This window comes from Callithrix jacchus, chromosome 3 (assembly GCF_049354715.1).
Source record: "Callithrix jacchus isolate 240 chromosome 3, calJac240_pri, whole genome shotgun sequence".
Lineage (NCBI taxonomy): Eukaryota > Metazoa > Chordata > Mammalia > Primates > Cebidae > Callithrix > Callithrix jacchus.
Window position 1 is genome coordinate 86,563,378 of NC_133504.1, and position 70,924 is coordinate 86,634,301.

The following is a 70,924-nucleotide window of genomic DNA, read 5'->3' on the forward strand; positions in this document are numbered from 1 at the left end:
AGCGAAAAGAAAGAAGTTGGGTTGACGTGTCACCTTTGCACAAAGGAATCAACCAGATAAACATAACTCATATAGCTGAGTTTATCAGTAAGATAATAAACTAAGATTTTCCTGATGTTCCACTTCAGTGTATGTGTCTCTCCTCTTGGCTCTGATACAATACAAGCATTTACTAACCAAGGAACTGTATGTGCCGTGGTAAAATTGGTTCAACCGAAATATTCAGATCCTTTGCCGAGCATAGGAAAGCTATTGCCATTCCAGCCAAATCTGGCTGACTTCCACTTTTATAATCATGTAATCTGGCAAATGAGATATCCCTACCCCATTCAAATTTATTCAGTTGGACTGATTCTACTGTATCAGGCTAAGTGTATAACAGAACACTTACATCTAAGAAATGTATTCTTAGAAGAGAGAAAGATATTATTTCAGCATAATTTTAATTAGTGACCTGAGGCGTGCCAAAGTTAAGTCAATAAAGGTTATTTATAAAGCATGAGGTACCACAGTACTGTTAGGAAAAAATAGAACCCAGGACTTCAGTGCCTGACTTCAGTTGACAGTTCTTTCTCAACTGGCATAATTACCTCTGAAGTTCTAAAAAAGGAATACTGATAAGAATAACATCTGCAAGACTATGTTTTGCATTCTTTATTGAAAGAACATTTTAGAAATGAAATGTGATAATGATCAGATGGTCACTCTTACAAAGAAGAATGGAGTTGTATCAACTTTTGCTTTCTTTGTCTGGCTGTAAACACTCTATGTCTGCAGAGCTGCAGAGTCCAAGGAAGGATATAGGCCAAAGTGCGCAGGGAGTGCAGAGAGCTTGAGGCTAGAAAGCACATTCACTCAGGGTAATGGCCATCTTTATTGGTACTTTATAGTTTACAAATTTTGTTTTAATTTGACCACTCTCCAAATGCCTTCTTTGAACTGCTGTTGTCCCAGGAGCTCTGGTGTCGGTGGTGAACATCCTAATCAAAATCTCATCCCTAACATCTTCTTTAATCCATTGTCCCCATGTCACAGTTAAAGAAAAGTGAAAAAAAGAAAAAGAAAACTGAAGTTTAGCATGATTCAGTGGTTCTCCCAAGATTTCAGTGCTATCTTATTACTGGGAAATAAAAGATTACAGAGCTATTCTTATGGCTGAGACAGTAATAAGAATCCAAAAGCTGATTATTTGACTCCCAGGCCAGCAGTCTGTAAAATAAATCTCTCCACCTCCAGGAGGTGCCCTCAAACCCTTTGCGGCCATTCTCAGAGCTTTTTCTGTTTAAACCACCTATTTTTCTGGAAAAGAGCTCCAGCGGTCAGCCAACTGACCTTTGAACAAAAGGTTAGACAAAAAAGGAGAAGGCTCAGAAACCGAAGAGGATTGGGTAGATGGAAACGCTGTGAAGAAAGTGAGGTAAGACTCCCCTGCCTCAACCCTTCTCCCCTCCCCATACCTAAATAAGGGGAAATTTAAGTTTGTTTTTATTTTAAAGTAGCTGTTAATTCTGATATTAATGTGTTAACACATTTTTTTAAAATAGGTTTGGCATCCACCAAATTCTGAATTTACTCCGAGATTCAAAATCACTTCATATTCAACCAAATATCAACCAATAACAAACCCTATACTAGTCATTAATCTTTAGGCAATTTCTTAACACCAGCTGAATATTAGAATCACCTGGAGAGTCTTTAAGCATTACCAATTCCCTAGAACCCTCTACAGGCTAATTAAATCAGAAACTGTAAGGATGGAACCCCAGCTTGCAGAGTGCTGAAAGCTCCCTGGGTGATTCTCCCGTGCATCAGAGGTTATTAACCTGTCTTGCGTGGTTCTCAAAGTGTAAGAACCTGGAGACAGTAGCATCGGCATTATCTGGGAACTTGGTAGAGGTGCCGATCTTCAGGCCCCATCCCAGATCTACTGAATCAAGGTCTCCAGGGTTGGGGCCCAACAAGCTTCATTTTAAGAAGCTGCCAGGTGATTTTGGTGCTTGTTCAAGTTTGAGAACCACTGCCTTAGAATATTTTGTCAAAGAGCTATCCTCTACCTAAACACTTGAAACAGCTCCTAAGACATTCTATTCTCTGAAATTAAAAGAGCTACTTGAGAAACACACCTCACATTTGAAAAAATAAAAGCCACAGCAAATAAATCCAAACTAAGAGAAGGAGGGGGGGAAACTCATTTAATTCATTTTTTCTTCAGTTTCCCTTTATTTTTCATTGATTTTTTTTTCCTCTTTTCTATTGATCAAATGCTGGAGTTTTCAGAGTGCTGGCCTGATGTAAATAAGTTCCCTTTCTCTTCAATTGCGTGAGACACATATGAGCATAGAAATATAAGTTACAGATTTACATGTATTAATCTTTGTGAGAGCAGCATTCTCCAAGTATCATGCAAGCCTCATGTGACCGTCTTGGGTGCCACAGGCAGGCATAAGTTGTTTACATTAGCAAATACATTTCAACTAAAACATATGTTGGCAGTTAGTATTCTCTCAGCTTCTTATACAAGTCGTTCTTCAGAGAGCGAGACTTTGTCAGAAGAGTTTGAGTTTGGAAAGTGTCTTTACTTATTTTTACTTACGTATTTATTTGTTTCTTTGTTTTGAGACAGAGTCTTACTTTGTTGCCCAGGCTGCAGTGCAGTGGCACATTCTCGGCTCACTGCAACCTCTGCTTCCTGGGTTCAAGCCATTCTCCTGCCTCAGCCTCTGAGTAGCTGGGAGTACGGGCACCTGCTGCAATACCCGTTTAATTTTTGTACTTTTAGTAGAGATGGGGTTTCACCACATTGGCCAAGATGATCTCAAACTCCTGACCTCGTGATCTTCCCACCTCAGCCTCCCAAAGTGCTGGGATTACAGGTGTGAGCCACCGTGCCCACCTAGATATAAAAGCATCTTTTGTATCTAACAAATGAAGAACTCAATACATTTGGATGTTAGATTTTCAAGTCTCCATATAATACAAGGAGTTAACAGGACTGATCCAAAGCTGTCAGGTAAGACATTTAGAGCTCTCTCAGCCACACTTTGAGTGGACATCTTAGTATAAACACTTGTGGGAAAGATGTAAAGGCAATTTATTATTTAGAAGCCAATAAAAAGAGCCCCCTTTGTGGAATTGGGGACATCAACAGTCTGGATATGTGCAGTTCTGAAGAGATGAGGGATGTCATTAGAGTGACAAAGACTGAGGATAAGCAAGCCATTCTCATAAGGAAGAACTGATACTCAGCTAGTGGGGTCAACCTGTTGCTACGAAGTGTAAATACTTCTATATTGACCAGTAAATAGCAGAATCTCTGAGCTCCCACAATGTGCCCTCATTGGTTAACCACCTTGATGCCTCCCTGGGATCTCCTGATGTCCCCACTCCTATTGTGCAGCTGCAGAGGTGATGCCAGATAGAGCAGGGTGCTCCTGGGCCCTGCTGAAACAATGTAGCTGGCATCTGTTCTAATGAGCAGTGCCCAAGCCATGTGGCTTTTTGAGTGTTTGAGTAGCACCCCTATGTCTATATGCCTCAAAAATGACCCAAAAATGAAGAAAATAAATTTCAAGTGATGTAAGAAATTATTAAGGCATTTAATGTCTCAGCTTCGCACCAATTTATTTGTGTTCCAAAATAAAATGCTCTTAAACCATATACATTATTGAAAGCAGAGGTAGATTCCCTCCAGCAAGGCGTTGTTTCTAACAGCAGCCTGAGCACTGGCAGCGTTCTCAGTGGCTATCATGATCACAGCCATGGTCACAGTTGTATTGACATTCTGTCCTCCTTGCTTCTCTCTCAGCACACATCTCCTAACCAAACAGTACCATGGGTCACCAAACCACAGGCGGTTTCTTCTCTCAGAGCAAGTATTGAAAAGAGCACAAAGGGGCTTGGGAAAAAAATGCATAAAAATGACAAGCTTTAGAGTTTCAATGTGAAAAATTTCATGATCTCTTTTTTTGCCTTTATTTCAAAGTGTTTGTTTCTGCTATGCTGAAAGCACAGTTTTCCCAATGCACATGTCCTGATCAGTTATCAGTGAGCTGTGTTGCAGATCTGTAAGCCAGGAGTCTTTTCCTGTTTGATCATCTTCACCCTTCTCTTTCAAGCCTTTCTGGATAATCCAGAGAGAGGGGAAGCAGGGAGGAAACAGTGTCAACTCCTGCCTGACAGGAGGGCCTGACTGCTTGAAGCAAGTTCAGCCAGTCATATAGTCTCTGAAAAATTGCTTTCAACCCCTCACCTCCCAAACCTGTTCAATCAGCTTTGCCTGTTGTCTAATCCACACCCACCAGTTCCCTCCAGCTCTGTTTTCATTCTCTGCCAGCTCTCTAGACTAGAGGCTTTACCAGTTCCTTTACTTCCTGTTCCACCCTTGACCCCTGTGTCCATGGCTTCATACCCAACAGCCTCAGGACAATGACTCCCACACATCCAGCCTCAGCTCCTGGAAGGTCACATGAGCAGCACTTCCCCCAAACTCCTGCCCTCAAACCACTGCTTACTCCAAGGGAGAAAAGGGAGGATGCCCAGTGGTTTTTCCACATCACTATGACATTTTCACAAGGGGAGTTGCTGACCTCAGGATCATTCACTCCTCTCCACCTTGTACTGCCATTTAATCACCTACTTTTAAACACCAGCTCTTTACAAGTTGACTTCTAAGAGCTTTGGAATCCATGCCTTACCAGAACTTAAATTATTAGTGGAATTAGTGATAAGTCCAAATAAACACAAAAGAAAAAGGCATTTTAAGACCTACGCCCCCCCCCTCCAAAAAAAAGATTCAAGTAAATGTAAATATCGATCATTTTCAGCATGGAAAAAAGTTCCCTTTATATGCCTCTTTCTTATGTAGCTGCTAATAAAGAATTTCTATTCGAAATAAGCCCCTGAATCACATGTCCTATGAAAAGTTCAGCTTCCTTTTCTAGGTTATTCATTTTTTAAAAATTCTAGAAATGACATTAATTTAGTACCCAAGACTTTGCTTTAGCCATGAGTCCTCTCATCCAAATTCTGATGAAATTTACTATGTAAAGAGGATTAACTTTACCATTTATGGATTATATTATCCATAAATGTCAGTAAATAAGCATTATCTTTATCATTTGGTATACAAGCTGTAACACTCTTGTCCCCCACTTGCTTTTTCAATAACAGTTTGCAAGTTTGGTGCAGAGTGGAGTTTTTAAGAAACTGGTGTGTGACCAGCAATATAGGTCAAGATCCAGCTGGCAATTAAATTTCTTTATTTTCTTTCATTTAACCTAGGCTATGTAAGTTCTGGTTTTTAGTGAAAGTTCCCAGCCCCATAGCAATACTGCTCAGACCTGTGTTGCTTGTCAAGCACTTCTATGGAAATCCCTGCCAGGGAGAAAGAAACAAGAAATTAGATTTACCACAGCAACAGGAACCTTCAATCTAGGAATCTTTGCTTATCAATTTGTTCTTTATCAAATGTTTTTTGAGTCTTCCTAATTTTATTATGACATTCCCTGTTGTTATTATGACTCTATTAACAGATATGGCTATAAATTTATTAAACTAGAGCTCTTGAGAAACTCACTATAAAATTCTTCACCTTAGATCACTATCCCAAATCTCACCTCTACTGGAATTACAAGGTTAATAAAGAGGATTATATTTCCAACAGCACCCAAAAGTCTTACTTTCCTTATCAATTATTTCATTTTGCAAGTATAGTAGAATATCAACATCAGGATTTTACTCCACTTATGAAAAGCTTGCAGAACCTTCTTCAGTGACCTCATCTAGATATATGTTTACAAAACAAGATAAGGTATTAATGATGTTGCAAGACAAAGAATTGGAATACCTGAAAACAAAAGAAGAGGGATGAAAATTAGTGCTCACCTGATTTCTAATGTTCCAAATGAGAGTTTTCACTTTGAAAAATAGCAAAACACAAAGATACACTTCTTTATTAACTGTGTTTAAAATGGAACTAGATTTCAGTCAGTTCTCCCTAAAGTGTATTAATAATAGCTACCAGTAAGTAAAGCATGGTATCAGCCACCTCTTCTCTGTTGCTTTTGAGCTTCTAAGCATCAGCTGCCTCTGTGACTCTTGGTCCTTTATTTTGCTCCAGCTGCTGCCTCTGTGACCCTGTCTGCAGGAGCTCCTCCCAGCCACCTAGGCTCACTGTACCTCAACACCACCCAGAGCTCCTCACCCCTCACGCTCTCTCTGCACACCTCTCACCTCTTATCATGCAGAGTCCCTGCTGCCTGGAATACAAAATGTTCAAAACTTCCTCCTCACCACACGTGAGCAATTCCAAAGTGAGAGTTAATAGCCATGCAGCAAACATAGAGACTAGGAAACAGTAGATAAATTGTTTTCCTTGCCATTTATATAGCAAAAGTTGTGGTATAGGGAGGGATGTAGAAATTAAACCAATAATTCAATCTGCCATACCTGATTAAGATAAATAAGCAACCTTGTGACATACTTAAATGGTTATCTCTAGTTTACAAATGAAAAAATAACTATCCCAAGAGATAAAGGAACTTTCTCAAAATCCCAGTTATGACTGAGCCAGAATGCTAACACAAGTCAAGTTTATCAGACTCAAAAGTCTATTTATTCACAAATTGCAGCTGGATGCCCACAGTGATCCAGAAAGCATGCAGTCAGTGTATTGAGGATACCAAGGTATCAATTAAAAGTATCATTCTGTCCTCAGAGAGTATACAGGCTAGCAGCAAGAAAGACAGGCAGACAAATACAGTACAATAATTGCCATAATGGAAGTATGGGCAGGCTTGAATGAGTGTGTGGAAGATAGGCAGGCAAGACAGATCTCTGGGGACAATCAGAAGAGCCTTCACTTTTCACATTTTCCACCAGAGCAAGCTGCTTGTTTCAAGCACAGCCTGTTTCCTACCTAACCAGGGTATTTGTTCTTCAAGAGCATTCATATAGATAGAGCTAAGAAATTCCTGCATGCCTTACTGTGTAGGAATGCCTTGGGCTTTATTTATGGAAAAGATAGAAATGTGGACATTCCTTCTTCAGTTGAGATCAGTTTCTTGTATAAGTAAAAAAAGATAAAGTACACCTTCCTGACACTCTTTCTTGCTGGGAAAACTGGGTAGACATATGCAGAAAACTGAAACTGGACCCCTTCCTTATACCTTATACAAAAATTAACTCAAGATGGATTAAAGACTTAAATGTAAAACCCAAAACCATAAAACGCTAGAAGAAAACCTAGGCAATTCCATTTAGGACATAGGCATGGGCAAAGACTTCATGACAAAAACACCAAAAGCAATTGCAACAGAAGCTGAAATTGACAAATGGAATAAGTTAAACTAAAGAACTTCTGCATGAACAGCAAACGAAACTAGCATCAGAGTGAACAGGCAACCTACGGAATGGGAGAAAATTTTGCAATCTACCCATCTGACAAAGGTCTAATATCCAGAATAGACAAGAAACTTAAAGAAACTTACAAGAAAAAAGTGAGCAAGAGATATGAACAGACACTTCTCAAAGGAAGACATTTATGCAGCCAACAAACATATGAAAAAGAGCTCATCATCACTGATCATTAGAAACATGCAAATCACAACTGTGTTTTACATTCTAAGGACAAGAGGAAGCCATTTAGTATTTAAATCAGTTTGATACACTTATAAAAGTAAGTCAATACTCAGTGTATTTTTTATTTTAATAACTGATTTTTAATACAGTGCCATTCTGCAAAACTGATAAATGGTGTTTGTAACAGCTTATTTATTGCCAAAGCTAGGGGCTATTTTTTTATTACTATAGAAGCTGAGTTCCTTCTGAAAAGAATGAAATACTTCATCTATTTGCCCAAGAAAGGTGGTATCATTTTAAGCAAAAGTGATTAATTTGATTTTCATTGATGAACTTGAGCCAGCTGACAAATCCTCAAAGGGAAACTTATACCTATATATGAGCACAATTGGATTTCTGATATGTTAATAAGATTGCTCCCATGAAGAATCTCAGCAGGATATATAAACTCTGGGGAAAAATGCTTTTTCTTTCTAGATGACATATTAATGGTTTTAATGACTTCTTCCAAGCTTGGCAAAAACACAGTGCCCAAGAAGAAATTATTGCATCTGTGTTTAAATTATCATTTCATGACTTAGATAAATCTCCTATTTATTTTTAAATAGGAAATTAGATAAATCTCCTATTTATCCTTTGTATTAATTTCCTCAGGCTGTCATAACAAATACCACTAACTTGGTGGCTTAAAACAATAGAAATTTATTATCTCAGTGTTCAGAAATCCAAAGTCACCATGTCCGTAGGCCCTAGAATAGCATGTGTGAATGTGCTAAGACAAAGAGTCTAGTTTCTTCAGGGAACTGAGGAAAGGTACCTGAGGCTCAGGCAATGTGTTGGTGAGGGAGGGCATAGCAAGGCAAGACATAGAGGATTCTTTCTTGCCCCTTCCTGCCTCCAGTGGCTCCTGGCATCCCTTGGCTTGTGGCAGCATCATTCCAATCTCTGCTTCTGTCTTCACATGGCCTCCTCCCCTGTGTCTCTGTGTCTCAGTGTCTCAAGTCTCTCTCTCCCTTCTTTTATAAGTACCCATTATTTTGTCCATCCTACTTAGACACAGACTTTTCCCTCAAACATTTCACCTTAAACTGCAAAAAAAAAAAACACTATTGAATGACAATAATTTAAGTCCCATGTATGCAGTGATCAAACTAAGCTGAGAGAAAGGAAGGAATGCTTCCTAAGTGATGATGAAAGAAAAGAATGCTTCTGGAGTTCCTGTAGTGGTAATGCTCAAAGTCCATCACAGACCACAATATTGACTACAGAAGGCAGCTTAATGTAATATAAAAGGGGTCAGAAAGAAAACTCAGCTCTAGGAAATAGATCTTATAGAGATAAGTTCAGGAAACAAGCCCCAATAAGCCAGCTAGAGTAGTGGGCTGTGCCCCAATTCCTCACTGCAGACAGAAAGCTAAGACAAAGAAATCCAGAAACAAAAAAGACTATATACAGGTAGACCGTCAGATGGCTTTAACAAGAGTGGATTCAGAAAACTGTGGTCATAGACTGCTGACCACAACCATAGAATCCAATACCCTTAAGAATTGTGCCCTAAAAAAGCAAGAGAGTTGATGACAATTGCCAAATAGTAAGTGGGGAAAATACATCTTAATACCTTGTTGGTGAAGTTCCAGCACAACCCACTGGTGACATCCATCTACAAAGAGAAAAAACAAGCTTCCGTGAGGTAAGGACTGCCACTCCTTTCTAAAATACACGTATATTTGTGCTTAAAGTGCCATGTTAATTTCTTTATTGATCTACATCTGAGGACTCTAGTATAAATCCTAAAAACAAGATTATTTCTGTGGTAGAACTCACAGCTAACTCATTTTAGGCCTTCAATTGTGCTGTTCCTAGTTATACTTCTACTCTTATCAGTGAAACTGTTCCTTATTAAACCCTTGAGTTCATCTAAAGAGACAATCCTCTTATTCTGAATCACTGTTAAAATGAACAAATTCAAATCTCTCATTAATAAACTTATGAAGGAAAATCCTCTGAGTTCAGGCAGGGGTGGAAGAATTTGTAAGTTTCCAAAATAGTAGAGAATGACTTTTTTCAATGTTACAATTAGAGTTCAGATTCATAGAACCCAAGACACTAAAAAAGAAAAATAACTGATGTATTACTCCTACCACTACTAAAAGTTTAGAAACAATTGTGTGATATGAGATAGAGAACTTTCAGCTAGGCACAGTGGCACATGCCTGTACTCCCAGCTACTGGGAACACTGAGGTGAGAGGATACTTTGAAGCCAGCCTGGGCAACATAGCAAGACTCTATATAAAAGAAAAAAAAGAGAGCATACACTGTCGTCTATTATCGGATCACACACTAGTCATCCAACCAACTATAGCTGTCAGAGATTTATGTTATCTCTCAGAGCATCTCTTCTTTTTACATCTATAATAAGGGGATCAAACTCCCTAACAAACACCATTGAGTTAGTATAAAAACCATCAAAGGAGACAAATGTAAAGGCACTTTGACCAGTACAAAGTAATACGTTGATGCAAGACATTAGCATTTCTATAGCCGTGAGCACTTCTTTCCTCTAGGAGTATTTTTCTCATTCTGACTCACCACAGGACCAATGTAATTGCCAGGCTGTTGGAAGGATTTTGTTTTATGTTCATTGTTATATAGTTCATGTTCCCATTTCATCTTTCAGGTTTTTATCTTGATTCTTTGATTTGTTTGCTGAATTTTCATTTTGCTTGCTCAGGAATAAAAATCTTCTGTTTGTGATCCCTTCGCTGCACCATTTTACTCATTCCACAGCATGGAATTGTTGGTGTATTCTTAAAGGCTTCTTTCAGGGGAGCACGTGGGCTTGAAGAAAGAATGATCACAGATGTTCCTTTGGTGCTGATTGACTTAAGAAATGTGACATGAAAGCAAGATAGTTCTCACTAACTGGGTGCCTTGGAGGTAGAGAGGAATATAGATCTTCAGCCGTGCACTCCACCTTCAAACATGGGGAATTATTTGATGCACCTGCTTAGACACAGACTTTTCCCTCAAACAAGATTCTTTCCTCACTGGCTGAAGATCTCCCTGACAATAATAATTATGTTGGTGTTTTTGAGGGACCCCAATGTGAGCACCAAGCCAATAAGAAGACAGAAGAGTCAGCGAATGAACAAAAATATCAACTTTATTACTAATCCAGACTAGATGGGAGGACTTTGCTTATTATAAGAAAGAACATGTGCTTGTTCACTCCCAAGTCTCAGTCTACTAGACTCAGAACAGCCCACCTGAGGGAGACTTTGAGATCACGAAGCAGGCACACTTATTCAGGTCACTGTCTCTTGCTGCTCTGAGGGGAGAGTGAAAAAAAAAAGAGACACCAAATCTCCCCATGCTCAGTCATTTTAATAGAATAGACCCCCCACAAGCAAAGAAATTGAAATAATGAATGTCACTAGCCAAGCCAGTCACCAGAAGGAAGAGTAACAATGAGTCAAAAGACTGGGTGTGAGAACATCCCTTCTCACAGAAGTAAGAAATCAGGGGTTTCTCCTTGATAGAGAATGATACTTACATTTACTGTGTTCTCACTATGTGCCAGGAACTGTTATAAAGAATTATCTGGATTAATTCCTTTAGTACAGCCAGGTGAGTACTTGTACAACCGTTTAGTACAAGGTGAGTATTATTTCATTTTTTTTAATTTATTATTTTTATTTTAAGTTCCAGGGTACATGTGAAGGATGTGCAGGTTTGTTACATAGATAAACATGTGCCATGGTGGTTTGCTGCACCTATCAACCCATCACCTAGGTATAAAGCACAGTATGCATTAGCTATTTTTTCTAATGCTCTCCTTTCCCCCACCCCAATCACCGACAGGCTTTAGTGTGTGTTGATCCCCTCTCTGTGTCCATATTTTCTCATTAGTACTATTTTATTTTCCAGATGAGGAAACTTGAGGCACATAAAGGCTAAGTCATTGAGAGAAAGGAAAATCATAGCTAAGTATAAAGCTGACCAAAGAGCAATCAACATCCTATCATTTGTAGAACTCTATGAGAAACTCCAGCCTAAATGGAAGAGTTTCTTTTCTTCTGCATTCAAGTTTCTGCTCCCAATACATCTAGGGCTATAAGAAAATACCTACACCCAGTGCTCCTCATAAACTGGACTGACGTTTATGGCGTATGGCAGAAAGGACAGGAGGAATATTCCTCTCTCTCCAAAATGTCTCTCCCTTAGACTGGTGTGGAACCTGCACAAGACCCCCACTGACTTCTCTCCTTCTTCAGTTAATGCACTCAAGGTGGGCTGTAGAGGATAAATGGAAGTAACACAGACTAACAGTGAGTTATAATCATTCTTTATCTTCTGAAAACATATTTAAAGGAATAGAGCCCCAAGGAAATGAGACAGAGGCTACGGAAGGTTAGAAGAGAGGAAAGAGACTTCTCGGGGTGTGTGGCTTGGTGAGAAGGGTTCACATCCAGGAAGCAATAGTGAGAGGGCACCAAGGACTGAGGGAGTATAAGCACCAAACGGAATGGTCTGTTCTTCCTTCCCTCCTTCACTTTATTTGATGAGATGTCCCCAAGTCTTTCTTTGGGGGATTTTTTCCTGTTATTTGCAGAGAGGTCACTATTCTCAGTCTCCACCACAATAAAAACATTCCTCTGTCCCTGAACTGTCTTCAACTGTCCACCCTCACCAGCAGACACTCACTCTCCCTTAGAGTCTGTGAAGTCAGAATTGGTTAAAACAACATCAGTCCTGGCTCTGTCTGTTCCCCCATACAATAGTTTCCTGTGTCTGTTCTAACAAATTACTACAGATTGGGTGGCTGAAAACTATAGAATTTGATTCTCTCACAGTTTTAGAGGACAGATGTCAGAAATGAAAGTGTTGGCAGGGCTGCACTCTCTCTGGATGCTGTAGGGCAGTGGTCCCCAAACCCCTGGCCGTGGACCTGTATCAGTCCGTGGCCTGCCAGGAATGAGGCCACATAGCCCAAGTGAGCAGCGGGCCAGAGAGCATTACTGCCAGAGCTCCACCTCCTGTCAGATCAGCAGCAGCATTAGTTTCTCATCGGAGCAGGAACCCTACTATGAACTGTGCATGCAAGGGGTCTAGGTTGCACGCTCCTTATGAGAATCTAATGCCTAATGATCTGAAGTAGAACAGTTTCATCCCAAAGCCATCCCCCTCCCCACTGTCCATGGAAAAATTGTCTTCTCATTTCAAAATATGAATTTAATTACATCTACAAAGATCCTCTTTCCAAATAAATTAATATTCACAGGTTCCAGAGATTAGGATGCAAATGTACTTTTGGGGGTACCAACATTCAACCCACTATACCCTACCAAGATACAAGTGACAGAAATGGAAAACTACACTGGACTAGTACAGTTTATTAGAATCTCACCCTCCTTCTTCATCATGCAAAATACTAACATGAGAGATTGTAGCAATCCCCTGAGGAGAAGGCCAGAAAAAAGCACTGGGTCCCAGTCCCAACCATGTTGCCAACCAAGCATGTGACCTTAGATGATTCATTTATCCTTCCAGGGCTTCAGTCCTCTTATCTATAAATGAGGGATTGCTCAGATGCTCTTTGAGTACCCTTCCAACTTCAGCATCTTATGATTCTACAGAAAATTCCAAGCATATTTTAAAGCCCAGCATGCACACAGAAAACAGACAATCATAATGTTATCACAGCTAGTCTTTCATTTGGCAAACATTATTGAATGCCTTCTTTTTACCAGTAAAAGAAGTCCCCAGTACATTAATAAATAAGCCACTGCATTAACTAAAACAAAAATCTCCAGAATCTTTCAGTGATGCTAAAATCAACGAACCCCAACAAAATTAAACTGATTTTTGCCAAGTCTATTCTATCAAAGAAGAAAAAGAAGGAGGAGGCAAAAGGAGAAAAAAAAAACAGCATAACTAATCTAAAGCAGAGCTGCCTAGTGGCGGTTCATAACTGCTTAACACACACCCAGTGTCGTATTGTGCTAGGGGGGTGCTCTGGTGAAAAGTACAGGTTCTGGATTTAGCTCCATTTTAAATCACTCCCAACTCTATGAGATCTTGAACAAGCCCCTTAACTTTACAGGACCTGTGTGCTCACATGGAAAAGGGGAAAACTGTAAAAATGTAAATTCCAGGGGAAAATGGCGAGGACTAAACCTGAAAAGGTATGGAAAGCATTTAGTAGCAGCTGCCTGGCATGGGTTGTTTCCTTCTCTTTGCACTGCCCAGGTGAAAGTAAATACATCTGACCTTGAACAAAGTTGTAAAGTGTTTGAAGTTCACTTTCACCTCCTTTTTTGTACCTTCCTTTTCCCTCTTGACGACAACCCTTCCAGGCAAAAAATTTGTCATTTTCAGTTGTTCGTTGATTAAGCTGCCTTCCAATTATTTTGTCCCTAATTGTAGAATGTAGGTCAAAGAATATTTGAATATGACCAAAGAGATGAGGGGAGGTTCAGAGGTGAGAGTGGAGATGCTGATGCTGAAGTCTCTTGAAATGAAACTAGGCCCCATCAGCTGACTCAGACAGGGAATCTGGTTCAAACATTTTAGAAATACAGCCAAGTACTGAATCCAAGAGGAGACAGACTCTGGTTCCCAACCAAAGCCAGACCATAATCTAAGATCTCACTCAAATTTGCTGCTAGAGGTGATTTAAATAAAGTGATGATGGGGGAATGCATATTTTTAAAATGAAGACTATTCCATTGTCCTACTCACCCAAGTTTACATATTGTGATCACTTCTGCCTCTCCAAGATATCAAGATGCATCATAAATGCTTTCTGAAATAAAACTGTGTTTTATCAGTATTTGGTGATTTTTTTCTTGCCTAGACCTTTCCCATAGCTGTTATACAAGAAAACACTCCCTATGGTTCCTAATTATAATTATGAAGTTTCCAAAAAGAGCATGTGCTAAAATTACACTCTTCATTAATAGAGGTAGTTAAAAGTGAGTGTGAAGGTTAGGGCTCTACAGTCTGACAGGCCTAGATCTGCATTCCAGATGGTGATGATCTGCTCACTCTCTGCTTTTGTGATATCTTGGGAAAGTTACTGTCCCCTCTCTAAGCCATAGTTTTCTCATCTACAAAATGGGAAGAATAATAGTAAGTTGCTACACAATTTGCATACTCAAATATGCATATGAGTATAATATACTCATTATGCATGCACTATGATTATCATCCAAAACATATATATAAAAATAAAGCGTCTTGGGAATGGAAAAAGTATTAGTCTGAAAAAATAAAATATTTAACTGCAAAATAATTTTCAAGAAAGAACATAAAAGAGTGCCACATTCTCTATTGCCTAGTAAAGAACATGCTTGTGTGATAAACTAATAGATAAGACATATTTGTGAACCCATATAAGGGACCATGATGGGCAATTTGACTTCAGAGAAGCATTTGAAAAAAAAGACAGAAAGAAATGAACCAAGCTGCCTACAGTTGTTATAATATCACAACTGCCAGATTGGCCAATTTTAGGTTCTGATCATTTTCATCACTAGGACAGTTTGTCAATTTGATCCATTTATTTTCCCATTCAACAAATGGCAGCCAAGGTGTGGTGGCTCACTCCCGTAATCCCAGCACTTTGGGAGGCTAGGGTGGGAATATCACCTGGTCAAGAGTTCAAGACCAGCCTGGCCAACATGGTGAAACCCCATCCCTACTAAAAATACAAAAATTAACCAGGCATGACAGCACACACTTGGAATCTTAGCTACTTGGGAGGCTGAGGCAGGAGAATGGTTTGAACACCAGAAACAGGTTGCAGTGATCTGAGATGGCACCATTGCACTCCAGCGTGGGTGAAAAGAGTAAAACTTCTTCTCAAAAACGAAAAAACAAAACAAATAGCAATTAGTAATATGAAGAAATTGTGGTAGGAACACGAAGATAATTAATACTTAGTCCATGGCCTAATAAAGCTACACATACATGCTGTGCACATGCAAGCATACCTAAAGCTTGCATATATGTAAGTAGTCAGATAATCATTTAGAAATTTAGATAGTTCAGTGTTCTACATATTTGTAAGAAAAATCATTGCATTGATTCCTTATTTCTCAAGATTATTGGCTGGTGCAGGTCCTGCGAGAGCTGCTAGGCCCAGCATGGTAGACAGAAGACGCTAGTGCTGCTGAGGCCCAGGGACAAACCAACAAGGGCCGGTCCCTGGAGAAGGAGTTTAGGTTATCGCACCCACCGCCACCAGTTCACATCCAGCCCTGGTTTCCAGTGTGACTCTTTGGTGGAGGCACAGTGGGTGAACATGATCTTCAGCCAGATCCAGCAGAATTTCCCAAGTGGAGTTGTTGAGTCAGGCCTTGTAGACGGTGGACCCACTCGGCTCTGAGAACCCAGAAATCACCATCTTGGGATGGTGGTGTCTACAGAATTGAGGAAAAGCATGCACTTCAGCTTGGCATTGTGGCACTGAGACCATCGTACCCTAGGTAAGATGAAACTGCTTTGATGAGTTATTGAGGTCCCGGGCATCACATCCCCATGCTTTCCCACATCCTATTGCTTATTGACAGTGTACATTACTGTCAGGAGCATTGCAAGACCAATTCTGCTTCTGCTACTAAAATTGAAGAGGGGCAAGTATCCTCCCATCTCTGTGTTCCTAGTTCCCGTGTCTTGATAGTGATTTATTTTGATGCAAGCATAAGTTTGTAGAACTATTTTAATACAAAAATGGATTTCCTCGTTTTTTGTCCAATGACATAAATATCTTTGCTCATTTAAAGCAAATGTAGGCTGGGAACAGTGGCTCAAGCCTGTAATCCCAGCACTTTGGGAGGCTGAGCTGGCAGATCACGAGGTCAGGAGATCAAGACCATCCTGGTCAAGATGGTGAAACCCCATCTCTACTAAAAATACAAAAAATAGCTGGGCATGGTGGTGCCTGCTTGTAGTCCCAGCTACTCAGGAGGCTGAGGCAGGAGAATCTCCTGAATTCAGGAGGCAGAGGTTGCAGTGAGCCAAGATTGTGCCACTGCACTGCAGCCTGGCAACAGAGTGAGACTCCATCTCAAAAAGAAACACACAAATAAATAAAAATAAAGCAAATGTAAAGAAAAAAAGATAATTTGTAATATTAAAAAATTTGAATAAAGTATTTAAAAGTTTCACTAATAGCCTAAGAAAGCAGATAGATAATTTAGATGACTTTTATTTTGGTTGCATTGATACTAACAGTATTTTGAAAAAATTAAAAGCATAGGCAATTGATCAGAAATTTCAACTAATTCAAATGAACTCTCAGAGTTGTCAATCAAATGTATTTCTCTCTCTCTAGATGCTTATCTACATACTTGTTACTTCCCTATTGCAAAAAAAAAAATAACCTGGAGCAGCAGAGGTAGTTCAAGTAGACAACACTTAGGAGCCTGACCCAAGTTACTAACTGTATATAGTACTTAGGAGAAACTTTCTTTTAAAATAATCTTTAATTTTGACCTTCACCAACGCTCCATTTTATTCCTCTCCATGCTATTTTGGTTTTGGTTTTGGTTTTTACAAGATAAATGACTTAACAAGCTGTAGGCCTATCACTCTAGAGTGTTCTCTTCATTATGAGTACATAGTTTCTTTTAATATAAATAAGTTATGAAAGCAAGTAGCAAAGAATACTTATAACCTAGAACAGTTAATGTTCATAGGGAGCTTTATATTCATAAAAAGAAATAACATTTTTCATAAATTTTAAATTTGATTTTTGTTTTTTTGTTGTCATTTTATTCTGTTTTGTTTTGTTTTTTGAGACAGGGCCTCACTCTGTCACCCAGGGTGGGCGCAGTGGTGACTCTTATGCCTCAGCCTCCCTGAGTAGCTGGGACTACAGGTGGGCACCACCATGCCCAGCTAATTTTTTCTGTTTTTAGTAGAGGCAGGGTTTTGCCATATTGGTCAAGTTGATCTCAAACTCCCAATATCAAGCTGGTCCACCTGTAATCCCAAAGTATGCTGGGATTGTACTTTAAAACAGAATAATTAGCCAGCTCTTTTGACATAGAACATAAGAATGAATGAAAAGGTTGTGGGGGGCAGATTTTTAACTTCTTCAGGTTAAAACAATCTAGTGAGTGGAACTGACACATTATATGGCATCTAAAAATATTTCAGCCTATCATTTTATGCTTCCAAGCCATGCCATTTATTTTTTTAATTGGCCTGAGACAAGGAGGTTTTCATTAACTCTCAACATTATTCCAAAGAAGAGTCAGCTTCAGATCAAGCCATATACTTTTTTAATTATGTGTAACTATGCCAAGGTGTTCTTGGGGAGGAAAAATAAAAAGCTCCCTCATAACCCTTACTAAGAATCTTACCATAGGGACTTTACTCTTATTTAAATTAAGAGTCAAACCTTTATTAAATATATTCTAACTAGCTATCACTATTATAGGAAAATCACCTCTATGAATGAAGAGATTAGGGATAGGAGAGGCAGAGAGTGTCTGAACTGGATTGCTTGGTTTTTTAGAATTCATCAACAGTTTCAGAGAATGCTTTCTAAAAATATAAAGCACTGTTTTCACATTTTAAGCATTATCCTTTACTGAATGACATGTACAGTTAAATTTTGGTCTAAATTTTAAACAAGGGCTACATGAACTCACTAGGGAATGAGACAACATCGTTGATAAATAAATTGGGAGCATTTAAAGAATTTATATAAGTTGTCTAAATAAGTCAGAGGGTTTTCCCATCTTGATTATTATTTATCCTATTTTTTGTTTTTGTTGTCAAAATTATAAACAGGTAGGACTTAGAAGAAATGTTGATATATAATGTATGTATATATGTGCATAAATATTTATGCACACATTTATACAGGGTAGTTTAAAATAACAATGTTTCACATGAACCTCCTATTTTGAATCTTTTAAACACTTTTTCATTTACCTACATAAAGAATACAGGGTGTAGGCACAGAGAATACATTCTCAATTATATAACTATTTTAAATTGTCTTTTTAAATGAAAATGTTAATGAAACAAAACATCACATATGGTTTAATCACTTTACTTCTAATAGGATAGAAAGATCAGATTAGCTTTCTTAAATGTTTCATGACAGCTTATTTGTATTTTTTTATAGTTATGAGCTCCAATATAAAGGAAAAATCCTGGGAAGAATAACAACCTCAGAAAAAAATCCATTGCTCAAAGTAATAGTGAAAAACACAGTCAATTACTTCAAAAACAGTGAGATATTTTCAGCTCGATAGTAGTGTTCATTAACTAAAACTTAACAGTAGTAAAGAATATGTGGCTATTATATCACAGTCCCCTTGGTCATCAGTTGCCAGAGAAGGTCTGGATTTATATCAATTTCACAATTTTCAGGTATCTGCTTATAACCTAAGGCAGGAAATGAGAAATAATAAATTAATTAAAATCAGTGACCATTATCCAGATTAGTAATTCATTATGTTTTAGAACTAATTTTTTATTTCACATAAAAATGTTGATTTTTATTTACTCCCCACTCCTCAACTCTACTCTTTATCTTTCACTATCCATAGCCCATAGTCAGACAGGCGTAGGCCAATGAGCTAGTAATGCATAGAATACAGGTGTTGGTTCCAGCGGGGCAGCAAGTAGTCCAGTAGATGGTAATGGAGGGGCACCTGGAGAGTTATCATGCTTCTACCCCAGCCTCCCAACCCAAACTCCTCTGTTCTGGCAGACTCCTCATTTGCCATGGACTGCATGATCACCAAACTTGGCACTTCTGGGGGCATATCCTCTTTTGAATAACTCTCATAAATATGCCTGCCCACAGGACATCCAGATTTGCTGGTTTGGTAGTAAAGCAAAGTAAGACTAGTCTTGAGCCTGATGTTCATTTTTGCCCTCTTTCAAATTCCAGGAGCCCTCTCAGTTTTGGACTAATTGACCAACTGGGTTATAACTTTCCAGGGAAATAATATTTGGAAAGGCTAAACAAAATATACTTTCTCAGTTTTCTCAAACCTCTCAGAAGATACATTTCAAAAAAAATAAACTAAGGTAGCAACATCTAAACTAAATCCCTGCATTCCTTACAATAAAAAAAGAATCGTAAAAAAAAAATTGTTGGGAAGGTGAGAAATTAACTTCGCCTACAATTACAAGTAAAGTTTCTATTTAAAAATGTAATACCACTTACAGTCAATTTGGGAAACAAAAAGGACTAAAAAAACAGTCTGCCAAAGTCAATTTGCAAACCATTCTACTCTCCTTTCTTGAAGTTTTATCTTAGGTTCAGAGCACACGTGCAGGTTTGTTATACAGGTAAACCTGTCACAGGGATTTGTTATACAGATTATTTTGTCACCCAGGTACTAAGCCTCATACCCAATAGTTATTTTTTCTGATCCTCTCCCTCCTCCCATCTGCCACTTTCCAATAGGCCCCAGTGTCTGTTGTTCCTCTCTTAGTATTTATGAGTTCTCCTCATTTAGCGCCCACTTATAAGTGAGAACATAAGTTATTTGGTTTTCTGTTCCTGAGTTAGTTTGCTAAGGATAAAGGCCTCTGGCTCCATCCATGTTTCTGCAAAAGGCATGATCTCATTCTTTTTTAACATTCCACATTCCACTCTGTAGTACTTTTTTCTTCCCCCAATCCTGAACTCTACCACGTCCTTTAAACATCTCTCTTTTCTCTCCTTTTTCTATGCTCATTTGCATATAGTTAAAAGATGACATTAATTTTTCTTTCTAATTCAGCATATGCCCATTAGAGAGCTAAAAATATTACTATTTACATCAGCCAGAACTCAACTTAAAAAATTACCACAAAATGAATCTCCCAGATAGTAACGGAATCATCTTGTTAAGCCACAATCCTAGATGCCCCCTCTGCTTTTTCTTCATTTTAGGTAAGTCATTCCCTTTCCTTTCTTGAATTTTTTTCTCTGTATCCAATAACACATTCTTGTGGATTTAGAAAGGGTGGAGTATGACGAAAATAAATATGATATATGTACACTAGAGGAAAACAATAAATAAATATTTCAGGATAGAAACTAGCATTATTTTTATTGAGTTTTCTAGATTCTACTTGATTTTTGTAAATCAGAAACCAGAAGAATAACATTAACTCACTAATGAAAAGCAGAATGAGTTATCAATGGTAACAAAAAGAATAAAGAATTTCAAGAACACAGCTTTAACCATACATGGCTCCAGGGAGAGAAAACACAAAATGCTCTCAGTCAATCTTTTAGAGAAGAGAGGAAATACTTAAGGAGAGGATAAAAAGAGCAAATATCCCAAAAAACAATGAGTAAGAATCCTATTGCTTTTTTTAATTGACAAATAAAATTGTATCTATTTATTGTGGACAACATGATATTTTTAAAGATTACTATCACTTTTGATTCATGAATTACATTGAGGAAAAAGAAATTCTCAAAAACTTTGGGAACATATAAATTTAAAAAAAGAAAGAAGATTAATACTCAGATAAGGGTATTAATCTGAGTATTAATGGCAAATACATGGCAAATTCTTCCTGCTCCAACATTTTCTCCTAGGAAATTTAAACATCTTTCAGTGAAGCACCAGTTTCTTGAAAACACGCATGACAAAGAAAGAAAAAAAAACTAAATTCACCTGTGGGAAAAAAAGACGTAGCTAAACAAAAAAGCAATTGTTATAACTTCAGAAATGACATGAACAAAACGATCAACATTTTCCCAAGTGACAGCACAAATATCAAAAGTCCTAATAAGTGGAAGTGGTCCTGTCATGACAAAAGGTATGGTATTTGTACAACTTCCAGAAAAGAACGAAGTCATGATGCTAAAACAGTAGCAGCACTGTTCGTTACATGTGATGTTTGAAAAATGTGACAACCATCTCAATCTGCTCAAGTAGCACTCACGGTAAGGGTGAAATTTTATCAACATTGGTTAACTTATGGTGTATTAAAAAACTAGCAAGGAGATAAATTGATGGATTAAAAGATAAACTACTCACAGGCAGACAAACAGAAGGACAGATAGAGTTACAATCAAACATGTACTTTACTCAGGCAGAAAGATAATAACCAGCCCCAAGAAGTGATGTGTCTGCTAGTAAAGATCTGAACATAGAATTTCCTGACTTTGTTTTTTATTTAGTTCTTTCAACATCATGCAGCATAACCTGGTGTAACTCTCTAAAAAATCCTCTGTGACACAATTTTCTATCTGTTAAATGAGGCCAATAATATTTTCATCTTTTTAGGATAAAGACATGAAATATTTGGAGAATTCTAGAAAACATGCCCCTATTAATTAGAGCTTTTTGATGTGATGTGATGTTCTTCAGTACTTGGAGTGAGGTCAATAGATATACAGTGTAGTTGTGAAATTATAATGTATGAGAATGCATTACCAAGGGATCATAGGAGGCTCTTTCCTGAAAAGGGTAGCTGGCTATATTTCTGGAAGTAATTTAAACATAGGCTGAGAGAGGAGTACCCTCTAGATCCTTTCCAGATCTTACTTTCTATGAATTCTAATTTCTCTTTCTCATTTAGAAAAATTCTATGAGATTCACAGGGTACAGATAGAAAATAAGGCTCTGTGTGCCCTCCAACCTTACTTTCAAAAATACCACAGCATTCTGGAGGAGATATTATTGAATTCCTGCAACAGCACAGATATGAGAGTTTTTGCCAAAAAACAAGAGACTGGATTAATCCTTTCATTCTCCTCCTGTGCTTCCTAAAACTGAAAAGTCATACATACAAATTCTATTTATCTATCCCTCCTGGAAAAGGCCATAATGAAGCTAATTTTGGATCATTTTCAATAATGGGACAAACCTGAATTGGGAATAACCTCTGGGATCAGTCACTGCCCTTTTGTGATAAAATGAATCTTGTAGGAAGCTACCTGGTGTTCTCCCCTAGCTAACATTCTACCACCAACGACTGGTATGTGGTCTCCAGCATCGTTCCCCACAGACTGTGTCCTTTGAATCATCATCTTCGCACTGCATTTGTCTCCTGACACCTTTCCACCCAAGATTTCTTCTTTAGCACCAGAAGTCATTTTGCTTAAATTTTCAAACGACTACTACAATAATAGAGTTGCTAACTAGACCTAGGTAAGTAACAACAATAAAAATCTCATTTCTACTTGGAGTGTGGCATAGTATAACACAATAACCAGATTCCTAACAGGTTTTTCTAGATTTCAACTTGCATATTCTTGCAATTTGGATGTTCTTATTAATCAATCCTTACTTCCATCTCTCTTTGGCTTTGTAATAAAACTACTTAACCCCAATTCAGAGATTTTATTCTCCCTTGGATGTTTGGGAAACAGTTCTAATAAACCATATTCCTGAGATCTTATATTAGGCTAAGGCCAACCTGACAATCTGAGTGTTAACTTTCCTACAGCTCAGGAGTATCCCTGGGTTCACCTTTCTCTTCCTAAACTGCCCAGAACAAATATCAGAGTTTGGCTTTTCTGCTTTCTCATCCAATCATTTCTCCTTTCCTCCTCTTTAGCACTTAAAACATTTCTGACTTTCCCCATCCCCCATGAAATATGTTTGCTTTTCCTGTCTCTGCATTTTTCTTTTGTTTATGAACTAGTCCATATGTAAGCTTATATTTCTTTCCCCCAGAGGCCCCTGATCTAGTTCTGGTCACCATTGGTTCGGTGTTGTAGTTAACATTTCGGACTTTGGAATTAGACAACCCTAGATTCAAATTCCCACTGTGTCACTTACTATGTCCCCTGAAGCAATATCCTATTCCCTGTGGCCTCCAGTGGTTATAAGCTTGTGCTTTCACCCGCTGGGTGACCTTGGGCCAGTGACACAATCATGCCAAACCTCACTGTCCTCATTCGTAAAATGATAGTACCTACCTTGTAGTGTTGGCGTAAGAAATGTGTGATTGTCAATACAAAAGTGTTTAGTACAATAGCTAAATTAACTAAGTACTCTGTAAATATTCATTATTACCATATTACTAATTCAAATTGCTAGATGCATTTTGTATATACCAGGTTTCCTGACTTTACTTTCTTCTCAACAAATACTACTATTCCCAGTACGTGGACTACATCACATTCATTAGCCAGAGGCTCTCATAGTACACGTGAAGTTTAGAGTAGAAAGCTAGGGCAGCAGAAAGCATTGCCACACTTTACACAGTCAATTCATGTAAACGTGTCTGAATTTGAGTTCTGTTGAGTCCTTACTTGTTCCCATCTCTCCTGTGTGTTCCAGGTTAATAATAAAGCAGCTTTCATATAAATACATTAAAGCCTAAACATTGAGATCATGATAATGAATGAGGGCTATGACTACAAAACATCACTGAACCAGAGACCTGCTATGAAACCACGTGGTGAAGGCCATGAGGGAGGAATCTACATACACACCAAGTGCTTTGGGTTCCCATAGTGGGAAAAGTCAGTGCCCTAATTAAAGAGGAACTCTGGGTGGGGAATCAGCCACTGCATCAGTCACTTCACTAAACCCAGGCTTGTTTCAGCTGACATAGCTGCCAGTTCCAATGTCACCTCCCTCCCTAATTGCTCTCAATCTATTCCTCCAGAAATTGAAATCCCATCAAAGAGGGTATCTTCCCAGAGAGAAGTTGTTCCAGTTACTACAAACATTTGCTAGAAATTCCCAGCAAGTTTACAAGGTACCTTTGTAAGATGACATTGACTAAGTCAGAAGCATTCCAAGTACCAATTATCATGCAAGAAAGGGCTTTGGTTTTAGATTTTGTGTTTGTGGTGGTGCTGATGGTGGTGTTCTCTCTGGAATCCAGCCTAATCTCCAAAAAAGTAGAAGGAGTACAAGTAGTAATACAAGTTGTTATTCCTTGCACCAATGAAAATAGTTTTGAAGGAGCAAGGAGCTAAAGAAGGTGAAAACTGGGAACTTTGTATATTAAAAGGTTTTTGTAATTTGAAAACCAAGATTATGCTGGCAGAATAGGCTGTTTTAAAATCAGCATAGTAATCAAAGTTGCCTGTAATGAACATGGACCCAAACAATGATGTCAGACCTGATAAGGACTTGCAAATTCTAAAGGAGTGCAAAAAGACCATAGAGGAACAATGTTATATTCCTGCATTTACAGGAATGGTCAGCTCAAGAGATGTATCCAGTTCAGGGTGGCAGTATGGCTTTATTTTCTGAACTTGCTACCAGAAGTTAAAAGAAATTCTGCGTAAGTGCTTTTGATGAAAACACAAATTGGTCAATGTAAATTAAATATATAAAGTAATTGGTGCCTTATTCATTCCCAGCATTATAAATGAAATTAAAAGACCAAAAGTTATAGACTTTGAGGATCTTTTCACTGATGAACCCATGGAATTTATCTTCTCTAATACCAACAACTGTGTTGATCTATTTTTTCTGTCTAATTCTGTATATACTAAAACTAGGTGGTTACAAACAAAACCCAGAAATACAATTTGCATTCTAATGAAATGACTTTAAAATTATTCCACTTTTTACTGTGGCTTTACCTGTTGTCCCACAATACAGATTTCTATAGGCCTCCTGCTTAGAATGACTCTCTCAATGTAGATGACAGCCAGAGCTGAATAGAGAATCCAGAAACTGGGGGTTCTGGTTCTTGATGCAATCTATATACGATCTACTGCATTAGTTCTTCTTGATTTAGAGTTTGGTAAAGAATATGGGTGGAGATGTTCTGGTCACACTTGCACACGTGTCCAAACTGCTTTGAAAAAGGAAGGGCAAGAGAGAGTGGTATCCAACTTGGAGTCAGGCAGGCATTTCAGATTTCAAGAGACGAACTGAAAAGGGAACATCTGTTAGATGCCCTAGGTTTGAAGGCAGTCTGTGTAAGTCTTCATATCTCTGAGTGTGTGCACACAGTGGAGAGGGTGGAGCCTTCCATCCTCAAATCTGAAAAGACTGAGAGATTTCAGAGGGCCCAGATGTGCCAAAGGTCAGAGGGATCAATACACAGGCCCTACCACGGAAAAGGGGGAAAAGGTTCGAATAGAAAACCGCTGCAGAAGGGAAGCCACTGAGAGGTAAGGGAGTTTCTGAATAATTAAAAAGTTAAGAATAAGCAAACTCGGTTGCCGTGGGGGAAGGAGGTCGGGTGGGGGATAAAAAACGCAGTTGATGTGGTAATTAAGAATTTGATGGGAGCCTGGGCAGGTCACCTCCTTTCTCAGATCAGAGCCCCATCAGAAATTCTTTCAAGTGTCCTTCTGCGTCGCCAAAGATGACAACAGCAAATCAATAAGTGCTTGAAATGAAAGGGGATGTTGACTAGCCCCCAGGCTACAGATTTCCCGCTGCCAGCCTTTTCTGAACTCCTATAGCGTGCCTTTGCACAGCCTCTCTTAAGAAGAGCTACCTTTTTATTCCTATTCTCAGGACGAAGGTAAGTGCTCAGTTAGCATATCTATTAAACGTCGACTCCGGTTCCAGCTGTCTGATTGCGCCGAAAGCTCACCCCCAGAGCTCACCCAGCCCGCCGGCAGGGTAGACAAAAAAGACGAAGCTTGGCCTGGCGGCTTGCGGGGCCACGCACCTTCAGAGCTGGCCCGGAGTCTTCCAGAGTTTAACGATCCTGGGTTAGAGCTATAAGATCCCGGTCGGAGCAAAGAGCCTGAGCCACTGCAGCCATAGGAGAGCTCCTTCCACTTGAATGTACTCACAGACAAGCACAAAATCTTTTTAACAACTTAGGAGAAAGACCCCTGCTCCAAAATTAAAGCTAGGAATCACAGGAAACTTTGAGTTCCAGATATTGGTCTGTTACCTTTCCAATCTTCATCCTTCCTCTAATACGTCTTGATTTAACAGTCTTTCCAGCGCCCAGCATTTCCTGGATGTTTTAACTGGGTAATTCATTAGTGAGTCAATACAGACATTTGTATATTCTTTTAGCTCAAGTGGTTAAGTATTAATTTCGAAATGATTATAAAACACCAGAATCGGCAACGCATAGTAATTTTGATTTATATGCAAATCAATTGATTCATCTTAAATGCCTTAAAAAAACACACACACACACACACAATTATTGTATTGTAGCATCGGAGGCATAGATCAAACCTCTGGAATAGACAATTCGGAAACAAGACCTGGACTAGGAAGACAATTTAGAACAGCCAACAAATCAATAATGTTTGAGGCAGTTAAACATCGCTAGCCATTGGTATTTACATACTCGCTTGTTGTCAGATAAGAAGCTGGGGAAATTGCTTGCCAGGGTTGAGATCATAATCCAAAGTGAAGAAGGTAAATGGTAGCACACAGCCCGTCACAGCGGGCTCTGAAATAATACTGTACCTTTCCCAAATCCTGACTCTTGGGTGAGAGAGAGTTGGTGGAGGTCACCCCATATTTGTCCACGGTTTTGCCCCCATTTGATCACAAAATTGTTGTCCTCCGGAGCTTTCCAATTTGATTCCCATTCTAACAGTTCTGTCACTTGCTTCAACATACTATGGGGAGGAGTGTAACTGAGATGCTCACTAAAAATTCTCTGAACCCACTTAGCCAGCACTTTTTCTCCTAAGCTTAGTTTTATGGGCTATATTTAATTCCCTGTGCCCCCCACACATTAAAATCAGATCATCGAAATGTCCGTAGGAAAGGGTGAAGGCAATGGTCCAATGCTCTAGTTTACTTGGACGACTATTATATTTAGACATAGCTCAGAATCTTGAGGAAATAAAAAAGATACACGCTTGGGGAGAAAAATTTTAATATTCTAAAATGGTGGGATTACTCCCAGGGATTACCAGGGGATCACACTGGAGTTATTTATGTAAAAGTGTAACATCCTTGAAATTCACAGATAGGTAAGGTTAGTGTCTCCCCTCCCCAGGTTCCCAGTCCAGGCGATCTAGCCCTAAAGGAGCTTTTACCTTTGATGCTACAATCTTGTTTACATCTGCAGGGCAGAGAATTGCGTGCTTTGCTTGGACGCTCCCTCCACCCCCTTCTAATTTGAAGTAATCGGAATCTAAATACAGTCGCCACGGCCCAATCTTCCATTACTGCTTTGACAAGGGAAAAACCCGAAATCCACGTCTTAAATCAGATCGGTGGTTTGCAGCCCCCCAGCACCCTGCTTCTACGATTGCATGCCTAATGTATTCCCTGGTGATTCTGGGCATTAATTAGTTGTTTAATAGGAGTATGACTAAAAATGTAAAAGAAGGATTAGGAGCGTGAAACGTATGTCCAGCTCCTTCCACACACTCGAGGAGGGAATGAGAATCATTCTGTATCTTCTATTTCTCCAGGAGCCATTTGCATTTCCCACCAGCTGCTCACTTCAGCTGCACTGGCGCTGGGCGAGGCGAGGACCCAAAAGCTCAGCGCAGTGTCTGCAGCGGCCGGGACTGGGGTTAACCAGCCCCCAGAGGGCGAGACTCCAGACAGAAGGGGGCGAAGGGAAAGTGAGCTTCCCGAGCCCTTTCCTCTCAGTGCAAACCACTGAAACCTGAAAGAGGAGAGGGAGTTGCACGCGCCTAACTGCGCGTCTTTCCAGCGCAGCTCTCTTCCCTCTCTCGGTGTCTCTCCGCGCGTCCCTGAATCTTCCGGTCTTTGGTTTTCTCATTCTCTTCCAACTTTTCCGTGAGATTGCCTATCCTCGCCACCAGCTGAAAGGCGAGGCCGTTCTGCTACGAGCGCCTATTAACCTCTACAAAATGAAAAGAAAAAAAGAGGGGGTTACATTAGCCCATTGCTCAGAGGAGTGGGAAGGTTGCAAAAATCGTCGATGGGCAGAGATGAAAATGTCTTTCTCGGACTGCATTTTCCGGTGTGCTGTAACTAGAGTTCAGTTGTGGGACTTGCAGAAATTTGATTTTCTTGCCTCGGCGAGATTTCAAAAAAAAAAAAAAAAAAAAATTCTCAGAGTCACAAAAGAAATACAATTAAACAGCACTTGACCATTTTCCCCCTCATTTCTTTCCCCTTAAATAACACTGCTTTGAGTTTCCACCGGGTAAAAAGAGAAAGTTTGAGTTTTCACGGATGTTATGTGGAGGTTAGAAATGGCTTAAAATGTAGATCTCTCATCAGTTTTCTTCGTGGCTGAAGAGGCTAAACCTTTCCATAAAATGAGTCCATCTGTCGACTGTTAGCTATTTCAGAGTGAAGGGATTTAGCACTCAAAACAAATTGAGCAAGTTTGTTTGCCTGTTTTTACTGCTAACTCAAATGAATTCAAAACACGGAGTAATTCAAGAAAACACATAACATGTTCCAGACAGCCCCCAAACGTAGGGAAAGCCCAGCACCTATGCGGTGACTAGGGTTAGATTTAAGCGCCAGGCTTTTTAAAATTTATTTATTTTATGCACATTCTCCAGAGTCATTATATATTTCTAAAATTGCAGGTGTTGGTATATTGATTTAGGAAGAGCAATACAACTTTTACAGGGAACTTTATTCTCTATTAGGAACCAAAGACAGGTCTTTTTAATGGAAGGCCTGAGTTTTGCTTCCAAGCAGGAATTAATATTGGTGGTAAAACTTGAATCCAGAGCAATGGCTGTGTTCCGACACTTTCTAATATACATTAACAGGATGTCTTTGAGATTGAAAAAACTTTGTCCCATATGCCTGGCAGAAGCCTTCACACCTGGTCCTCCAGGCGAATTATATTTATAGTCATTCCACTCAAAAGCAGGACAGAGCCAAAATATCCCGCTCACTACCAAAATACACGTCTTTGCTCAAGTCAAGAAATCAGAAAATCGGGGTTCAGAAGTAAGGCACACTTTTCGGGTGAGAATGTACTCTGGAATTTCACATACGCTTTGCTTTTCAGGAGCAAATGTGGACTTGAGGGAAGCTTTCTCCCCCACCCCCACTTCCATCTCGTGCAATTTAATACCATCCTTGCCAGGAACCTTAACCTCGTCATTTTAAAAAATGAGATATCCCTGACCCAGGGTGAACTTGTTGAGTGTAGGTACAGCAGAGGAAATTCTAGACTCTGTGAGCGTCCTGGCCTTGTCCAGCGCAAGCCCTTCATGAACACTGGTCAATGCGTGGCCGTGCCCACCTGCGCGCGGACACTCGAAGCGTGCCTGGTCCACCCGCCTTGACCTTGGGCGCAGTGTCCCGGCTGCGCTGGGCCCAGCGTCCCGGTCTTCCCCAGCTGGCAAACCAAGCTCGCTAGCTCCCGGCTGTGGTCCTTCCACCCTCTCCATTTTTCCAGATTTCTCCTCACTCATCCTCTCTCATCCCCACCGCGCCCACCTCCACTCCCGCCCTCTATCGGTCCCTCACTTTCCTCCCGCCGCAGTCCCTCTTTGCTGTGACCTCTTTCCTTAATTCTGCAGGCCTGAAAGGTCACACACGCACGCTCACACCCACACTCCACGAGCCTAGTCCCAAACAAACCCATACACATTGTCCTTTGTTCCGTTTCTCGGCCACTTTCCCTGTCGCATCCTCCCAGCCCGTCCTGATTTGCTCCCCCAGAAGTACGTTTTTGTCTCCCCGCTGCCTCTGCGCTCCCCCTTTGATTTATTAGGGCTTCCAGGTTGGCGCAGATTCCTTCTTCTCCTCCATCCCACCCTCCCTCTGGTCCTCCTTTCCACAGTGGGAGTGCGTGCTCCTGCTCCTCGGTCGGTCCTAAGTGCCCCGCCCCGTCCCCTCTCCTTTTCGCTCTCGGGTGCTGTTTCTCCAGCTCCCGACTCTTCGGCCAGCCAGCCTCTGCTTCCCTCCCCTGCCTAGTTTCTCGTCGCCCCTGCGCGCTCCCCGCGGCGCTTGCCCGAGCGCTGTGCTCGCTCCTGGATCGCCAGCCGCGCAGCCGGGCTCGGCCGGCCGCCCGCGCGCCACCGTGCAGTGGAGTTTGGTGGAATCTCTGCTGACGTCACGTCACTCCCCACACGGAGTAGGAGCAGAGGGAAGAGAGAGGGATGAGAGGGAGGGAGCGGAGAGAGCGTGCGAGACCGAGCGAGAAAGCTCGAGAGGAGCAGAAAGAAACTGCCAGGGACGGCTAGATTTCGGAGGCCCCTGTGCACCCGTGGACTCGTTCGGAACTTGGCACCCTCAGGAGATCTGCAGTCCTCTCAGGCCCGGCTTTCGGGCGCTTGCGGTGCAGCCGGAGCCTCGGCTCGCTGGAAATCGCCCCCGGGAAGCAGTGGGACGCGCAGACAGCAGCTCTCTCCCGGTAGCCGGTAAGTGGAGGCCATCTATCCCGCAGGGATGTGAGATAATGCGAGTCTGGAAATTTGTTCCACTTCGGAAAATCTTCACCGTAGGTGATTTGTGGCTCTTGGGACTGCGTTTCGCCCAAAGTAACGCAATTGGCAAACAGATCTTGCAAAGCCCTGTTCCTTTCGTCCCCCGACACAGACGCTAACAATCTACCGGGTGCTGAAGTCGAGTGGGAAGCCAGACCAGGGCTGGCATTTAAAACGAGATATCTTCCCTTAAATCTCGGTGCCAACACTGCAGGAACAAATCCTCAGGCCAAGGATTAGCATTCTCAAGATAAAGGGCTGGGTACAAAGTTTCAGCTACTGGAAGATTAGCCCCCTTCCCATTGTTATCCATTGGGAATAAAAAGATTCCATCTTAACTGGCAGTTAGTGACCTCTCAGGCCCAAGCAAATTACCTGGGAGCCAGGCCTGGATGCCAAGCTCGCTCCATTTCTTTGGATTCTAACTCCTTTAAATTGATCACAAGTCAGCTCCAATCTTGCACTTCAGGAGATACATTTTAAATTGATGCAGATAACTATTTTCCAACTAGAGATGAAGAAAAAATTTCGATTCTAAACCTCAGAAACATGTTCCTCTTTTCCAATTTAATCACTTTACTTTCTTAAGCAATTTAGAAATCAAACTATCATAGAATGGTGTGATTTCTTTTTACTCTTTTGTGTATTGTCTTATTAAAGTAAACTAAATGGAGAAAACTTTTACTATTATGAATTTAAATATCAGGAATTCATACATTCTAAAATATGAAAAATTAATCTGATTTGAAGAAATTTCCTTGCATTCCTTTTAGTCCATTAATCAAAACTAAAGATGCTTCTATCGTACAAAATATCATTTTGGCAAAAATCCATCTAAAATTCAAATACCAATAATATCAAGGAAACAAAGCACATAAGAAAAATAAGTGGAAGGTTTTTGTTGATGTAATGTGAAATAAGCATACAGGATTTCAGTAATCAAACTTTCCCTAAAAAATTAGTCACTTTATTTGTGTAATGTTTTACTTTAACTCAGCAAAACTAAAATTATTTAGGTGCTTTGTTCCTTAAGTTGATCCTGTTTGTCTTCAAATGTTCTTAAAGCACTGATATTAATTGGTTTTAAAGAAGGCTTACACTTGGTAAAATACAGAGCTGCATTGAGCAGTATTTTAATTTCCTTAAATAATTACCCAATACAAATTAATTTACTGGCTAATTGCACAATTTAGTTCATTTAAAACACATGTTCCTGTGCTGTTTATTTTTAAACAGTCCATTAAAAATTTTGTTCTGGTGTAACAATGTGAATGAAAAGGGGAGTAATGTGAAAGGATTTGGAATTATTCGAATGATATTTTTCCTGCACTTCCATTCCTGTGGCAGTCATCAGAAATTATTTTTAAGCAAATTGTTCCATTTCTTCAGGCTTGTCTGCCTGCTTTGCATGGTTCCGTGTCCTCCATTAGCCATGTAGTGCTTTTTAGCATGCTCACAATAAAAAACCCAAGTTGGCAAAAAACAAGATTCCTTGGCATACACATTCCAACCAGAACATGAACTTTGGGGGTGAGAACTACCTCCCATCAGGAAAAGTCTCCCATCTCAATTTGTGAGATTAGCCATTGAAGCCAGTCCCGAAGTCTGGCAGCCAAATTTGTCACAGAAGACCTGCCTTGACAGGGTAAGTTTAAGGATCAGCAGGCGGGAATTGGAGGCCTCTTTTTTAAAAAATTATATTTCCCTAGTTATTTAGAGTCAGTTCTTCTAGTAGGCCTGGTCATTAAATTGAAGCATAAAAATGCAGGTCTCAAGGCTCATTTTGACTACAAAATAAATCCCCAAGTCACAAGGACATGTAGGAGTGAGTTAAGGAACACGCCTTGACCTTCTTTTCAGCCCTTAGAGTAGAGCTCTACCAGTTCTTGAAGATTTGTTTTGTATTGCTTTGTTTGGTCTTCAGCACTGAAGCACGGGGGAACGGGGGCAAAGAATGTGTAATAATTGACTGACTTTACACCGAGCAGCCCAATCGTTTCCTTTTGTATATTTCATTCTTAAAAAAAAAATAAAAAATAAAAACTATTTGCAGTTACCATCTGCAGCGCTCCGGCTACCGGCTAATAATGCAGCCAGTTCAGACATATAAAAAAAAAAAAAGATTATCGAAATGATGATGACATGCAAATTTCCTCCGAAATTATCATAAGTAAACATTTGAAGTCTGGACTAATAAAATCCCATCTGTGTTACTTCATATCGAGTTAGTAGAAAGCTGTGATAATGAATTTTGTAATATCTCACGAACAGACATCTCAATCAGGGACTAATCCTGTGATTTTACTGCAGAATCACTAAATCTGGAGCCGCCAAACTGCTACTCCTGGGCCCACGGGCCCACAAGGATCGAATCGCGTTCTCGCTAGCGGGTGGGGAAACAGCCTGACGGTCCCCACCCTGGATCCCCACGCCACAGCGCCCGGCAGCCCCTCCTGTAGGCAGCGACCTTGGCCAGAGGCCCCCTAGGGCCCTGCTCCTTGCAGGACGGGCCGAGACCCAGAGAAACGAGACTCAGGCCAGAGGCAGGCCCGCAGCTCCCTGCCCCGCCTCTGTGCCTCCGCCAACCCGGCAACGCCTGCTCCCACCCGGATCCCTGCACCCGAGCGAACTGGGCCCTCCGGTCGCCAGCATACCCTGGTTAGCGTGGAGAGAGACAGGCGCTGAGAATGAAGGGGCCTAGGGAGCCCTGGACCTTCTTTTCTTCTGTCTTTAAAGCAACCGCGGTTCTTCTACCCACCCGGTGGAGCCTCTCGAGACTCACCTCTCCCGGCTTGCCTATGGCAGAGTAGGGGGAGCGCGTTAAATACTTGGCTCGCTGCATTGTGGTTGAAAATGTGAAAAAGATTTGGCTTGCCCGGGAGAGAAAGGGGGAGAACTGGGTAGCAGTTATCCCAGAGCATTTTCTCCGTCTTTGGTGGGCAGGAAACCCTCCAAGAACGTTTGCCCTGCACTCCTCAGTCTCGCTCAGTCCACCGGGTTTCTCTCCTTTGCGATCTTAAATCATACTTTAGGGTAAATAAATGGCTGGGTGAGTATGTCCAGGAGAAAGTGTGGCTAAATATGGAAAAGTGGCTCCCGATAGATGAGAGGCCCAAAGTCAGCGGGCTCCTGGAGCACCCTAAGCCAAGAGCCCATTCGTTTCAGAATTACAGAAAATCGAGGGAAATGGCTGTCTAGGGCAGGGGCACGTTGGTTTTGCTGTTCTACAAATGTTTACTGAACTCCAAAAATGCACAAGCACTGAAGGGTGGACTTCGCACACAGCTTCCCAAAGATAAAAGTCCTCTCCACGCACCCATTCCCGCTGCCATCGCATTTCGATGGCTTCTTAACCCCGGCACCGAGATTCGTGAAAGTAGGTCCACAGCCTCCCCAGCACATTGTAGCTTTATAGGCCTCTAACCTCTGGGGCCTTTTGCTGCAACTCTGGAGGGAGATCCCCTCTTGATAAACATCTAGATGTTCTGGGCCTGAGGCTAGGGTGGAGACGCTGCTGGACAGCCAGAGGCTGTCAGGTCGGAAAAGCACGCCTGCGGCCTAGCACAAAGTAGGCACCTTACAGCCTACGGGTAGTCTCATCTGAGCCCTGCGCACTCGACGGCCGCCTCTTCTCACAGCCTTCCTTCTTTTCTGTTTTGCAGATAACGGGGAATGGAGACCAACTGCCGCAAACTGGTGTCCGCGTGTGTGCAATTAGGTAAGAGGCCCCCTTCTGCTGCCCGGGTCACGGACGCGAGACCGCGCCACGCGAGGGCGGCAACAGGGCACCGGCCCTGCCGCGAGGCCCCGGTGAGGGGCGCTTCCCCGAGGGGCCAACCTGGGCAGGGAGGAAATCAGAACCAAATAGCCAGTGGCCTCTGCCTGTGGCGGGACGGTAGACAAGGAAGCAGCGATGCACTGCGTACCGGAGCTCCCCAGCCTACTCCTCCTGTCTGGAATCGCTGGCAGCCGGGGAGGGGAGGCGCAGAGAGAGTACGGCATCCTGCCACGGGTTGCCAGAGGGTCCGGGGGACAGGGGTGCCGTCCGCTCTTTCCTCTAACTGGGTCTTTGCTCTTTGTTCCTCTTTCTCCTCCATCCTGCCTCGCGCCTCCCCCTCCTCCCGTCCCCGGCTCCTTTCGGCCGCCGCTCGGAACGCCTCTCTCCGCACGTGGTGCGGACGGGCGCGTGGCCCAGGCGTGCAGCCGGCGGCCGTTGAGTGTCTCTTCTCCAAAGACTCCGAAATCAAAAAGGTCGAGTTCACGGACTCTCCTGAGAGCCGAAAAGAGGCAGCCAACAGCAAGCTCTTCCCGCGGCAGCATCCTGGCGCCAATGGTAAGGCCGGGAAGGAAGCGCAGGCCGCGCGCTGGGCACCCGCCTCCGGGACTCCGGACCTCGGGCGAAGCGCAAGGAGGCGAGGCCGCCAGACCTGGCGCGCCTGCTGCTTGAACTTAGAAACTCGGCCACTGGGTGGGACGGGAAGCAGCCGTCCCAGGGACGTTAATTCCTTTTACCAAATTATACTGCACTCCTGAGACCCAACACCTCTCCCTGTCGCTCGCTCCCTGTGGTCTGATCCCCTATGCACGCTCCAGCAAACCTCAGCACCTTGGTTGGCGTGGAAAAGTGGTCCAACAGCGACCTCTGTCGCTCGTCTTATCCCACTACGCGCAGCACCACCCGGACCCACTCAGTCCCTCAGGCTCTTAGCCATGCCCTACCCAGGCTTGTGGGTGCGCGGTTTATCGCGGGAGGCAAACACGGGAAACTTGAGTTGGCGAAAGTTTGCTTTGGCTGGTTGCGGGAGGGTCTGAGGGCTGACAACATCCCTGCAGAGCTGGAGGGCAACAACTGTACTTAGCAGCCCAGGGTAGAAAGGTTTGCCCCTGTCGACTCAAACCTGTCTGAAGCACTGGTTGCCAGGCCTTGGGTTTTGGTGTTGTCGTTGCTTAATTGGCTGGTTTCTCTCTGGAAGAGTCGGGGGATATTGCCACGGGAGGTCTACAGGCTTACGCAAAAAGTTAAAACGTCTCCAACCTACGGCACTGGCCTTTGCTGAAAATGAAACTTGTTCTGTAGATGTGCGTGTGTGTGTGTGTGTGTGTGTGTGTGTGTGTGTAAGGCATGGAGGGAGGAAGACGCCTTTCTTTTAAAATATATGGAAAAAAAAAACTCAAATTTACCGTTCCTCTATTTTCCTGGTTTTCCCGGCTCCATAGTAAATAAGTGCCTGGCCTTAGGAAGCTGTTGACCTTTGATAATATGAGCAGATAAAGCCCCCCACAGCCCTCGGCCCCAACCCCCTCATTCCGGATTAAAGTGTAAGAATACAAATGTAATATGGGATTGGGGGAGCGATTTCGGGACTCTGGCCAAGAAAACAAACCGTATTACTAAGAAGAAAACAAAGGCCTTGCATTGGGGTTTCCCCGGGAATTGGAGAGAAAGGTCATTTGTTGAAACGAAGTGTCTAAAGCGATCTGGAGCTTCACGCCCGGACACCACATTACAACTGCCAGTCTCCCTGCTGGGCCAGTTAAACGCTCACTTGTTCTGGATTAACCCCATGGGGTTAAATGGGGGCAATGCCGAGATAACGTCGGGTGACTTCTGTCATTTAGATTGTGTTAAATTCTTCTTCTGTTTGATAATCGGTAGTAAAAATAAATTATTAGACCGTAGTATGTTTGGGATATGGTTAAATATCAAGAGCAGCGATGACTCCTTGGGAGAATCCTTTGTGCGGGCTCAGCCCTGGCTCCTACCAGAAAAGAGGAGCTCCCCAATCTCGCCTCGGGCGGGGCGGACCCGCAGTCGAAAAGCCGAAGCTGGCATTTCTTGTTGTGCTGGGAGCCAGAGAGACGCAAAACGTCTCCTCTATCCTCCAGTTCCCACCCAGGGTTTCCTAGACCTGGGGAATACATTCTGAGGACAGATGGAGAAGCCTGTGGTGAGATGGGGTCCTCGTAGTTGGGCAGGAAGCCGCCAAGAGCAGAGGAGTCCTGTTTGCGCCAGTCAGGCTGGTCAGGAGCCCATGGGCTTTCGCTTTTGATAATTAGCAAATAAAGAACTAGAAATAATGAATGATTGTTTTCTTAACCATTACTTTAAGGCCCGCATTATTTTAGTGCACGTGAAAGGCTCTTCTCCTACACTCAATATGTCTGTTTTCTACTTTTGTACCGAAAAGAAAAATTGCTGCCCAAACACGTTTACTGCCATTAACTAAGAAAAAGGCATGTAATGGGAAGAAATGCTGAAAATCTTGATTTAATTGGCTATTAAGGAACTCGTAGACAAAAAAAAAAAAAAAAAAAATCACAAATGAGTGGGCAAAACTATAGCACTGCTGAAGGAAAGGTTGACAGTTGACAGCGTAACTATCCTTCCCTGATTAGAAGTTAACTTACGGAATATGCAGTCCTGGGCACAGCCTGCTTGTAAAACAAAAAGATTTATTTCTTGTATATTTGTAAGGTTAAAAAAAAAAAAGAAGAAGAAAGAAAGAAAGAAAGAAAGAAAGAAAGAAAGAAAGAAAGAAAAGAAAAGAAAAGAAAAGAAAAAAAACGTATACAATGACAGTTTTTTAAAGGGCCGCGATAGTCTACAACGCTACCCTCTCCGCCTCTGCCCCTCCAGAACCCCCATAGCACCGTGTCCTTGTTAAAGAATAAACGGGCCGGGCGCAGTGGCTCGAGCCTGTAATCCCAGCACTTTGGGAGGCCGAGGCGGATAGATCATGAGGTCAAGAGATCGAGACCATCCTGGTCAACATGGTGAAACCCCGTCTCTACTAAAAATAGAATAAATTAGCTGGGCATGGTGGAGCGTGCCTGTAATCCCAGCTACTCAGGAGGCTGAGGCAGGAGAATTGCCTGAACCCAGGAGGCGGAGGTTGCCGTGAGCCGAGATCGCGCCATTACACTCCAGCCTGGGTAACAAGAGCGAAACTCCGTTTCAAAAAAAAATAAAATAAAATAAAGAATAAACGTTCTGTATAGGCAGAGTTCACTCCTAAGCAGTCCAGGCTCTGCCTTCCTTGCTAAGTGAGTCCCAAGTCCCCTTGATACCTATTGGGCAGAAGCCTAGCCTGGATAGAACCCCGAACGGGGGTGGTGGGGAGCACGAGAGCGACTGGAGACCCCTAAAAGCCAGAGGTTTGAGAGAGGGTGGGCGCAGCGAACAGAAAATGGTGTAGAAGCCGGCTGAGAACGTCCCCCTAGAGTACAGAGGCCTTTCTTTGGCTTTTCTTGCTTAGGTCCTGAAAGGTGCCTTCATCTTGTGGAACTAATAAAATGATCTTCACCTTCTGGAGGAGGACGGACTGACTCTCCCCTGTAACTAAAAGTTTCAGGGCGGCGGCTCTGGGTTCTGTACTGAAATAGGACTGCGCTGCAGCCCCTTGGGACCTGACGGCTGGCTTTGCGTCCCGACAAGGGGCGGGTGCTTCCCCTGGCCTCCCCCAGGAACGCATTAATTGTTAAATAGCTTTGGCCGGTTGGCTGGGCTGAAAGTGTCGGACCCAAGGCTCTGATGTGCGCAGGCTTCCTCCCTCTGGGAGGTGAGCTCCACTGCCCGTTATTGCACCCCTAGCCGCGACACACACCTTTACACGCGGCAGCAGCTCGGCCCCCGCCTTCTTCGGAGGACCTGGGTTAACCCTGGCCGCCAGGACAGCCGCAGACCCCTCTCCGCCGCCCCGCCCCCGCGACTCTCATTCAATCAGCAAATGTTTGCCGAGCACAGACTACGTGTACTCCTAATTTACCCCCCGAAAGCAAATAATCCAGTTTTCCTCGCCGTTTTGAAGCTATTTTAATCCTGACACGGACACCAGCGAGATCAGCCCTGACCGTCTCTAGCAAAACGCAAAATGGTGGTGCGTGGGGTGGTGACCAAGGCCCTGAGCCTTGTCGGAAAGAAGGAGTTGTGTAGAGAAGGGTAGAGAGCTCTAACTGTGGCTAGCCCGGAAGGGACAGGTGCTTGCCAAAGGGAGGCGTGAGGCTTGAGGAAAAAGCAACGGGATAGGGGTAGGAGAGGAGTTTTCCATTTTCTTTTTTCCGCCTGACCTCCGCCATCCCATTTCCCCCGAGTCAAATCTGCAACTCACTGGCAGAAGCTGCCCCACCGCTTTGTGGCTTTTCACCACCAGGGGAAATTGTACAAATTGCCCGAAGGTAGTCAGTCCCTGCGGATCCCTACCCGCAAAGGTGGTCTTTGCAGGTTGCGTTCCTCGCTGCCGACTCGGTACACAAAATTTCTTAAGACTGGTTCGGCTGTAACTCCGCACCGCCCGCTGTTAATATATGCAGCAGTTGTTAGAGCGGCTCGGGGGAAAAGGAAATGTATAACGAAAGCTTATTCGTGAGCAGGAATATACTAATGGAACAATCTGATGTCTTCTTAATCCTATGTAAAAAGCTTTGTCGTCTTCCTAATATTGACTGAATGGGTAATTAATGGCTCTTCATCTAGGCGAATACCCTGTAATCCAAGATAGGCAAAAGACAACAAGCCCAAGGTAGAAGACAAAAGGCCCAACTGCAGCGGCGTTTGCCCGCCTCCTACCCCCCAGGGTCTCTGGTTGGGAAAGTTTTCTCTCAGAGGAGAAACAGGCAGGAGTGGGAGAATATATACCTACCATTTCGGGGCTAGACTTCCCCACAGCGCCTGACTACCCAGCTCAGTTTTCTGTTACTCTGTCTTTCCACCTCTAGTCCTTCTCCCTGCAGTTTTTTTCTTCTTAACTCCTCTAGGATGAACCCCCACCACTGCCATGATGGTCCTAATCACCCTTCCTCCCCAAACCCCACATCTTTCACTTCAGCAACCCATGAGGCTCTTTTCTGATCCTGGAGATTTCTTTCTTTTAGAACCCAATGCATAGAGTCTTTGAGAAACAAAGTAGTTGGTAGAGGAGGGAAGAAATTAATAGAAAGGGAGAGAGCATAGAGACTTGTGTGTGTATGTTTAAGAATGATCAGGAATAACAGAGTCAACTTCTTTGTGACGATATGACAGGAAGACTGTCCAAGATTCTACCAGCATGTTTTTAACAGGCTGACATTTTAATTTAAACCTTTAGAAGTAATATATTACTTGGGTTACTACAATGAGGTGGGTTCCTTTTTTTTTTTTTTTTTTTTTGTCAGCTGACAGCTTTTAAAATATTATTTCGCTAGGGAAATAAAAGCTTCATCTCAGATTATAGGTGGGTATTTTTGGATTTATGTGATTTATGGTCACCATGACAACTAATGCTAAATGTTAGCTACCAGCATGTCTGGGAGAGAGAAAACAGAAAGAAGGGAGAGTAAGAGAAATAGAAAAGGGAGATGGACATGAGCTGGAGAAGGAAGAAAAGAGAAAAAGAGGAAGACAGATGAGTGTTTAATCCAAGGCTGTTTAAAAAGTAGTGGGGAGGGACTTCATTTAGCCCCTTGCCACTTCCTTCTCTCCAGGCCTGGATATCTATGCTTGATTTCATATTCCACCCTCCCTTCCTCTTCTCCCAACCCATGTACTATACCATTCTCTTTATTTTAGTTAGTTGGGTGAGTAGTTGCTTTCTGGAGATTCATTGAGCACCTAGGAAAACTGTAGTGGTAACCTGCAAATGTGAGGAAATATTAACATGTTGGTTTAGTGATTCTAGCAAATGCCCCCCCCCAATCCCTCTCTCTTCTTCTCCCCAGGCCAGTGTAAGGTGGGAACTCCCACTGCCATCTGAACACTGTTACCCCAGCTAGTTACCCCAAATCTCAAATGGTTGAGCAGCTAGAGCTGTGGGATGGAAAGATGGGTATCACTTGCAAGGACCTAGAGAGGGTGGCTGTTACTCAGTATGTCTACAGACTTCTCATTCAGAAAATAAACTTCCCCTTTTAACAAGCCAGAGCTTTTTAAATTCCATTTAGGAAATGGGGGAAAGGACAACTACAGTGAAGCCTTTAATTTCTGGGTTCTTTGATTCCATGGCTATGAGGGCTAGTAGGTAGTGGAGTTTTCTGCTTGGTTTGTGTGCAGAGAAAAGCCAGGTAGTGGAGGGGGTGGGGCACTTCTCAGGCAGGGGGCAAGGTCTCCATCTGACCTCTGTGCCTTACCAGGAGCTCACACACTCACGCCCATTATGTGGCTCCAAGCTGAGGCAGGACTCCCACCCCTCTAAGGCCTGACAGCTCAAGGGGATATCTAATTAAGCCATCTTCTGGGTAAGCTCTGAGGACAGATTCTTTCCAAAAGTCGGAGATCACTCGGTTGAGTCCCAGGCCAGACCTGGGCTGTCGATATGGAGAGTTTGGCTGCACAGCCCAACCACTCACCGCCATGGCCAGAGGGACTTTGCACAACTAACACTGAAAAGTGTGAAATTAAATAAGACTTTAAGACTGGTAATCGGTGGCAAATACCAGCACACAACACGGCTGACCCCATGTCACACATTTCCCTCCTCTAGGGTCTTTCTTTGAAAGAATAAGCAAGAATCCTCAATTGAGACAACCACTGATGTCTCCCAGACCCAAAACCTCACACCTGCACTGAACTTTCCTTCCTTGTCCCAGGAAACCTCCAGTTTCCCTGTAAGGATAGCGCTGATGTTTTCCATATTAGAAACTTCTGTTAAAGGCTGAACTCACAGTAATTTCTATAAACAATTCAGAAGAATTTAGCCAGAGGTCACAGTAGTGCTGGAATCACAAAATGCATAAGATTGCATGACTTCTGGCCCCTTTCTCATCTATGCTTCCTATGCCTGTGCACCCACAAGTCTTATGTAGATTAAATCTCCAAAATCAACCACCAGCATACCATGGAGTTTTCACTGGACAGTGTTTCTTAGTTCCCACCACCCACCTCCTTTTCCCCATGTAGAGTTTTCATGCTGGTGTCCTGCCACACAGGGGGGCCTGAGAGGAATGTCACCCAATTGCTGCCACTGCTCTGAGTGTGTAAAGTGATTAGGAGATTAGGAGAGTGTTGAAACTCCTGCAAAGAAAAATGCAAAGAAAATCCTCACTTTGAGTCAGTTGTTTACAGAGCCCGTGTGTGTGCGTGTGTGTGTGTGTGTGTGGTGTATGTAACATAAAATGGATGTGAACATACATACAAATAGATATGGTTTTGGTTTTACTTTTATCTGAATTCTCTAGGTAATTGTCTTTATTCACCACTTGACTTCAATGGATCCACACAAGTTAGGACTCCTTATCTTTTTAGGCATCTAGGCTGCTGGCTGATCCCCAGTGCTTCCAACATCTCCCATACTTTGGCACCACAGGAGAGGTCACGTGCCCTTGGGTTTCTCAACCACTTTGGAAGCTGATTGAGGTCCTTCACACATGTATATTTGCTGTGATGAAAGTTCCATCGGTAGAGTGGAGCCACCAGAGCTTACATCAAAATTCTGTGGGTTTATGAAAGATGGGTTTAGAAATCTATATGGCTCTGTGGAGCTTCTCGGCTTTCTAAAATAAGGCATTTTGAAAAACACCCAAGCTTCCAAAAATATTTGCTGCTCTGCGGTTTGATTGAAAAACAGGGAGGTGGGAAGGGGGGTAGCATATACTAACTACAGTAGAGATTTTTTCATTCTTTAATGTGATGTAGTCCCTTCATGAAATGAAGCTTTAAGGGGCATGGTATTGTAGGGACCACAGCTATGCTGAGGTTTAAAAGAAGAAACTGGAATATGATTAGTAAACACATTGGGCAGAAAAGAGCTGGATTCTTATTGACTTAGTTATAGGTCATCGGCTGGCAGTGCAATGGGAGGAAATATTTACTTTACACATATACTTTATGATCTTGGGGGAATTAGAGGAAATTCAATAAGAAAACGGCTAGAAACATTTAAGACCCTTATTTAAAAGACTTAAGCAAATTAGAGTCTTATCAGATTAAAAACCACTACAAATGTAAGAGCATTGTCTTCAGTGAAACGCTGTGGGGTCTGAGAAGGAGATTCTCCACCAAATCTCAGGGATAAAATGCGTCATTTAAGCACCAGATAATGAGCAGAATGTAAATTAATTTAACCTTCTTTACCAACAGGCTGCTGGTGTAATGTGTATAATTTAGTGATAAGATTGTAGGACCTAATATAGCTAGATGTATGAGCCTCAGCTAATGCAAACCTGTCACATGAGGATGTGTTCCACTCTGAGCAGGTGTCTGTATGTGTGGAATGGGGTAACGAGGAATAAAAGGTTAAAAGCAGAAATGCTGATATAAAGCTTACTATGAAGAAAGTTCTCCCTTGCAGCTAAATTCTTAAGGTGGGATGATACTGGTGAAGAAAGACTGAAAAACAATTCTCATTTTGGTCTTTGGACTGTGAGTTTAAAATGGGGAGGAGTTGCAGATAGGGTTTGGGGGTGGGCAGGGCAAAACAGAGACACATAAGTTGCAAGTATATTTGTAGTCCGCTTCATCCACTTTGTTCCACACTAAATAGTTTCCCAATCTTGTGAACAAGGACAAGGAGGGGGTGTTTTAAAGATACTTCTTGCTGGCATTGCAAATCATTGACTGTAATGTCAAACAAATACACATTCAGAGATGATAACACTAACTCAACAATAAAACAATCGCCAGTGCAGAAACCCAGGGGAGACTAGTTTGTCCGCTCCAGCTGACCTAAGCTGGGGGACAAAAGGACTTTCAAAAATTATGTTGAATATATGTAGATTTCTTTAATTTCTTAGGAAATTAGATTTACTTGGAAACAATGCTATAGAGTTAATGTCTCCAAAAGTGACTTTTTTTTGTTTGTTTATATTAGTAAATAAGGCTTCACTTTTCCTAGTTGGGGAGCTGTTCGAGGCTTTTCGCTCTTAGTCCACACCCACTCCTCTGCTTTGACTTTAAGGGCTCAAGACAGCTTTGAGCTCACTGGGAAAAGAAAATGACTATTAAAAATTATCCTTGAAATTGGTTATTTGGCAACATTCTTAATTGTATGGAAATTCATTAAGGCATATTTTATATATAATTAGCTCAAGGTTGTTGATTCTACAGGCTTTATGGATTTGAATCTGATTGATAAGAAAGCAAACAGGAGAGTCGAATTTAAAGCGTGGCTCTCTCGGGTTAGGACGAGCTTAATACAGTGTACAAAGAATTTGAAAGATCTAGGTTATGTGTCTTAATCAACGTTAAGTAGAATGGATAAGCTTTCCGCATTTTGAAAACGCTGGGTTAGGGTTTCTATTCTATTGTGTGTTTTCTGTCTGGGGACTAATAACCATCACAGAGAACGTGATCCGAGGCGACTTTTTATTCTTGTATAAATCCAGAGTGAACCACCAAACAGTTGTTCGTTCAAAGTCAAGGTAATTTTCTTTTGACGGGTCCATTTACTTCTCGATTTCTAATTTATTAGCCTGCGTTTTCAGGGCTCTGTCTTCTTTGCAATTAAAGTAAAGCTTCTTCAGATTAGCGCAGCATTCAGTTGACAGGCTGTTTAGAAAATTTAAGATCGGAGAGGTGATTTGTTGCTGTTTTTCAAATTTTCTCCTTCTAAGTAGCATGTCTCCTTTTTATAAGGGGTAGGTGATTAGAAATGGATGTAGCCAGACAAAAAGAGGGGGTGTCTTCTTAAGCCTTGTACCTTTCAGCCCTTGACTTTCCACTGTCTTCTCCCAAGTCTCCGACTCCTAGCCTCATCTCTTCACCTTTGGGTTCGGACTAAAAGCCGGATCGCCTTGGGCTGGGCAGGAGCAGAATTCCCAGGAGCTTGCCCATGTAGACCGGGTGGGCACCGCGAGGCATTAGCCCGGCCCTGCACTGCTGATAGGTGCAGGCAGGACAGCCCCTCCACTGCGGCTCGGGGTGTTCTGATTGGTGCGGAGCCACGTCACTCCCACCCGGCGAAGGGTCTGGGAGGAGGCGGAGGAGGAGAGGGCTGGGGAGGGCCTCAGCCCAGTGACGTCTCAGCACCAGGAAGCCCGCCTCTGGGTTTAAGATGTTAGGCCAACAGGGAAGCGCGGAGCCGCAGATCTGGTCCGTCGCTCGCCTGGGTGCCTGGAGCTGAGCTGCGGCGAGGCCCGGCCCCCGTTCGACCGCCCGAGGGGTGCGCTTGTGCGCGCTGCGGAGGGTGCGCTCCGAGGGCCGAGCCGTTGCTGCCGCGACTGCTGCCGCCGCGGGGGATCTAATATCAGCTACCTGTCCCTGTCACTCTTGACACTTCGCTGTCAGGGCAGCAGCGCGGGGGCGGGCAGAGCGCGGTTGGCGTTAGCTTTTCTCATTGGAGGGGTTCTTGTGGGAGGGAGGAGGGGAAAAGGGGGTCTTTGCCCACTCTCGTTTCGCTTTGGAGCTTGGAACCCTGCTCCCTAAAGACGCTTCAAGTGGTGCCCTCCTGCCCATATCCCCATGTCTTCGTTTGCCCGCTGACTTTCGGCCTCCGGACTTTTTCGCGTGAGCCTTCCTGAGGAGACGGGGGCGTCTTGGCTTGAGGACTCGGCGAGGGTTGCGTTCCCTGGCTCTGCCCGCAGCGGGGAATCTCCGCGCCTAGAGCGCGACCCGAAGCGGGCAGCGGCGGCTACGGGGGATCGGCGGGGCAGTAGCCCAGGACTGGTAGAGCGGCGCGCTCCCTCGTCCATGAACTGCATGAAAGGCCCGCTGCACTTGGAGCACCGAGCAGCGGGGACCAAGCTGTCGGCCGTCTCCTCATCCTCCTCCTGTCACTATCCCCAGCCGTTAGGCATGGCTTCGGTTCTGGCCCCCGGTCAGCCCCGCTCCCTGGACTCCTCCAAGCACAGGCTGGAGGTGCACACCATCTCCGACACCTCCAGCCCGGAGGCCGCAGGTAAGGCTCCGCGCCGCCCCGCGGACAGTCCAGCTCAGCTGCCCCACGCCTCCGCTCCTTCTCACCCCAAGAAAGTCAGCCCCTCCTGGGGGAGGCGTGGTGGGAGTGGTCGTTCGCCTGGCTCCCCGCAGTACTTCCGGGAGCCGGAATTCTGATGACGACCCGGCGTCGCTTTAGTTCTCCCTAGATCGGCCCGGCTCCCGGAGGCGCTAATGGCGCGAGCAATTCTGCCGCCCTCTCTAATCCTACCCGGGCCTCCCTTCTGTTTTCTGGGTCACAAAAATCCCAGCATCGCGATTTCAGGACCTTCAGAGGTCGCCCCACCTCTGTCCCTGTTTTCTCTTGGCTTTCAGCTCCTGAGGAGCTCCGCTCGTTAGGAAACTGTCTGAAACTACTCAGAAATGCCCCTCGAGAAGAGGCTTTTTTTTTTTCCGAAAGGGCCGGCGAATTGGGTGCTCAACCGAATCTCCACACCTTCTTTTCCTAGTCTTCCCAAACCGCATCGAAATCTGAGCTTTCAGCGAGGGGGGAGGAGGATCGGTAAACCGCTCGAGTGTGCGTCCCAGGAGATTTGGTGTGTCTGCTCAGAGGTGTATAAATATACTTGAAAGCAGAGGCTATAAAAATGAATGTGCCGCTGCAGCGAGATAAACTTGTGAATAAAACGTGAGGCGCTGGGGGAGGGGAGGAGATGGGGCGCGAACACCCACAATCGCGCCTGCACACCCCACAGGCGCAGCACTCCTCTTGGCCCTGAGCCGCCGAGTACACCCTCCTCCAGCGCCAGGCAGCCCAGCTCTTCCACGGTTTCTGCCGCTGGTCCAGTTGGAGTTTGCGGGTTACAGGTGGGCATGCTGACGGGGAAACTGTGTGTTTCGTTTTCAGAGAAAGATAAGAGCCAGCAGGGGAAGAATGAGGACGTGGGCGCTGAGGACCCGTCCAAGAAGAAGCGGCAAAGGCGACAGCGGACTCACTTTACCAGCCAGCAGCTCCAGGAGCTGGAGGCCACTTTCCAGAGGAACCGCTACCCGGACATGTCCACACGCGAAGAAATCGCTGTGTGGACCAACCTTACGGAAGCTCGAGTCCGGGTAGGAGCCAGCGCGGAGCCTGGGAGGGATAGAGGGAGGACTTTGTGGAGGTGCAGGCCAAGTAGACCAGGAGGGAGTGTGGAGGCAGCGCTGCCCCGCAGGGCCCCGGTGGGGCGCAGCTTTGCAAAGGCAGAAGGCCTCGCTGCTGCCGAGTTGCAAAAGAACAAACTCGCGTTCTGGGGCCGACAGGACTGCCGACCAGGCTCAGGCTCCCAGAGCGGCACCCGCTCACTGCCCCGCCTTCCTGCGACCTCACGAGCTGAGCCGCGTGGGTAGTCCCCTGAACAAGGCATTGTGATCCTGGCTTGCAGTTGCCACGAGAGAGCTAATAAAATCCCTACCAGGTCAAGAGCCACAAACAGGCTCCAACCTGCGCGCCTTTAACGAGGAAGACCCACCAGAGAAACGCAAGAGTTGGCCCTCCCTGGGAAACGTTTGCGCTGGGCCTGGCCCAGCTTTTTCCCTCCTGGGCTCGCACTTCTTACGCCTTCTTTATGGTTTTTTTCAGCCATTCAGGTCTCTCCCACACACCCTATTCCCTGGTTTTGTGATCTCCAGGAGCAAAGTTTTAATACACAATTACTAGTCCTCTTAGAAGGAGAAAGAAAAAAAGAAGAAAGACTTTTCAGTTTGGTTTATTTATCTTCTCTCAGGAGTTGAACTCTGGAGATTGAAACTCACACCCATCCTCTAAATTATAATCGTAGTTTTGTTAAAAAAAAAAAAAAGGCTTACCTTAACTTTGAAGCAAATCTGTACTTTGTAGATTGGCAAAAATGAGCTTAAATAAATTACCCAATAGCAACGTCCTGGTTTATGCTGGTCGGTGGAAGATTCCAAATTCGTTAGGATTCTGGAAGCAGAAAACAGAATCAAGCAAATCAAGCAGCATTCAGAGGCTTTGTTGTTAAAAAAAAAAAAAAAATGTAAGTGCTCTGGGTAGAAAAATAAAGTCCCGGTTGGAGCAGAGAGCAAAAAGAAGAAAACAATGATAAAAAGAATAAAGACCATCATGTGCTCCCAAATCAAAGGGAATGAAGGCGCTCTCTGGGTGGCGTTTGTGCAAGGCATAAGGCTATGCTGGTGAATAAAGAGCCGGGAAGAAGTTGAAAATGGTTTTAGTTTAACTGCCCGAAGCCTGCGCTGGGTCCCGGGCAGCGTGGTTTTGTGCAAGGTCGGTCTTTCATTAGCCCTGTTGCTCATTGGGGGAACGGGCCTCTCACGTACTCTTCTTGCCTGAGCAAAGTTTAGATGGCCTAGGGTAGAAATGGCAAGTAATTAAAATAAAGATATAGTCTATGGGTCTTCTGGGATCCTTCGAAAAGGCCCTCCCACCCTTGCGCTATACCGCAGCTCCTCCCTAGTGCTCTGTTGCCGCGGCGCTGGGCTCTCCTTGCAGCTGCCTTTTCTTCCAGGGTGGCTGCTCGTCGAGCCAAGTGGGAGTGAGACATGCTTTTTATAGTAGTCGGGTGCAAAGAGGAAGGGGGATAAAAAGGAAATTGAGAATGAAAGGAAAAAGAGAAAAAGCGGATTAAGCTGCTGGGCCCGGCGGAGATGTGTAATGTGAAACATCAACGGTGTCAGCTCGGAGATCTCAGGCCAGGCCTCGCTCCAATACACAAAAGCCGCCGTCTGGGGCGACGGGCGGGCCCGATGTGGATTGGGAGCGGGGTTGCGGCGGGGCCACCGGACACGGGTGGGGGCCGGCCGGCCTGGGCGGCCGCCTGCAAAGTCAAACGACCAGGCTGAGCCAGGCGCACCGGCCAGGCCTGTGGTGGGCGGAGGGTGAGAAGGGGCAGAGCAAAGGGAGGGGGGAATTGTAGAACTATCCGTTCTGGGTTCCTGTGGTTTTAATATGCCAAGCTCGTGGAGTTAAGGAGCTGACGTGAAGGTGGTCTTTTGCTTTTCATTTGGTTGTTTTGCTAGGCGAGAAAGGGTGTCGGCAGCCTAGTCCCTGTTTGGGGGGCACGTACCAGGGTGTGGGGGACGACAGTGGAGGTCAGGGAAGGGAGGGAGGAGTTGCGATGGAGAAAGATGGGTCCTCTGGTGCCCTTCCAGTCCCTTCTCCTCATCCCTGGGTCTGTGGCTTTGGAATGGAAGCAGGTTTGCAAGGTGCCCCGGGAAGGGTTGGGCAAAAAGCCTGCTGTCCGCGTTTGTTTTACAGCGAGTGTTTTCGGACCTCGAGAAAAGCCTGGCTGAGTGATCAAGTGGTCTGCAGGCCTCTATGCGTTCAGCTGGGGTTTGTGGCGTAGCTCAGAATCCCAGCTCGCAGGCTAGAGCCTACCGGGTCTCCCACGCTTGGCGGAGACCCGAGTAACCAAAAGCTGGCCCCAGTAGCTTGGAGTGCACGGCGCTGCCGCGAAGGGAGGCCGCCAGGGTGGGTGAGGGCGCTAGCGCGTGTATCGGGGGAAGAGGAGGGTTGGCCTCCTATGGAAGTTTTATTAATCTGGACTGTGGCATCTGTTTGCTCCCTTGCCCCAACCGCCCCCAGGTTTGGTTCAAGAATCGTCGGGCCAAATGGAGAAAGCGGGAGCGCAACCAGCAGGCGGAGCTGTGCAAGAATGGCTTCGGGCCGCAGTTCAATGGGCTCATGCAGCCTTACGACGACATGTACCCGGGCTATTCCTACAACAACTGGGCCGCCAAGGGCCTTACGTCCGCCTCCCTGTCCACCAAGAGCTTCCCCTTTTTCAACTCTATGAACGTCAACCCCCTGTCATCGCAGAGCATGTTCTCCCCGCCCAACTCTATCTCGTCCATGAGCATGTCCTCCAGCATGGTGCCCTCAGCGGTGACGGGCGTCCCGGGCTCCAGCCTCAACAGCCTGAATAACTTGAACAACCTGAGCAGCCCGTCGCTGAATTCCGCGGTGCCGACGCCTGCCTGTCCTTATGCGCCACCGACTCCTCCGTATGTTTATAGGGACACGTGTAACTCGAGCCTGGCCAGCCTGAGACTGAAAGCAAAGCAGCACTCCAGTTTCGGCTACGCCAGCGTGCAGAACCCGGCATCCAACCTGAGTGCTTGCCAGTACGCAGTGGACCGGCCTGTGTGAGCCGCACCCACAGCGCCGGGATCCTAGGACCGTGCCGGATGGGGCAACTCCGCCCTTGAAAGACTGGGAATTAATGCTAGAAGGTCGTGGGCACTAAAGAAAGGGAGAGAAAGAAAAGATATATAGAGAAAAGGAAACCACTGAATCAAAGAGAGAGCTCCTTTGATTACAAAGGGATGTCCTCAGTGTCCTTGACATCTTTCACTACAAGTATTTCCAACAGTTGCAAGGACACATACACAAACAAATGTTTGACTGGATATGACATTTTAACATTACTATAAGCTTGTTATTTTTTAAGTTTAGCATTGTTAACATTTAAATGACTGAAAGGATGTATATATATCGAAATGTCAAATTAATTTTATAAAAGCAGTTGTTAGTAATTCACAACAGTGTTTTTAAAAGTTAGGCTTTAAAATAAAGCATGTTATACAGAAGCGATTAGGATTTTTCGCTTGCAAGCAAGGGAATGTATATACTAAATGCCACACTGTATGTTTCTAACATATTATTATTATAAAAAATGTGTGAATATCAGTTTTAGAATAGTTTCTCTGGTGGATGCAATGATGTTTCTGAAACTGCTATGTACAACCTACCCTGTGTATAACATTTCGTACAATATTATTGTTTTACTTTTCAGCAAATATGAAAAAAAAATGTGTTTTATTTCATGGGAGTAAAATATACTGCATACAGATTGGTCTGGATTCTTTCTACCCTCCTCTGTCACTAACTTGGCCAGGGCATCTCAGTCACTGCTTCTAAACAAACCAGTTCCCTCTGCCTGCCTAGTTAAACATACAAGGCAGCAGTCCCTATTTAAATGTTGTAGAAATAAATTATAGCCATTCATTAGAAACTGAAAAGAAAAAAGGCATTCCCAGGGAGGAAAAAAAAAGAAGACTGCAAAATCTAATCTTGTCTCTCAAATTTTTCTTTGGCTTAAACTCAGAGGATTCCATTATTGCTAGCAAATAATATGAGAAAGCAAAAAGGAGAAAGAAATGTAGCAAGTACATCAGCCTGGAATGACTCTCAAGTTTACTCCTCTAGGGGGAAACCCACACCTCTAGCAAATTGTTCTGGAGAAATATTTGTGCATGTATGCATGATGTACAGTTTATATACATTTCTCTCAGGAGGAATACATCTATAATAAATTTACAAGGAAACACCTCCAGTTCAAAATATTTAGGCCTCCACGTTTATCTTTCAGGCTTAAGTAGAGAGATCCTTCATGTTATATTGCATTACTATTTCCAAATCCTTTGGAGACATTAAAAGAAACAAAGACGATTTCTAATAACTACAGCCCTTCAGTTTCTCAAAGAGCCCAGGGGTTGAGAGGTTAGAGTGGAGTTTCCTGAGTCTTGTCGAGCAATATGTAGTTGAGGCAAAGGTCATGCTCCCGGTGTTTTGTTTTAAATAATATTGACCCATTAATTTTAAACCTGCTTGTTCCTGAAATTATACAGGATTATAGTTTGCAAACTGCAGGACAATGAAGCAAATCAAGATGAATTACAGCCCTGGCCCTCCCTCCCATCCTCTGACATCTAAATAGGGAATGAGTTCGGTGTGAGTGTTTAAAGCAACTTTAAGCACCCAATCCTTCTTTATCGGCGATTTTCATCTTTGAAAAAATGTGAAATTTGATTTCATAACAAATAGAAGCAAATACCACTTAGTCCCAAAGAATTCATCGTCGTGGCGCTAGTAGGATTTTTGTGGGGTTGGGGGGAGGCCTGTGCTGAGATCTTTTGTTATTCTTATCAACTCCGCGCACACTCAGAGTGGGCGAGGACAAACACCAGGGTGAGGAACTTAGAGCAAAAAGTAGCCGCCGATTTTCTGGAGCCGAGAATATCATTGTTTTCGCGCCTTAGTTGCTTTCGTCTGAATGAAACTTTACCTAGAAGCTTTTGGAGCTCATACAGTGAGTCTTTGTTCTGCAAGAAACTGCTGCTGCCACTTAAAGAGATCGCAGATAATGTCCCAGATTTGAAATCAGTACTCAAACGCACATTAACTTTCTTGCTTTCTTCCTTTTTAAAGCTCTGCCTCTGCCTCCGACTTGCGGAGGGATCACGCAGCCGTCGGGGGCAGATAAAAGCCCTTTGGACGAGGGTCACCTCAGTCCTTGTTGTTCACTTGAGAGCAGTGGAGAGGAAAACGGTCCTCACCGGCGGACTTTGGCTTCTGGAGCCGCAGGGCCGGTCTGTCCCGGCCTCTCCGCGCCTCCGCCGGATAGGGGGCGGGGAGGAGCACCAGTGGGAAGGGAGGGAAGGAGCCAGAAGAGAGGATTTGGGGATGGGGGCTGGAAGCGCTAACGAGACCTGCCGGGAGGATTTGCGTCTCCTGCAGGTTGGTGAGTGATTTGGGAGCTCTGGGTAAAGGAGGTAGATCTCGGTCCAGTTTGATTGCTGAAATAGGACAACGCGAGGAAATAAATCAATGTGCAGGAAACAAAAAATGGAAGTCGTGGTTTAGAAAGAGTTGTCACTTCCCGACTTGAGTGGTGCAGGCTGGGGGCGGAGACTTGGGACCTAAGAAAGGCCATTTCTCTCACCTCAGCTCCTTTCCCTTAGACTTCCAAAAGGAATAATTTTACTCTCTCACGCGTTCTGCCCCCACTCCCATCCCCGGTAGCCCGCAGGCCGCCTGCCACTTTCCGCAGCCCCTTTTCCCGACCAGCGAGAGAAACCTAGCTCCCAGAGCCGGTGCAGTCAGTCCCCTCGCCCCTCCCGCCCCTGCGCGGGACCCTTTCCAGCCGTCGCTACATCCACCACCTCGGTTCCACTCAATCGATTTTTGCTGCATGTCAACACTTATTACCGGTGAGTGTGAGGATATTTTTTCTCCTTCTCTAGGTCTCTTAATGATTTCTGAGCTAGTTGTGTATTAAAGTGCTTAAAGAAACCTTTAACGTAATCTATAGCATGAGGGCCAACCTCCCCCGCTTGAGTTCAAAAATGGCGAGCTCGAGGTTGGGCCGGGAGGAGCCCAGGCCTCACTGGCCTCAGTCCACCGCCGCCCCGCTGCTTGATCACCCAGAGGTTCGCCAGACCTTTGGGCAGGAACCTCGCGCAGGCGATCCGCCGTCTAGGGGCTTTGTCCCCACCACCGCCACCTGTTACTGGCAGGCACCTTTTCTTCTCTCGGTGTATTTGGCCTATCCTCGGGTTTTGCTTTATTTAAAAAAAAAAAAAAAAAAAAAGTAAACTTTAAAAATTTCCAAGGCCCCAAATTCTTCATTCCGCTAATACAGATTTCAGATTGGTGGAGACCTGGGAAAAGGTGTATAGAGCCCATGATTGTCTAAACTTCCTCCCAGTTCCTAAATCTGAATTTCAATGCTTACGACTTGCTTAGAATTTTAATGTTTAAAAATATGCGCGAGAGCCTGGGCCGAATAAGCAGTTTGATTAGAAGGCAAATCCTCTTCGCCTCCTTGCCCTGCTTTTTCTCTCACCCCCACCCCCTTTCAATTAAAAGCTGAAGCCCGGGGGTGTAGAGGTGGTGGTTAGGAATGTAACAAAAAAATTAATGGAAAAAATAAACAGCTTCTTGAAAGTCCTAATATTCCTCGAAAGCCTTATAAATTAACCCTGTGAAGAGCAGTGAGCCCTTTTAAGGCGAATCTATAAAAATCCAGCGCGACTTCGAAGGAGGACGACCCTTCCCCCATCCCTGTCGCGAATGTGACCAAACAAAGATCTGTCCTGCAATCCACATCCTAATCCACGGGCGCCCCCGACGCCGTCGCCGGGGCTCCCCAGCCTCCAGCCGCGCACAGTCGACGGAGCTACCCCGGGAGTCCCTGGCTCCGCGATTTAACTTTTTTAGAGAGGGGGAAAAAGGAGGGGTTGTAATTAGATCAGAGACCTTTATGAATATAGACTCCCTATTGATTGATTTATAAACCCCCTGACGAACTGCAGTTAATCTAAGTACACCGGGAAGCAAGAAACGTGGCTGACTGAAGGAGAAGTCTGGAAGTAAACAAGAGGAATTTCTAGTAGCAGACTTCCAGAAGGATTTTTTTTTACATAGCTTTTCTTCCCCAGCCTCCCAAACAATTGCATTAACTGAACTTGAGGAAATGGCAATTTGAGGGTTTTTTGGTTTGTTTTTTGTTGTTATTGTTCTTATTCTTAAGTGTGTTAAATAGAACCACCATTGTAAACACTAATCGATTTACCTTTTCAGGTTCTAGCAAATGAAACCAGGGAAATTTTACTCTAATCTTAAAAATGTATCATCCTTGGCCCCTCCCACCCTTCCCTGCCCCCTCCCCAAAGGGAGGGCTTCTCATTGTTGACTTTGTGTCTGAAAAGACACAAAGTCATTCACTTCTGTGCTGAGTATTTTATGCATTTTTAAAATGTAAATGTTGATTTTAGATTTTGTTTGAAGATTAGAGAAATCCTGCAAGAAATGAACTATCCCATTGAAGATATATTTAACTCTAATTACCTTTAAAAATCATTTCTACTCCTTTTGTAGCAATGCATTGCTAACGGTTCAGAGATAGTTGTGGAAAACAGGAGCTATTTGAAGCTTAAGTTACTCTGCAGAAGAATGGCTAATAGAGCCATCTAAATACCTTACAATTTAAAAAAAATCAAAAACGTGTAATGACTACATGGTAAAAGTGTTTACTTTTGGGTGGTAGTGGGGGGTGCTTTTTAAATTTCCTTCCTTCAGAAGGACTAACAGAAGTGCAGACTCCCAGGACTCTCCCTGGGTGGGGGGTGTGTCTGCACCCCTGGACTTTGACGGATCTTTCCAGACCTAGTTCTTCTAGTCTTCCGGCAAAAAAAAAAAAATGTTTAAGGTTTTTGCCTTCCCTCTTGCTCTCTCTCTCTTTCTCCGCCATACCCTCCCTCTCCTGTTTTCTTTGTCCCCAGCCGAGGTTTGGTTTGGTTTGGTTTGGTTTTCTCCCCGATTCATGCAACTGAGGAAATGGCCCGCTGATGCTGGGACTGATGTACCCACACTAAGGCATGGGGTGGATTCTCCATAGCCCAGAGACTCCCTCTGCCAATGCTTCCTCTTTCCAGATATAGCGAAGCCTCTCTGCCTCTGCTGACAGTTTGCAGCAGTGCGGGATCCCCTTGCCCACAGTCCTAGGAAGAAACTTTATCCTCGTAGCTCCGGAAAGATGAGACCTAGAACCATCACTGCTGTCCCCAAGAAAGCAGTGGGCAGCTTATTGAATGTGACTTGGGACTCAGACTAGTAGCAGCCCAATTCTTGGGCGCGTTTCCCCACTCTGTCTGTGTCAGTTTCAGCCCTCGAAACTGCTTCTGCTTCCCTGGGCAGGTATCAAGGGGAGTGTGCGTGGGGAACGGCTTGCTGCGCCCAGTGGAACTTTCTGCGCCCAATGGCATCTTTCTCTGTCTTCCTGGATGACTGCGGGGCCTTCTCGGCGTCGTTTCATTTGGTGCCTGCATTTGGTTGGCCCCGAGTCTCCCCGACAGCTTCATCCCGCTGTGTGCAGGCTAAAGGGATGGGGATGGGGGGTTGTAGGGAAAGAGGGGACACCACAGTATTCAGAGGTGGAGACCCTGCACGCCATCCCCAGCGCTAAGAAATGGGCTTTGCCTGTCAGAGCCTAAGGCTGCAGACTACAGATTACTTTGTTGGAAATAAAATACGATCAAGCAAAGTAAAGTAAAATAGAACCCTTCTTCTGTGGGCGCTGGGCCTGGGGCGCTGTTCATTCACAGGACACTCCTGACCTTAGCTTCTCCAGATACCTCTTGAAATCTATGAAGTCGAGGGAGATGTTCTTATCTGATGAGACAGTGTCTTGTTTATCTGTTTCTCTGACACGAGAGAAAAAAAGAAGAAGAAGAAGAAGGAGAGGAACTTCTTGCAAATGCTGGGCTGCAGCTCTAGGCTACAGCTTCCCGGCGCGAAACTCTTCATCCCGGAGCCTCCTTTCCCTGCGTGGCTTGGCAAGCTTGTCCATCCGCCATGCGCCAGGAGATGTTTGGACAGGTGACCAGAACATTTTGGACCCATGATTTCCCTGGGGGGCACGCGGCCCTGCTCTTAGAAAGACCCGTGGTGCAGCCGCTCCACCTGAACTTACCCCCAGGTGCGGCTTTTCTTAGGACCTCATTGGCCGTCTACGCCGTGGTTCGGTTACAACCTCATCCTACCGCTTTCCACTGACTATAACAGCTGCTTTATCTTAATGTTCATTTTTTTTTTTTTTTGGCCGATAATATGGTGGAAAGGCGCTGGTAAGACGTGCTGCCTGCCTCCCTTTACCCTGACGGTAGTTTCAGACGCACTTAGAGAAGCGGGAACCCGGAGGGCCACCTACGCACCTCCGGGTCGCCCTCTCGGCCCGGGCACTCGAATTTTGCATGTCCCTCTGGACAACAAAAGCGGGATCTACTCTGCAGCTGCCACCACACCCCCACTTCCCGCTAACGTCCCTAGCCGGAAGCCCCAGGCAGGGCATCGCAGCCCCCACCCGCGAGCTGCACCGACTGCCCCCGGGGTCCCGCTGGGGCAAAGCGCCGGCCCTCGCGCCAGCGCTCCGGACGCCCCCCGCAAGCGCAGCTCGCAGCCTGGCTGGCCGCCCCGTGTGCGGTCTGGGCTCAGCTCTGGCGCGGCCTTGTCGCTGCTCCTCCAAAGATCGCGCGCCAGGCTGGGCCACAGCTGTGACCATGTCTCTGCTCTCTTCTAGTCCACCCAGGGAGTCCAGGGCCGGAGGAGCCCCCGTCACATCCCCTTCTCACCCTTTCTCGGGCCTCCACGCCTTCACTCCCGGGCAGCCATATACCTTGAATGGGTCATGCCTGCCTGCCTCCTTGGAGCTGCCTCTTGAAGCCCAGGGGTTGAACATTAACCGGCTGTGGCTATAGACTGGGGTAAAACGTTACGTATAAAAATGAATCATCTATCCAGTCCTTGGAGAAAGGACCTATAGAGAGCTCTGAACCTAAAGCAGCCCCAGCCTTGTCCCTGGCCCAATGTACCGACTCTTCTGGGGGCCACTTTCCAAGGACCGTTCAGCAGCAGGCAGCGGAGGACACAAGGGGTGCTGGAGGGATGGGGGTGACCGAGCCAACCGTTCTGCTTGCGGAGCTTGAGGTTCAGGTCTTCTAACGCAAGAGAATTTCCTTTCCTCTCACACTCGAGAATGGTCTCCAACAGCTTTTCGTCTCTTATAAAGGTTAATGAGGAAAAGCTGGAGTCTAGGAGGAGCGGCTGCCCACAAGGCCGAGAATTGTCGTGCTGCTGCCATCCCTGGCGCCCGGGGTGGAATCCCGAGAGGCAGGGCTTAGAGGGTTGGGAGTGGCAGCAAGAGCCCCGAAACCAGGGCCTGAGTAGGGAGGGGAGGCGTGCGGTGGGCGGTGCAACCGGCGCCCGACCTGGCCCTCGGCCTGAGACCAGGCAGAAGTCCTGGCTTGTGGTAGAGCTGAAATCCTAGGCTCCCATCCGATCCCACCCGCAACTGGTCCAGACCCTGCCTCTTTCCAACTCTGACTTATTTGTTTTTTTCTTTAAACATAAGTAATGCAAAGTAAAATACATCGGCACTGACTTATGTGCTAGGCCCACGTGCCCAGTCAAATATACAGAATTTACCAGAAGATAACAGAGCTGAAGGAAGAATTCAAGACAGTGCACATCCTAAGTTCCTGTTCCCTCACCTGGAAACGTTACTGACTGAGGCACTCAGCAAATTCCTGAATAGGAAGATGATTCTGTTTCTGTATCTCTGTCTCTCTCCCTCTGTCTAACCTCTGCTCCCCCTCCCCCACTGAAGAAAAGAGATAAGTTCCGTGCAGGCAAAAGGGAGATGCGATGTTATTAGGGCTTTCAGGAATTGCCAACCAACCTGCAAATTCTTGTACCTCTTAAGGAAACTTTTTTCTTATCCAAAATGGTTTTATTTAAAATGCATGCCTGACTCATTATAACCTTGTTATTATTATTTTATATATTATTTTTTAACAGATGGCACTCTCCGCCTCAACCTGGACCCTAACTCTGACTTGTTTTTTGAAACGGAAGTTTTGCTGAGAGCAGTCACTGAAATCTCTGTACTTACGGGTATGAGAAAGTAGCAATGGTGTGCATGTCTGCTGAGAACTCTGCATCGTTGCATTACTCTTGAGGTCACATCCTGGCTTCTTCAAAGGTCACTGCTTCTACTTCAGTGTGTTCACAGCCTGTATAGAGATCCTGCGAATTTCTGGCAGGGGATGGAGGGTGGCAGCAAACATGGAGTAAACAAGACTTTCCAGAGTGTCAGCAGGCATCAACAATGTGGCAAGTGCTGTGTATGTATATTAATTGGACATCACCAATCAGTTCATTCTCAAAGAAAATGGCTTTCTGTTTAAGATGTGGTTACAGAGTGTTCATCACTTCATGCAGTATCACTGCTCTAACGTCAGTGCACACAATGCTCTATGTCATTCCTATAGAGTGATACAGCTCAACTTTGTCAGCACCAAACTTGATGTTATTCCACACTCCCTCCCAAAAAAATAGAATTGACTCAAATGTTCCACTAAATTAGCTCTAGAGAGACAATGAATGCATCGAGGCAAATAAATACAAAGAAGTATGAATCACACACTCAGTTGTTTTTCAGTGACTTACCGAAATGTAAGTGGGGAAAGGGTATTTACTTTCAAGGGTCTGAGTAGTTGGGGAAAAGAGTATTCTAAAGGATATTGCAGTGTTCACTCAAACCCTCTTCTCCCCCACCAAATTACCATGTTATCTGACACCCTCGATCTATTTGTGTCCTGGGAAACAGACAGTTTGACCAAGAGGTCACAGACTAGAGGGCTTGGGTGACTGGAAACAAGTTTGACAAGAAAGGAATCTGGGTGGGGTGCCACCATGGAGGTGGAGAGAGGATAAGGCCACCATGGCTGGAGCAGCCTGGCAACCCAAAATCTGCTGGACTCTGCATTTACATAAAATGCCTTGTCAGGGAATGGGGGATTACGAATAGCTATTAACATAACTTCATGGACAAGAGAAATCTAAGTTTCTCTCTCCATTCCTTTTCTTTACCTTCCCTTTATTTTCTACCTTCTTCTTGCCCTTCTTCTGCATCAGGTGACTCTCCCCAGAACTTTGGCTGCTCCTGAATTAAGCCCTGCTTATCCTCCCTCTCTTTTGAATTAAGGCTTCAGATTGTTTGTAGCATTCACTTTTCCAGATATGATACATGTTTTATTCAGTCAAGAGTCTACCTGTAAACCATGTGTACTTATGAATACGGAGTGCTTCTATGAACAATAAAAGTTTCAGGTCGAATAAGTAAAGCATGCAATATTGCATACCTTAGCATTTCAGAGTGCAAGAAGGACTGTGCACACTCTTTAATAAAGCCTCACTGCATGCCAGAGACATTGGGAGAGTGAGTGAGCAGAATTATTTCACCCAGGCAATATGCCGCTTGGCATTATGGCCACCAAAGTGGGAAATCTCCATTTAGTTTGCCATTCTCACTTTGAAAGCTCCTCCTCCCCTAAAACTACCATCTGTGAACTTGTCTACATTGTCAAATTTATGTGTTCCAAGAAAACACTGAAACAGTCCTTTGAAAAGTTTATGTGCTAAACTTTCATGAAAACGCATTTGTTTTTCTTCTGCTAAATCCTCTTTTTATTGGCTCAGCAGAATTTTATTGTGATTTCTCTCCTTGTACAATTGAGAAACACCTTCATTATCATCCTGCAACTCATTAGATTAGAACTTGGTTGAAACATATCTTTTACTCCACAGAAGAGCTGCCCTATTTCACCCTCCTTTGGCTCCTTCTTTTCCTTTCTAACTTCTTCCAAAATCTCTAGAGGTAATTCTAATCTCATGACTCTCTCCCTTTTTACTTTTTCATTTTATTTCTGGTCACTTATTGTTCCCATACTTCCAAACTAACTTTCATCCATATTACTCCTTTGGCAATTACTATATGGGGTGTTTTATTATAAGTTAAGATTTTGTGGGTCATTTTTTTTAGCTTCTTGTGGTGGCTTGGCACAATACCTTGTAATTGAGTAGATGTTCAATAAATGCCTATTGACCAAATGTTACAATTAAAATCTTTTTTCACAAAAATAAAAGTTCAAAGACATTAAAATCTATTGAATTGGCATAAATTAAATCTCAGATTAATTCTAATTAATTTCTAATCCTTTCCCCAACAAACTAGACATGTAAAAGAATTCTATAGCAGAAATTCCATCATAATGTTTTTAAACACTGCCAGCATCTTCCCTACATCACAGCAGTTTTAGGATGATGAATCATGATCAGGGTTCATAATATATGGAACAAATTTTAATATTTCCTAATGTGTTATTAAAATAAAGAAGTTTTTTAAAAATCTGATTTGGGGAATATGTGTGGTAAGGGAAATACAAAAGGGTGGAAGATATATCAATGACAGAAGTTTCCAGCTCGCAGTTGTCTAATGTCATTTTACTAGCTAAGAGATTATCATGTCCAATTCTCCCTTTCTTTATGCTTTTTTAAAATTTCACTGGTCACAATTTATAGTAAAATATAGTATATCAAAATATATTATGGACAAAGTTATTATTTATTCTTATAGTTAGGGACAGAAAAACCTAAGAAATTAAAAATATAAATTCAAAAACAACAGAAAAGACTTAACCCAGGCTGGGCATGGTGACTCATGCCTACAATACCAGCACTTTGGGAAGCTGAGACAGCAGTTTGAGACCAGTCTGGCCAACGTGGCAAAACCCTATCTCTATTAAAAATACAAAAAAATAGCCAGGCGTGGTGGGCACTTGTAATCCCAGCTACTTGGGAGGCTGAGGCAGGAGAATTGCTTGAACCCAGGAAGCAGAGGTTGCAGTGAGCCAAGATCTCACCATTGCATTCCAGCCTAGCAAAACAAACAAACAAGCAAAAGAGAGAGAGACTTAACCCAATCAGACTTTGATTAGAATCACAGACCAAACAACTTATAGTTATTTTTATTTCTGCTTATTTTTGTCCAGTAGGCCTCGCATATCTTTGATGAATTTATGGGTGGTAGAATATCCCTTAGAACACTGACCATATCCACATCTATTTTCCAGCTGTTACCTAAACAACAAAACTAAACACACTTCACTGCAAACAGTGGGAAGAGTGGTGTTACCTTTGATGAAACATCCATGGAGCATTTGGTCATTCTTAATATATACCGGGGAAAAAAATTCACCTTATTGTGCTAAATAAATAAATAATACATATATAAACAAACAAATAAGTAAAATGGTCGGTACCGGAATGGTAGAGAAATTTTAATGACTTTTAATTCAGTGGGTTTTGCAATGCCTGCAGAACTTTTGAAGACCCCAGTCTCTAGTGGAAAACGACTAGTCCTGGTCAGGCTGTCTCTTAGTGAGCACTACAGGGAGGAGTAGATGGCTGGAGATTCCAGAAACCAAGGGGGAAGACGACTGGGAACTTACAAAAAGGTAATAGATTTGACACATTCGTTTGGTTGTCTCATTCACTATCATTTAAAAAATTGTCCTCACTTTCATAAAGCAATGGGTCAATGTTATTTTCACAGTACTCTTAACATTTTTTAACCTTTATTTTATTCATAACCTTTTCCAAATATGACAATACAGAGTGATGCAGAAGGTAGTTTGTTGAGTGCTTTCTATGAGCCAGGAACTGTGCCAGTACTTTTTATATGTTAATGTTATCTCAATCAGTTCTCACAGCAACCCTATAAAGTAGATAATATTATTTCCTTATTTGACAGATGAGAAAACTGATTCTCAGAAGTAAGTTGCCTCTGACTGCCTGGGTAATGAGTGTCAGAGTCAGAGCTAGCACAGGACTCAAATTAGGCACAAAATGACAAGATGCTAGTCTTCTGCATCACGTTATGCTTATGTGATTAGAAAGTATCACTCATAAATTAAAAGTGCTATGAAAATAATATTCCCTAGTTATGAAATGAATAGTGCTTGAGAAAGATGGAGATTATACTAACTGAGCCAATCAAACGTAAAGTTGTTTCACTCTTTCACATGTGTTTCAGAGCACATTTCCTACCCTAAAGCAATGGACAACTTGTCAAGACAGTTCAATATATGACATTTTATATATGATAGGCAAAGCAGCCAACGTGCTAATATTAAAAATATATATATATACACGCCTCCTTTATATATATATACATATAAATACAAAAATATATACATATATCCATATGTATGTTTGTGTACACATATACACACACACACGCACACATATCAGTTGGCATATGATCAAATGATTTTTTCCTTGGTCTTGTACATTATGACTTGTTCATGCCTTTCTTGCTTCTCTCCACCCCTATTAACCTTTTTGAGGCTAACTCTAGATCTCAGCTTAGACATCCCTACTTTAAGAAGGGCCTTCCTGACACTCTGGCATTGGGTTAGGTCAACGTGCCTTTCCTGTGTGCTTCCATAACCATATCAAAGCACCTAACACACTTTTATGAACTTAACACGTTTGAAGATTAGATCCGTAGTTTTCTAGCATCTCACAGCTTGCCTGTTGTGCTATTTATGCATGATTAGATTCAGATTATTTATATTTCATGATATTCAGTATATCATAATGCTGCTATGTTCTTACGGCATCATGTCAGGAGGGACACATACCAATTTTTCAATACTTGATTATGTTAATTCATTACTTAAGGTGGTGTCTGCTTCATTACTTTAATGTTTAAACTATTTAATATCTTCTCGATCAACATTATGCTTTTTTCATTGTAATTAGTATTTCATGAGCAGCTTTATGGTGAGAAATTGAAACCTCTTGCCAACAGCCATGTGAATGAGCTTAGAAGCAGATTCTCCAGCTCTTCAAATAACTGCAGCCCTGGAGAACAACTTAAATGCAACCTCCTGAGAGTCTCCAAGCAAGAGCTACCCAACTAAACTGCTGTGACATTCTTCAACCTCAAAACTGGGATGAGATGACCAATATTTATTGTTTTTAAATGCTAAGTTTTGGGGCAATCTGTTGCTTTACAACTAATACTCTACCTACATTCTATATTCCAAAATTTTTCATCACTTTTAATCTATTATAGTCTCTCTCCTTCTTTGCACTTGGGGGTTTATTTATTTTTTCTTTTATGTTGCCATTTTAATAGCACTCTGGGGAATATAGAGAGACACAAGCATAGTCAATTCACCAAATTTTGCCTGAAGTCCAAGGAAGTAAATCTTAAGTGCAGATTTGGAAGAGGGAAGGGATAGGACTTACTAATGCTGTGTAAGAAAAATATTTGAGCCAGAAAAAAAAACTGAGATAAACACTATGAGGCAAAGAAAACCATTTTATGGAAAATAAAAAGTAATTGAAAAAGATACCTTTATTTCACATTTAATTAATATGATTCTGATTTTTAAGAATATGATCTTAGAAATACTTATTTTGTCTGCCCAACACCTCTCCCCTTTCTGGAAACAGAACTATCCTTTTTGGGGGAAACGTGATCTTCTTATTTCTCGTACCATATTGTTCTAATGCACACTGCCAATTACAGAACTGATCTCTGTGTCCACAAGAGTAGGCACGTGAGCTTGGCTGCCTTTTGGGTCCTTTCACAGGAATCTTCAAATGAACATTTCGAAAAAAGAAGCCTCCTTTTCATGATGAAGAGATGAGTTGTCAAAAGCCAGGTTCTCCAGGGCAGATTTCAAGAGAAGCACAGATGAGAGTTGGAGGGAAAGAGTCCTACTGGTGTCTGTTACTATGACCCTTGAGGTACAGTTAAATGCCCTTCTTGAGATTTTGCTATTCTGGTCATCATATTCCCTGTTTTGCCTAAGGTGGTTCAAATTGGGTTTCTGTCACTTGGAAAATACTTCCTGATTCAATGGACCAGAGTTCCCTCCCCCTCCCATTAATAGTCTTCACCCTTAGAGAGACAGAGAAAAAAAAAAAGTACCTTTGAAGCCAGGATTTGAGATAGTCTTTTGGGATCCTCAGATGCTCATGTGTAAGTAGAAAAATTTCTTCTTCTAATGGTCCTCTATAACATCGACTGGGAATTATTGCGGGGGTGAGGAAGGAGAGTTGTGTACACACACCCATACCTGTTAAGCTTTTCTGCCAACACAATAATATTTATTGAAGTTCTATTATGTTTCAGGCACTTTCATAAACAGCTGCTCTACATTAGTCCAAGACCCTAGATTTTCATACTGTTTCTAATTATAGATGAGAGGATATCTTTAAAATAAAAGATGTTAAATATTTGTCTTTACAAAATGTAAATGTTATAAGTAAAGATTATGTGCACCTTTCTGCCATTTCTCCAAGTTTAACCTACCACCATTTGGAGGTTTCTTTTGCTTTTATAACACAAGTATATCCTCAAAAAATGTAATAGAATTTCAAATGCAAATACCATTTTAGTATTACTACTAGAATGACTTGTTTCTAAAGACATTTTTGAGAAAGATGATTAAAAGTAAACAAAAAATTTGAATCAAACTGTAACTAAATAGCGTGACTTGCCCTGAAATTCTAGCTTAATTCATATAAGTTTGTGTCTTCAAAAGGAGCAGACTGAAAACAAGTCAGCCCAAATCTATATTAACACATTTAGGTTAGGGAGAGTGGTGACATTAGAGGCATTAATTCCAGCTTTGATTATTGCTTTGAAACTTGGACAGTGTTTGCCCAGTAATTTCTCATGTATTTGTTTCCCTCTTAGTCTTCCTGACGGAGATGGTTACAATAGCCTAGAGCACTCCTCTAAAGAGATATCCATACTGGTAAAGGTACTAACTTTTATTTTTGCAGTGGGTGGTCCAGCACAAAAATTCCCCAGTGGCTGAGAATCTGAAGCCTACTCAGGCCTCCCATAAGCTTCAGTATTTAAACATTTTTAGATGTAATTTAAGATGTGAACTACTAGAACTAACAATAGGTCATTGGCTTTTTCCAATTTTCCCATTAGAAAATATTAAGGAACTCCCAGCATATTCTGTTGTTAAGATGATGACAAAGTCTGTGTCAAAAATTAAATTTCTTCCCACTCACTTTAAAAAATGCAACACCTTATTTCCTTACTCTACTCTGCCATTTCTATCCTATTATATATGTCTTTTTAATTGTTAAACATACATGCATATTTAAGATGTATCAAAATTAATTATATGTTTTTGTTTTCTAAATTATTTAATTAAAAAGTTGTTGAACACTATTGCAAGGTTCAGTGCTAGGCACAATAGAGGATAAGAAAATAATAATTATTTATTAAGTGTTTTGGCCAAGTGCAGTGGCTCATGGCTGTAATCTCAGCACTTTAGGAGACTCAGATGGGTGGATCATTTGAGCCCAGGAGTTCAAGATCAGCCCAGGCAACCTGGCAAAACCCAGTCTACAAAAACCAGCCAGGCATTGTACTGCATGCCTTACTCTGGAGGCTGAGGTGGAAGGATCACCTGAGCCCAGGATATCAAGGCTGCAGTGACCTGTGATTGTGCCACTGCACTTCAGCCTGGGTGACAGAGCAAAACCTTGTCTCAAAAAAAAAAAAAAAAAGTTCAATACCAGCCTGGTCAACATGACAAAACCCTATCTCTACTAAAAAAATACAAAAATTAGCTGGGCATGGTGGCATGTGCCTGCAGTCCCAGATACTTGAGAGGCCGAGACAGGAGAATCACTTGAACCCAGAAGGCAGAGGCTGTAGTGAGCTGAGATAGTACCACTGCACTCCAGCCTGGCAGTGGTTGGACAGAGTGAGACTCTGTCTTAAAAAGATGATAATAATAAACAAAACAAATCCAGCAGTGTTTTGTACCCAATTTATATCTCATTTAATTCTGACAACAAATCTATGAAATAGGCATTGTTATTCTCATTTTACTAATGAAGAGCCTGAGATACCAAGAGATTAATTTGTCCAAGATCATTCAGTTATGAACTAGTAAAATTGAATTTGAATCTGAGATCATTTGACCTCTAAAGGTTTTTCTCTTAACCACACTATAACATGTTCCTACACAGCATGCTCAAACCAATGTATAATACTTACCCAACTCATTTCATGATGATTTCGATTCATGAAGAACCACTTTCAAGTAAGGCAAATGTGTTAACTACTACACATGGAATGATAAGCTGTGCTCTCAGGAAGCTTAAAATACACAAAAAGAGATCAATTATGTAGGAAAATAACTGAAATTTAAGTTAGAATTCAATGAATACCTTAGGAGTGGTACAAAGTATGATGGACTTTCAGAAAAGTTTGAGAATACTTCTACCTGGGAGGATCAAGGCATCATGTTTGACATTTCTTTTGATTTTAGCTTTGAAAGATGGGAGAGGTTTTAATAAAAGCATCAGAAAATTATTTCAGGCAGAGTAAAAAGCATAGTAAAGACTTGATGGTAGGCATGGCACAGTGGCTCACTTCTAAAATCCTAGCACTTTGGGAGGCTGAGGTGGAAAGATCACTTGAGCCCAGAAGTTTGAGACCAGTCTGAGCAACATGGCAAAACCTTGCCTCTTCAAAAAATGCAAAAATTAGCCAGGCACGTTGGCGTGCCTGTAATCTTAGCTATTCTGAAAGCTGAGGTGAGAGGATCGCTTGAGCCTGGGAGGCAGACGTTGCAGTGAGTCCAGATCACACCAGTGGACTCCAGTCTTGGCAACAGAGTGAGATCCTGTCTCAAACAAAAAAAGGAGAAAAGAAAAAAAGAAGAAGATTTGATGGTGGAGGTGGGATGAGTTTGGTGAACCAAGAATAATCCAGTGTGAAGTAATAGTGGAAGATAAGTCTGAAGCTAAACTGTGACTAGAATGTGGCTGACATAGAAAACTAGGCTAAGAAGTTTAAAGTTTATTATGTAGGCAGTGAGAAGATGGGATTTCCACTGGGGTTTCTGAGCAGTGAATGAATGGAAAGATGCTGTGCTTTAGTGAGTTAATGGGTCTAGGATATGTGGCCAGATGAACTACAACAAGAAGTAAACCAAAGGGTTTAAACTGGGGATTATGGTAGAGAAAAAAAGAAGACAAAGCAGAGGAAGACCGCCAAAAGACTCACGGATAAGAGGGTTTAGAGAAAGAGCAAGTAACTTCAAGTTTTTTAACATATGTGACTGACTGAATGAGAAGGTTATTAGCAAAACTTAGAAATGCAATTTATTTGAAGAGGAGTTTCTTAAAACGGATAAACAAGAAAGGGAATCAGTCATGACAAGGCAGGTAAAAAGAAACAAAGTTTTGGAATCCCAGCATCAGGAAGCCTAGATGTTTGGTAAAGAATGAAACAATCGACATGTTCATCTAAGACTGACCTTACTGAGAGATCAAGTAATTACAATTATTATGGTTTGCAAGGCAGCCAGAAGCTTACCCCAAACTTTTCACTTATTTGCCAACTTTATCAGGAAATATACACCATTAGATAGTCTATTATCTAAGATAACTTCTTCCTTATCAGAAATAGTCAAAGTTTGATTGTATAGTTGGAGATTTTAAAATACTCCCAATTTGGAACACTAGGGGCCTACTTAGGGTGTCGAGGGAAGGTTTCCTGGGGCAGAAGAAATTGGATACTGACATGGTTTGGCTGTATCCCCACCCAAATCTCATTTTGAATTCCAGTGTATTGTGGGAGGGACACAGTAGGAGGTAACTGAATCATGGGAGCAATTCTTTCCTATGCTTTTCTTGTGATAGTGAAAAAGTCTCATGAGATCTGATAGTTTTTAAAAGGGGAGTTTTCCTATACATGCTCTCTCTCTCTTTGGCCTGCTGCCATCCATGTAAGACATGACTTGTTCCTCCTTGCCTTCTGCCATGATTGTGAGGCCTTCCCAGCAACGTGAAACTGACCATTAAATCTCTTTCTTTTGTAAACTGCTCAGTGTTGGGTATGTCTTTATCAGCAGCATGAAAACTAATACAGATACCAAAAAACTTGAGGGCATAATCTGTCAATAATTTATCAACCAATTCACCAATTAAGAAATATTTGTTAACAATCTACTGGAAATAACACACCTTGCTAAATCCAAGGGAAGAAAACAACAACAACAACATTGTCTCTATTCTTGGTTTTTGAGGCATAGTCTTGCTCTATCGCCCAGGCTGGAGTGCAGTGGAATGATCTCAGCTCAGTGTGTTCTCCACCTCCCGGGTACAAGCAATTCTCCTGCCTCAGCCTCCTGAGTAGCTGGGACTACAGGTGTGTGCCACCACACCCGGCTAATTTTGTATTTTCAGCAGAGACAGGGTTTCACCACGTTGGCCAGGTTGGTCTTCAACTTTTGACCTCATAATCCACCTGCCTCAGCCTTCTGAAGTGCTGAGGAGCCACCGAGCCCAGCTGGTCTCTATTCTTGATGACTTTATCCTACCTCATAATTTTGCCAGAGGCTATTATTTTGTGTACAACTCTGGCAATTCAATTTTAAGTTTCAGTTTTCCAAATTAGAAAATTTACAACTTATAATTTTTAGTATTTGCTTCTTAAGGCTTTTGTCAGTATAATTAATCCAGTCTTTAAAAAAAAATTAGAGTTGCTGATGAACTTGGAGTTGCCCACTGCTTAGTATACTATATTATCATAGTGCATGGGGGAACTGAACTCCTACTTATATCTAACAAAAAAGTGAATTAAGTGTGTGTGTCATTTCTATAATGGTGCAGGTAAAGATATATGTACTTATTTTATGAACTTTTCAAGTGTATATAGCTTAGAGACACAAGTGTTTAGCAACATTTTTATCAATAAATTAGATTTCAAAAATTTTATAACTTAACATGCTTAATAATTCAAAAGCTCAAGAGTGTTATTGATATGACAGGAGTAAAATTCAAAAAAATCTGAAGTTGAAATACACAACTGAAACTACAATAAAAACTTAATGATAGATATGGGTACAGTTTAGGTTTAAAAATTATCAATTAACTTGAACCCAGGAGGCAGAGGTTGCAGTGAACCAAGATCGCACCATTGCACTCCAGCCTGGGTAACAAGAGTGAATCTCCGTCTCAAAAAAAAAAAATCAATTAATACCAAAAGGGATGAAGCTAGCTTAATAGAAGCATCTGAAAATTAAATTATCAGGGACTTCAGTGGATATGGCAGCCAGCCCTCACAATGGCCTCAATGATTCCAGGCTCCTATAATTCGCATTCTCTCCCCACCCCCTCTCCAGTGAATAAAGTTCCCCTATGTAGCTAACAGAATATTGTGGAAATAATGATGTGTGGCATTAAAGGATAGCACATAAAAGATACAGCAACTTTTGCCTTGCTTTCTTTTTAATCACGTCTCTGGGGGAAGTAGCTGCCATGTCATGAGGCAGCCCCAAGAGGATGGTAAGGAACTGAGGCTCACATGGTAGGGAACTGAGGCTGCCTGTGAACTGTCATCATGAACTTACCAGCCATGTGAGGGACATCTTGGAAGCAGAATTTATAGCCACAGCCAAATTTTTAGATGGCTGCAATTTCAGCCGATATCTTGAATCCAAACTCAGGAGAGACCCTGAACCATTTAGCTAAGCAGTTCTCAAATTCAGGAATGAGATAATAAATGACAATTGTTGTTTTGAGTCATCAAGTTTTGTGATTATATGCTACATATCAATAGATAAGTAATATATTTGGAAAAGAGTTGCTGCCATTTTAACAAATTTTAAATATATAGGAGAGGCACTGGGATTAGACAATGGCAGAAACTAAAAGAGTTGAAGAGGGTGTTAGTGAAAGCTGAAAATGTCTTCAATAGACTATTAATAATAAGCTGATGTCTTTAAGGAAGCTTCTGCTGGGAAAACATTAACAGAAACCGGAGGAAAAGGTGATAGTTTTAATATAGTGGCAGAAAGTTAAGCAACACAGTTACCTGAAATACTGTGGAGTTGGATATTGTATAAAATGGATGATCTAGGTAGAAAATTTCCAGTCAGAGTTTGGAAGGTACTTCTTGTTGTTTATAGTAAAATGTGAGAGAGAAGATAAGCTAAAGGACAGGCTATCAAACCAAAAGAAGTTGAGACTTGTTGGCCTTGAAAATTGCTAGCCTCTCAAGATGGGAAACAATGCTAAAATAAAGAAATGGTTTCTTGACAAAGATCAAACCCAGGCACTGACAGATGTCAGACAACCATGGGGTAAAAATGAAGCTGAGGATATGGTTGTAAAGTCCTTTGCTAAGAAGTTAGAAAGATCTAAGGTTGTAACTCGGATAACCATTCAGTCACATTAGCACTTCTGAGAAGCTTAAGAATAAACTCAGCACAGGCTCTGAATATAGAAGAGCTTATCTCAAACAGATTTGTGGGTGTGGCTTTTGTATAATGGAATTAACCCCAGTAAGATTCACAGGAGACCCACAACGTTTTTAAGAGTATTTAACTGTTAGAAACATCAACAGGTTGGACTGAGAGAACAAAAGAAAAGATGCTTTGGTACCACCAAATTTCTACTGGCAGGAACCAGACTAGGAAAAATACACAGCTGCAAACCTAGGCTACCTTTCATGGAAATATAAATTGGCTCAGAAAATAGAACCAAAACTTCAAAGGTCTAAGCCAAGAGTCATAGAAAATCACTCCCAGGAAGCAGTAGGAATGGGTACTAGTGAAAAGTATCTAACATTTGCCTAGCCAGATTTCAAATTGCTATGGATCAGTGACTCTTATATGCCTTTTGTTTTACACACTTTGAACAGGAGTGTCTATAGTGGTTATCTTATTTATGTCCCATCATTGTATGTTAGATATATATGTGGGTAAAGAAGAGCATATTTTTTATCTCTTTAGTTCACAGATGTTTAGATAAGGAATTTTTCTCAAGGAGCTATATTCAAGGAACCACACTCAAAAAGCCTTATTCATATCTGGGTCTGGTTGAGATGTTAAGATTGTAGACTTTGAGATTATGCTGTCATGGAATGAGATTTTTGATGTCCTTGAGAATATGTAAGTATTCCTTGCATGTGGGATGGAGGTTAGTCACTGGGGGATAGAGGATAAACTCTACTGCCAACCTCTAAGATGACCTCCAGGTAATCCCTGCTTTCTGGTACTCATGCTCCTGTGTAGCCCCCTCCCATACTGAATAAAGCTGACC

At 43.0% G+C, this 70,924-nt stretch overlaps 2 protein-coding genes and 2 long non-coding RNA genes across 10 annotated transcripts; 2 read left to right on the forward strand and 2 right to left on the reverse strand.

The window, feature by feature from the left end:
* Positions 1-3,570: 3,570 nt before the first annotated feature.
* LOC118152223 (uncharacterized) lies at positions 3,571-34,527 on the reverse strand. Of its 2 annotated transcripts, XR_004740725.3 has the most exons (5): positions 34,264-34,527; positions 33,494-33,635; positions 9,197-9,238; positions 5,340-5,373; positions 3,571-3,895 (listed from the first exon to the last, which is right to left on the reverse strand). It is a non-coding gene; the product is annotated as an uncharacterized LOC118152223 (long non-coding RNA). The 2 variants fall into 2 exon arrangements; XR_004740724.3 differs by lacking the exons at positions 3,571-3,895; positions 5,340-5,373; positions 9,197-9,238 and adding an exon at positions 25,640-28,279.
* PITX2 (paired like homeodomain 2) lies at positions 25,356-50,492 on the forward strand. 5 transcript variants are annotated; one of them, XM_035293117.3, is made up of 5 exons: positions 25,356-25,643; positions 34,502-34,557; positions 35,035-35,172; positions 46,529-46,734; positions 49,226-50,492. In XM_035293117.3, exons 2-5 carry the CDS (start codon positions 34,512-34,514, stop codon positions 49,787-49,789), a joined length of 954 nt encoding a protein of 317 aa, XP_035149008.1. In that variant the 5' UTR covers positions 25,356-25,643; positions 34,502-34,511; the 3' UTR covers positions 49,790-50,492. The 5 variants fall into 5 exon arrangements, with proteins under 5 accessions (XP_035149008.1, XP_035149010.1, XP_035149006.1 ...); XM_035293115.3 differs by lacking the exon at positions 25,356-25,643 and adding an exon at positions 30,515-30,773; XM_035293119.3 differs by lacking the exon at positions 35,035-35,172.
* Positions 37,588-48,915, reverse strand: LOC118152222 (uncharacterized). 2 transcript variants are annotated; one of them, XR_013533419.1, is made up of 4 exons: positions 48,708-48,915; positions 47,470-47,587; positions 39,479-42,241; positions 37,588-39,133 (listed from the first exon to the last, which is right to left on the reverse strand). It is a non-coding gene; the product is annotated as an uncharacterized LOC118152222 (long non-coding RNA). The 2 variants fall into 2 exon arrangements; XR_004740723.3 differs by having other exon boundaries at positions 37,588-42,241.
* An 870-nt stretch (positions 50,493-51,362) lies between the features above and the next one.
* Positions 51,363-60,175, forward strand: LOC118152023 (uncharacterized). Its single transcript, XM_078366069.1, has 4 exons — positions 51,363-51,371; positions 51,467-52,159; positions 52,445-52,632; positions 57,779-60,175. The coding sequence occupies exons 1-4, from the start codon at positions 51,363-51,365 to the stop codon at positions 57,807-57,809; spliced, it is 921 nt and encodes a 306-aa protein (XP_078222195.1). The 3' UTR covers positions 57,810-60,175.
* Positions 60,176-70,924: the final 10,749 nt, after the last annotated feature.

Bases quoted from the DNA above. Each gene is read 5' to 3' on its own strand.
- PITX2 (XM_002745478.7), top strand. From the start codon at position 45,436: ATGAACTGCATGAAAGGCCCGCTGCACTTGGAGCACCGAGCAGCGGGG. The intron at 45,644-46,528 runs GTAAGGCTCCGC...TTTCGTTTTCAG, and splicing joins CTCCAGCCCGGAGGCCGCAG to AGAAAGATAAGAGCCAGCAG. The intron at 46,735-49,225 runs GTAGGAGCCAGC...AACCGCCCCCAG, and splicing joins TTACGGAAGCTCGAGTCCGG to GTTTGGTTCAAGAATCGTCG.
- LOC118152023 (XM_078366069.1), top strand. The intron at 52,160-52,444 runs GTTGGTGAGTGA...CATCCCCGGTAG, and splicing joins AGGATTTGCGTCTCCTGCAG to CCCGCAGGCCGCCTGCCACT. The intron at 52,633-57,778 runs GTGAGTGTGAGG...ATTTTTTAACAG, and splicing joins CATGTCAACACTTATTACCG to ATGGCACTCTCCGCCTCAAC.